General features: G+C 39.1%; 1 protein-coding gene and 1 long non-coding RNA gene across 3 annotated transcripts; one reads left to right on the forward strand and one right to left on the reverse strand.

Moving 5' to 3' along the window:
* Window positions 1–22,538: 22,538 nt before the first annotated feature.
* Window positions 22,539–51,994, reverse strand: CAND1 (cullin associated and neddylation dissociated 1). The gene is made up of 15 exons (XM_056339719.1): window positions 51,715–51,994; window positions 47,563–47,706; window positions 37,144–37,298; window positions 35,182–35,305; window positions 34,519–34,775; window positions 34,299–34,404; window positions 33,649–33,794; window positions 32,287–32,579; window positions 31,441–31,582; window positions 29,316–30,809; window positions 28,461–28,556; window positions 26,581–26,750; window positions 26,322–26,486; window positions 25,988–26,095; window positions 22,539–24,898 (listed from the first exon to the last, which is right to left on the reverse strand). Exons 1-15 carry the CDS (start codon window positions 51,780–51,782, stop codon window positions 24,674–24,676), a joined length of 3,693 nt encoding a protein of 1,230 aa, XP_056195694.1. The 5' UTR covers window positions 51,783–51,994; the 3' UTR covers window positions 22,539–24,673.
* Window positions 51,995–52,079: 85 nt separating this feature from the next.
* Window positions 52,080–59,778, forward strand: LOC130149746 (uncharacterized). Of its 2 annotated transcripts, XR_008822000.1 has the most exons (3): window positions 52,080–52,663; window positions 53,080–53,288; window positions 57,130–59,778. It is a non-coding gene; the product is annotated as an uncharacterized LOC130149746 (long non-coding RNA). The 2 variants fall into 2 exon arrangements; XR_008821999.1 differs by having other exon boundaries at window positions 52,080–53,288.
* The last annotated feature ends 1,170 nt before the right edge of the window (window positions 59,779–60,948 follow it).

Consider the following 60,948-nt stretch of genomic DNA (forward strand, 5'->3'; position numbering starts at 1 on the left):
ACAAAGCTCTGATTTTTAGAGTGTTGAACACAAACAGATCCTTTTTATTGCATATTTTTAATATTAAAAAAAAAAAAAGAAAAAGAAAAACAAGCTGCAAAGCAAAACTGAAAAAGGAAAGGAGAAAAATACCCTTGATTAAATGCAAATCAGAACAGGGCTTTGCTCCCAGCTGGCTGAAGTCAATGGTAAAAAGCATCGTTACTTCAAAGCAAGGATGACCAAATCCAGGGACACTCCAAGTCCAGTTCTGTGCCAGTTGGGACTGGCAGCAGGTGGAAAATAGCTCAGAGCGGTCCAGCTGGCAGCAGAGCATCCACACATGAGCCCCAGGCTTGTGGGGGGGCTGTAGGCGAGGAGCCTCAGCAATTAGTGCTTGTGAAACTTTCCAAGTGCTCAGGCCACACAGGCAGCCCGCACATGACCACCACAGGACCAGGATGGCCCCGTGGGGCTCTCTAAATTGCCAATGGCAAATTATGCTTTTTGTATGTGGCCCAAGGAGGTGCTCCTCAGCAGGAGCACACAGCATTGGTGAGGTTGGGCCACTGCAGGAGTCAAACCCCTACAAAATTGTCAGTACGTAGTAGTCTGACACAGTGCTCAGGAAGGTGCTGAGAAAACGTTTGCCAAGATACTTCAATTGCATTCATGTACAGCAGCAAAACATTACTGCAGAATGACCACTTGCAGTCTTTGTCAGAAGGTGTCATGTTTTTCCTGAGCTCTCATTTCTCAATGACCTTCCTTTTCAAACATTACCAACCTGCCTTTGCAAAATTCTTTCTCCCCTTCAAGTTTTCCACTTAATGCTACAAAAAAGTAGCATTATATTTGTAGAAACCAACAGGTTTTTGTACAGCAGTAAAAAACTAGCTGCTCTGTCAGAGTGCTCTTAAAATTCAGAGTGATATTGATTCACGAAACTCTTTACATTGATGAGATGAGGCAGCAGACCTCAGCTCTTGAAATGCACGTGTTCGTGATGCATCAGCATTTCTGAAAGAATTAGCTATGCAAGCGTGCAGCTGCTATGGGCAAATGCATTGCTAGCCAACCAGTTTACGACTGGAGAACAGGGTTTTCCAATACATTTAGCTTGCTATAAAATGTTTAATGAAACCAGATAAAAATTATTTCAGAACTGCAGCTACAAAGAGAACAACAAAATAGTAAGATTTACAGTCTCTCAAAGATCCCATTTTCAGACCCTGTTTGCTATCACAGTTGCAAACAAAACCGCAGGGTTCAGCAGAGATCATGGCAGTATGTGACATGAAACATGTAAAACTCTGCAAATGGTAATGCTGAAAATTGTGCTTTACATTGCTGTGACAGTTCTTAAACAACGTCATGTAGAGCTAGCCAAGCACTGTAGTAATTTCATTGAAGTATAATGGTCTTTACAACCGTTCTTCTAAATGTAGTGACTGATCCAACAGAATGATTTTATAAAATGTGTCAAATCACTGGAGGCCCAATGGCCGTGACTCACCTGTGCATCCAGCCCATTCACTGTCTGCTGTGTTTGAAGTCATATTTTTCTTCAGGTTTTGAGGAGCTCTGAATGACTCCTTAATTACTTTTAATTTGACGTTGCTATGTGGGATACGACGCTACAAATCTCCTTTCAGAGAAGGCTACATTTGACTGCTATGATTTTGGTATTTTATTGACATTTTAAAACTTGTCATTATCATTCCAGAGCTCATATGGATTAATAGAGTTATTTCAGCATTTTAAACAGATAAGCATTCTTTGATAGTCAAAGGCCATGCAGATAGAGAATATGAGCATCTCCTTACAATACACTCTGTGCTACAATTCATGTAGAGTCCCAGTTGATTCTGTGTCTGGTCCAGGTTTAAGTCCAACTAATGGAAATGAGAAAATTACCTGAGCCGTGATGGGATTAGATGCTAATGCATCTCTGAGCATGCCAGTACTGGCACTGGGAATTGCTGCAGAGATTTCTGCTCTCCCTAGATGGGGAAGCCAGCTGGCACATCAGCATTACTCTGCTTGGTGGCATCACAGCACTTCATGAAGTGACCAAGAATATGCCGAAGAGCTACTCTTAGGTTCTGTATGTACTAAATAACCCAAATACTGGGTTCTCACCGTATTGCTGAAATTAAATGTCTAGTTTAATGTAGCTGCAGTCAACCAGCACATTTAATTTCTTTGTGTGGGTTTCGTTGTTTTTTTTTATTTGGGTCCCTGTTACCAGTCACTGGAGAGGTGCTTTGCAGAAGGCAGGTTTGGGAGGATGGTTTTGGCTGCACTGGTCTTATCTTTGCTCTCTGTCACCTCCAAGATAAGATGGATAAAAGCGATTGTGCCTAAGCAAGATATGCTGCTACTGCACACAAGCTCAACTTTTTGAATGAAAAGAAATACAGAGTATAAATGCAAATTTAAATTCATTAAAAATGCCCTTACTAGCATGTAACCACCTCAACGGCAAGTTCAGTGGCGAAGGCTGTGAGGTGGAAGCAACCACAACCCCAGCTTTGCAGTCAGTGGCTCAAAGCAGTTCCCACGTTCACCTGGGAAGGGGTGCCGGGGGTGCCCTGAGGTGCCCCAGCTGGCACCGGTGGGCTGGCAGGCACGCCACTGGAAGGGTCAGCAGGAGGCTCTGACATGGCCTGAGGCAACCCATCCTCTCCTGCTCCCACAGGCCCAGCATCACATGTGCCAGCTCTGCATGGGTGGCTCTGGTGACAGTCACCGTCCAATCCCTCTTGACTGTGACAGGACCTGAAAATCAGACTCCTCTGAAGTGCGCTGTGGAGTGTTTCCATATCACAGAAGCATCCAGAGCCTTCAGCACTGTTTCCACCTTCTTTCCCCTGATCCAGCGAGGTACCACAAGGGCTGTTACCTCAGACCACCATGCAGATTTCATGTGCCTACAGAAAACAGAAAGGCAAAGGCCACGCCGTTCTGTAACAGCCACGGCGTGACTGAATTAAAATGCAACAGCAGCTAAACGGTTATCGCCTTTCTCCATTAGTCCACATTCATAAAGCAGAGTTATCAGCACTCCGTGATTCCAACAATTATTTTAAATCTTTTTTAAATGTGGTAATGGGGAAAATTTATGGAGTGTTTCTAAAGCAGCTTGCTTCTGAAGGACTTACTCATCAACTGTTCATTTATCCCTGTATTAACATTTGCAAGTCAGCTTTTAAGAAAATGTTGCATATTTCCACTCATAATAAATAGTAGTTTAAAATATGAGCTGCTAAAGACTAAATGTTGTTTAGAAGGGAGAAGCATTTTGGGTAGTCATTCAAGAAAAATGCTTGTGTCAAAATGGAAAGTGTGCTCCTTTTTTCAGAGAAAATGGAAAAAAGATTTTGTTTTTTAATGCAAGGGATATTCAAACAAAAGTGGCCATGGGCAAGCAGACTTCTGTCCATTGAGCTATTCTCAAAACACTAGATAATGAGTTTCTGATGTCTGTATCCAAGCCTTAAGAACTATACCATGTTATTGCTGCTTTTAAAAAATCCCTTCCGCTAGTCTGCTACTTAGGAGTATCGCAGTGATGACCAGCCCATAGGAGTCAGACAAACAGGTTCTCCAGCTCCTTGCATGAACTCGGGAAATGAAATATTGATCAATGGGAGAGTAGTTGGAAGCTGCCTGCAATGCATGACTTACTACTGCTGCTCCAGGGCCAAGAGAAGCTGGTGACAGCATTACAGCTCCTCTCTGCTGGCTGCTACCATCTTAAGAGGCAGGTGCCAATTGTTCAGGAAGCACTTTGGTACTGCCCAAGTATCGGAAAGTGCACGAACTGCGTTATTTGCTTCTTTTCTTTGGTGAATATCCCTAATGAACCAATGAACTGTTTGGAAGTGCCTATAAATGAGAATGCATTAGAATAATAGCAGTTTAACAGCAGCACAGGTGCATAAAACACTCACCGCCAGCCACACAGGGAGAGTGGAAGAACACATGCTGCAGTACTAAATTTTAAGTTAATTCTAAGAGGTTTCCCTGGCCAGTTCTTTTTTCTTCAAAAAGGCCAAAAGGAGGTGATAACTAGCAGCTATGTACTGCAGGAGAGCTCAAAATGAATGCACAGAAACATTCACAGGTCCAGGTGATGAGGTTGATGCTCTCCAGAGCAGCTGAAGGACACTTGGTTTAGGCACATAAAATCTCTTCGCACTCCTTTAAAATTACCATAACATAAAGTAAATGCAAGATATATTTGTTGCATATTCTGTAAAGTCCCAAGTCAAAGAACTGGCTTAAAACTGTGTGCTTTAAACAGGCAACATCAAAGAAATTCACACACTGCACAGCACCAAAACACTCATGGCGACAGAGGCTTAAGAGAAAGCCTCCACTGGTGCCTCCTCGTACCCCTCGTAAGCCACAGCCTCGGTCCTGCTCTTCCTTCCTGATGCAAGAAGCACGTAATGCTCGCCTATGCCCCAAACCAGCGACTGCCAAATAGCTCTCCTGCTGCCAAAACCCAGCGTCCCGTTAGCTGGGAGGATCACAGGAAAACTTGCAGAAGGGTCAGAGACAGCTTGCTCCCATAGTAAGCAGCCAACAGCCCAGCAGAAAGGAAGGGAAAGTGACAGCGATGGCCTTTCACTTGAAACCCTCCTGAAAGAATGAATAATAAACATTTGCTCATCCCTCTCTCACAGTAACTGGCCATCAGAGAGCAGCTCTCCTCGTTGCCTTGCCACTAACCTGATGCTACCTGTGCTAGACAGCACTAATGATGCCTTCTGATGATCCTGAGCACACGGGGAAAGTATAGCTACTCAAAGAACCAGGGGAAAAAAGTTATCACAGGACTAAAACCAATTCAGTATGATTCTTGCTAGATATTAAGCAGCTAAAATTAAGCAAAGTGCTGTACATACACAGAAGCACTGAGAAGTTGTAAAAAACCAGAGCTGAAATTCCAGCTTCACAATCAAACATGTTGTCACTTCACAAGGTCCACTCATTCTGCATTGAGTGGAACAAAAATTGCTGCTTTTTGCTTAATGACAAGTATGCACAGGCAATTTTTTCCTTCACTTAATCTGTACATTGCACTCCCTTTAATTAACCACTGCACAGGATGAGGAATACTTGCACGTTGATAAGTACAAAAAAAAAAAAAAAAAATCAACAGAAATTGCACTGGTCAAGTAGACACAAAAATATTGTTCAGTAGCGTGTTCTGACCTGTTGATGTTTGAGAGGACAAATCTCAGTCGCAGTGTCACAAGGCTCGGTCTGTTACTTCCTTCTTCCTGTCTCCGAAGGGGAGAACCGATAGGCACCAGGCGTTAAGGGTGGGTGCTCTTTGCAGAGCTTGAGCCCTACCCCACTGCTGAAGGGTTCAGACGTGTCCCACCCACCTTTAATGGCCTTCACCCTGTATTTGTTACCTTTCATCAAACTGTCCTTAAGCAGGTAGAGGGAAGCAATAGCCACTCTTCCAACAGGGGACATACAAAGATGTTTTAAACATCTACCGCATTTCATTTGAGCAGCAAAGCTACCATGACTGACTTAACTGACCTTCTCCGCCCCCAATCCCCCACCCCCCCCCCACCCCCCTTTGGTTTTTGCATTTCAGCCAAAACATTCCACGTTTCTATTTTAAAACTGATAAAGGAATTTTTAATCTCATTTCTGCACTAAGCAAATGAGGAGATGTTGGTTTGGCAACTTCAAGTCTTGCCTGTTCGGATTTTCTGACTCAAATCCTGGTTTTACTCTGCAAGCCAACACATCTCTAGCTGGATCGATGCACATGGCAGTATCGCATTACTGTAAGGTCAATGGAAATAACTCAACTTTTCATAAAATACAGAATCTGCACTTTTGAAAAACCACTTTTGTATGAAACACACTGCAGCTGTCCACAAATACAGTAGTATACCCAAATGAGGTTTTCTTCATTCATGGTAGAATCAGATCTATTCTCTCTGCATTCCTAATGCACCAAAGCTATTGATCACAATCTCACAATGAAATATCCAGGAGAAATTTTGACACAGCTACTCTGAAGGTTTGGGTTCCACCACAGACTACTGCTTGTGTACTACTAGTGTTATTTTATACCGCAATAGAAAACTTCAATTATATCCTGCCATCCTGTTATGACTGCTGTCGTGCAGAATCCCTATAGCTTTGTCTACACTTCATGAACATTACCAATAGTTTTTGACTTGATGCAACACCTCAAGAAGCTGTTAACTGTAGGCCACGCTCAGCATCTGTTTAGATATGGCAGTTTGGTGCAGGTCCCGCTGGAAGCGTTTTTGTCGCCATCTTTCAGCAGAGATAAAAGCTGTATTCTCTGGTGACATTTCTCATAGTATCAGTGCTTCATTCTTTCTGCAAAATGCACATCTAAAACTGATTGCTCCATTATGAAGGATCGGAGAAGTAAAGCACAGTAATAAATCACTTATCCCATTCACAGTGCATAAATAATTGTAACAGGCTTAAACTCAGCTAGAGGAACATGAAGAGCTTCTGTGTAACTGAAAATTTAGAGGTAAGATATTCAGAAGAGTGACTGTTGTAAGAACTTGTCCTGTTTTACTGTGGAAAGCAATATGGCTTTGGACCAGCCTACACATTTCTTTATCTGGCTATTGTCAGACTCACACGCAAGCAACACAGAGCAATGCCTATGTGGCCTCTGTGCAGGGCTGCTAAGGAGATTAGGGGTATTATTTCAAATAAAATTTGATGGAGTCCCCAAAGCTAGTCCAGTGTGGATGAGAACATCCTTCTGGCCAAACACAGGCACAGACAATAGTGTTGGAAACAACGTAACAGCTTGTTTCTGCATAGAACCAGCAACTACTGCAGTATTCACGGAGCATTCACGTTAGCCTGTACACTAGCTGTTACTTAAAATACAATTAATGAAGGTTTTTTTGTGTAGTAAAGCAGCTGCTGGCTGTAAGGAACACTGCCGAAGTGTGGAAAGCCCTCCCCACACACACATTCTGCTTCAGGAGCCTGGCATCCCTCAGCTAGCATCCTTGAGGAGGTACACCTAGTACTACTTCATTGGTACGGACACACTGGCAGCATGCAACAACAATCTCTGAGCATGACAGCACGAAAGAAAAAAGGAAACTGCTGCACAGTACATTCATATTTAACAGAAAGAGAAATATTCAGGGCAACAGCGTCTATACCTTGAAGATTTATTTGCACTCGGTATAAATAAGTGACCGTAACAGAAAGAAATGCCCTGATAGCAAATGTGAACTGTTCTCAAAGTTAAGAGCTGAGTGGCTTTTAGTGACGAGTACTTTTTTAGTACGAGAGATAAAAACCAGTAACATTTTTTTGTTCTTCCTTTTCATAATTATTTCCAATCTTGTAGCCAAATGCTTACTCCTTGATGCCATTTATCCCTAATTCTAAAGCTTTCTGGTTACGAGCATCGTGTGCAAGCACATAGGCAGGCACTGAATTTGCTGCTAGACACATGTTGAACTGCAGTTGTGGAGAGTGCTGCCCATGCTCTCTACCAGCTTGCAGGCACCAGCTGCAGGGCTGCTAATGATACATCCCACCCCAGAGGTGATGCTCTGTAGATACAAGCATCTATCATCTATCCATCTATCTCTTCTCTGCTTTGACCTGTTCTGCTCTCCAAGAGTAATGAATACTCACAAGACAGGAGAGAGATCTCCCCTTCTGTTGGGGCATTCAGAGACAAAGGTTCAGGTCCCAGCTGCACTATATATCTCGTGTTCATTATCTAAATGAGAGCAGCTCCAATAAGGTACCTTGACGGAGGCTCACCTCAGGTAACCTAGAGTCTCATGTTTAGGCCACTGAAGCCTAATTTCCTGATCTGAATTAATTAAAGAATGAAACTAGACTCGAGCTCTATAAGATGAAGGTGATGCTCTTACTACGTCTGCAATCTCTTTTTTGGAAATTAATAGAAATGTCAAGTGCTGTGGAGACATTAAGCACTATTGTAAAGCGTGCAGGTATATGAACCTACAGAAAATAATTAGGAGTTATATTTCATTTTCACTCCTGCTCACTGTCTAGAACTTCCAATAATTATTCTGGATTTTTAGCATTTTCCAGCAGAAACACTAAGGCAGAAAAATCTCACATCTGTTCTAGTATTCAAAGACATTTTGTGCAACGAAACATGGGCTATATTTTCATTTAATTTGTAAAATTAATAATTTTCCACATGAGAGGAAACAGAAAAATATGTTAACATTTGCAAAAAAAAAATCAAAAAACAAAAAAACACACAAAAAAAACCAAACAACACACACACACACACAAAAACCCAAAACAAAACAAAGAGAAATAAAACCCATACAATTAAGTGAAAGTTAAATGTGGTGACTCCATGACAGTGGTATGTCAGCCATCAGCAGTACTGGGAAATCACCGGCCTGCCTTTCACCAGCACCTACACCCAGCTCACAGCCATTCTCCCTGCTCACTTGGGCATGGGTAGAAAAGGGTTACGTTTCATTCTCGTATTTTCTCTTGTTGCTGTCAACATTAGTTAACTATTTAGAATAATATTTTATCTCCATATAGTTGGGTTTTTTTTTTAACAAGGCACTGAAACCCAGCCCTTTTTTCTTTGAAGGCTGACATTAAGTCAGCAGCAGGATCCCGACCTGGCAGATGCTACCGTACCTCTTGTCAGTGACATCTGCATGACAGGCTGGGCCCAGGGTACGTAATTCTATAACATGTGCACTTTGATAAATTCCTATCAAGCAGCACTCTGGATTTTAAAACAATAGCACTCTGATTTTGCAATAGCACAGAGAGAAACCTAGCAAGGAAATTGCTGATCTACTAATCAATATTTCCATTAAAGAAAAAATAGTTATCTTTTATTTTTATGGAGAAAGTAGTTCTTTCAGTTTTGCCATTACTTGCACCTGAATTTAATCCTGGACATAATGGGCAGCCCATTTTCACTCCTAGTCACATAAAGGGAAATAATACTGGAAAAGTGCCTGGGGGTCCTGGTGGGCACCAGGTTGACCACGAGGCAGCAATGTGCCCTTGCAGCAAAGGCAGCCAGCAGCCTCCTGGGCTGCATCAGGCAGAGCGGTGCCAGCAGGCTGAGGGAGGTGATCCTTCCCCTCTGCTCAGCACTGGTGAGACACGCCTGGTGTGCTGGGCCCAGTCCTGGGCTCCCCAGTACAAAAGAGACAGGCTCATAGTGGAGCAGGTCCATCAAAGGGCTACAGAGATGGTCATGGGATCAGAGCACCTGACGTGTGGAGAAGAGAAGGCTCAGGGGAGATCTCCTCCGCGTGTGTAAATACCTGATGGGGGGCATGAGTGAAGATGGCTCTTCTCAGTGATGCCCAGTGACAAGTCAAGGGGCAACCAATTATGAGTTGAAGCATAGCTGAAAAAAAGAAAAAACATGGGTTTTGTTGTTTGGTAGTTTGTTTTTTTTCTTTATGGTGAGGGTGGTCAAGCACTGGAATAGGTTGCCCAGAGAGGTTGCGGGGTCCCACATTTGGGAGATTCTCAAAACTCAACTGGACACACCCATAGGCAACCTCCTCTAGCTGACCCTGCTTTGGGCAGGGGATTTCTTTCCACAAGCCTTGCTTTGTACGAGCTGGCAATACCACAGAAAGGAAGAGGCAAATTGGAAAAAACCCACACAAAACCAAAGAGAGCTTTCCTTATTAGCAATCAGCATTTCTGGAAGGAAGTACATGAGCCCAGCCGTCATCAATAGCACTGATTACACAGACCTCCAAAGCTGTACACCCATGCTGTGACCAGGCCACCCAACGGATTCAGGGACTCATTAGCAAATGCTCTAAAGAACTGATACTCCACTGTGCCCAAGCTTAGCTTGTATGGCCCTTCTTGGGAGGGTCCAGAGTTACTCTTGATGTCCCATTCCCAAAAGTTTTTGTATCACTGGTACAGGGTGGCTCCTTTGCTGGTGTTCCATGGCTAGCTTGTAATCTAGATGGATCAGGGAACACCTCATCTCACAGATCCCCCTAGTCATATACGTGAATGTATTAACCACAGCCATACATCCGTATTTATTAAAGCCCTGAAAGTAGCTAACTGTGGCTCCGGAGCAGCCTCGCACAATCTCACTGTTCCTCCTTCAGCTGCATCTCTTCTGACTGTAACTCGCTCCCAAATTCAGGATGCTTCCTCCTCCTGAAAAGATAATTTTTATTGTCATGTTAGTGCTGCACAGTGATAAAGAAGCCCAGACCGTTAAGAGCTGAGCCAGATAACCTCTCCAGGGACAGAAAGGTGAACATTTTTCTCTATAACTTGTGCAGTTCCTGTAACTATTCCGAGGCTAAAGTAAATGATTTAAGTGTGAGATAATATGAAAATATGATTCTCAGAAGTAACTGACATGTCAGTCAGAGGACGCTAGGTCCTTTTCTTACCCATTAACATGCGTCTTGTGCATTCATGGCCTCTGTGGTCACACCGAGATGGAATTTGTTTAAAGACCCACCAAGTTAAGCCAAAATAGTTATATTGTTTGTCAATATAAACTGAAACTTAAAAAATTATAAGAACTGGGGATTTTTTTCTACCTAGAGACATTACCAGGATTACGCACAAGGTAGATAAGAGCAGACCTATGCTTTCCAGTTCTTCACTAGGGTAAGTATCAGCAAGGAACTGGATCTGAAAGTTCAAGCTCAGCCCACACACCCAAGAATCCACAATTCAGGCAGCAGAGCTGTAAAAACTGCAAATAAAGGCCCATGTTGGCCACAGCAATGCAACGTAACCTCTTTGCCATTATGTAAGCAAACGTTTTTCTGAAGCTTGCAATGCAGGCCCCACCAGCAAGGGTACCCACCGAACAGCCCGCTTTTCCCATCCGTTGTAGCATTGGTGATGTTCCTGAGTGAAAGGAGCAGAGACCTGTAAACACGTAATCAAACCAGCCTTTATGTTTCTTCCATTCAGCTCCTAGCTAACTGCATTCAATTCTTGCCACTGGTATAACTGGTATACCAGTGCAAACTGTTTCAAAATGAATTTTAGTTAAAAGAATTTAAACCTCTAATAGATTTTCTTCCCATTGACTTTCAACATTACATGAACTCAGAAGTTTTTTGCATTGCCAGCTAGACAGAGTTGGGTTTTTTTTAATGAACAATTAATGCATATTCCAACTATTTTCCATAATCATATTGGATCTCCACAATAAGAGGTCCAATTTTTTTTGAAGCCTGAAAGCAGCTCCTCATTGCCTGCTTGTACATCTAAAATTACCCATTCAGCTCTTGATAGCTGAGAGCACTCAAGCATAGCATGTTTATGTGTTTATGACATTCCCTGTAGCTTTATATGCCTTGTTTCTTCTAAAAACATCACGCACATGCTAATAAATACAAAAGTGGCCCATAATAAGTATGGAGCAATTTACTAGTGCACATTTACAAACAAGTATCTTTTCCTTTCTGAAATTCCTCAAGCTTCAAGATGTTCCAGTTGGTCCTTTCCAGTTCAGGTGTGTCAGGGGCAGCCCTTGATTTAAAGTGATTTAGAGCATCACTCCAGGGGTGAGAAGATAACTTTGGTTTCAAGAAAATTTCAGTTGCTATTTCACTCAGCACTGTAAGTCATCTTGACAAGCTGTTCATACAAAAAAAAATAAAAATTGTCACCATCTTAGTAAATTAATTGTAAATTTGATGCATTAAATCCAGGCTTTTTCTGCAAGGCAAACTTGTAGCTGAAACCAGGTTCTAGCAAAAATAGCAAGTTTTGATAGCAGCTTAAACAAACTGAGCATTAGCACATCTGGGTAGTAGGACAACTTCAAGACTACATCTGTAGTTTTAGTTTTGAAACTAATACAAGTACTATTTTTCCTTTAGGTACATATTTAACTCTAAAAATTGTAGCCAAACCTGCAGTTTCCTTCAGCAGTTCTTCAGCCCTAACATTTGGGCAGATTAGCACCGAGTTTTATTACATTTAGACCCCTAGCAAGCATACGGAGCCCAGTTTCCATAAGCATGAGAATAAAATCATTCTTAGGCCACATCATCTTCAGAAGCTCCTCCAGTGAGTAAATTTTGTTTCAGTTTCATTCTGAAGCTGTTTTCCAGAGACAGAAGTTGCTCCCTGCATTGTACCTGGCAGGAGGAACCACCCACTCTCAATATAGGTGAAATTTAGAAAAACAAGGTGGATCAGAGAAACATCCTATCAGGTAAGAAAACTGTTGATCTGCCATGAAAGCCTGGATGTAGCTTTGCTGTGCAACATCATAAAGGAGCACCGGGACATAACAACAGTTGTGGGCTCAGAGAGACTAACCCAGCGTACGAATGACGAACTGAGATCCCGCAGAGCGGGACAGCAGTCTCCCAGCACTGGGAGAGCACAGACCTGCTCAAATAGATCTGGCTACTTGCTGATCAAAATAGAAATTTAAGAGGTTTCTGGTTCAAGCAGAACAGCAGTGCAGAGTGGGTATGAATGGTGCTGAACTGAACAGGCCTATGAACGGGCATACAGGCTGCTCCGAGCATCATGGATGAAACCACTGAGGAGCTCAGGCTTGTTGATCTGAAGTGGACATTGTAAAACAGCAAGGAGAGGGATGAGTTAGAAAATTAAAATGTACTTCAACTCACAACACTAGTCCTTCTGGGATGAGTCCTTCTCTCTCAAGATCTCCTTGACTGAGAAAAAATAAACTCTTTCAAACCATTGGGAAGCTAATGATGAAACTGTATGGGAAATGGCGAAGCCTGCTCAGGACCATGGCTGGGAGCAGGTGGTACAGTACAAGCCAGTCCATAGCTGTGTCTCATCTTCAGTTTCCCCAACACCCGAGTCCAATACTTGCCGCTCTACTTTTTTTTATGTTAACAAGACCCTAAGACAACACTCCTTTACAACTCCAATGTGACATACATCGTACTATCCTGGAACAGAACATGCTCCTCAGTAAGACAAAGGCATTCAGGAGACCGTTTGAACTTTTTTAGGTCTGGTGCTGGTATGAGCTGTTGGCACCAAGTACATAAGCAACAGCAGCATTTGGTCCCCAGAGCAGCATCACGCCACAGCCAGTGCTGAGGAAGTATTAACATGTGTGGGCTGCAGAAAAGTCTTATTCTGAGGGAACCCAAGAGCCAGGATAAAGGCTGAAATTAAAACCAAACAAATAAAAAACTCCCGCAAGACTGAAAATGCGAAACTGGTTACATGTGAGATAAAACAAGCTTCACCTATACATCATGCCATCTCTCTCTCACACAGCAGTGGCTGAAAAGAACAGCCGTCTGCCAGGATGTGTTTTGGTCTGTGCTCGTGCCCACACTGAAGGCTCTTTCCACCCCTCCTGCTGTGTGCAAGAGAAAGCAAGCCTCCAGCACCAGCCACCACAGCTCAGCTACTGCAAGATGGTTGGACAGATCATTCAAAGCACTAATCTCCTGATTTTAAGGGTTCAACACAACAGACAGAGATTTACAGGGATGGCCAGGTTTTTCTGTTTTGGGCTTTTTTCTTCTTTTCTACCCACATATCTATATAACACAATTTATATATAAAAAAAAATTTTTGCTTTGACTTTTCTTGAATCCTATCCCAAATAGCATCTGGTAACAGCAACAGTGCTTATTTCAATACTTGCAGCATGAGGTGCAAGCCTGTCCCCAGGCCTGCCAAAACCACCTCAATGAGCTTGTGAGCTCCTGAAGCTGCTGTTGCACATGTGTCCAATGACAACTGCTGGGCAATTCCCTTCCCCACTTGTTCTTGTAATTATGGTGCACATTGTGTTTCGTTAGAATTGCAGTTTGTTTATATTACTACAGTCTTTCTTCTTGCAGTCAATGTCTTTCCAGAATGGAAATCCCACTTCTGCAGCGTAACAGGGTATTAAGGCTGGAGCTGGGGGCTTGTTGGATTTTTTTGTTTGTTTTATGGTCAAATTCCAAAACAGTACCCAATAGGACTTTGCTGGTTAGCCCATTAAAAAACAAACCAACCTCTCTGTAGCCATGGTAACTTAGAACAGAAATATAAATTAACAATGCACACATGCACACACACCTTTTTTTTTTTTTTTTTTTAAACTCTAGACCAGAAAAGGAAACCAGTGTATTGTTACTCAAACACCTCAAGTTTAGCACTTTCAGGTAAGAAATTAATGCACTCATTGAGTGGAAGGTAAACACTGCTGACACACCAGTCTGCTCACCAGAACCTCACACCTAATTTTGTTAGGTCTCTAGTGTTAAGGACCACCGCTCCATTACAGCTGCCTGCTGAAAGCCTGGGAGAAGGGAAATCACGAGCAAGGCAGACAGAAAATATGCAATTATGCTACAAAATCTGCTTTTTCAGCCATGTAACTCAGCCGGTGGGGCCCCATAGTTTATTCCACTCTTTGCAGCAGTGCCAAGCCATCCAGACCATACCACCACCAAACACCCGGCTGTAGAAGCATTGCCATGGTGACCACCTACCTGCACAAGCTTTGCCAAACTCGACAGAATGGAAGTGAAGTTTATAAATGACTTGTAAAAGATTGAAAAGGAACTTTGAAGTCAGTCAGTCAAAACAGAAAGCTTCATTATCTTGTCAAGAAAAATAAGAGTACATGATCCATTTCAAGTCTAATCTTCAAATACCTACAATGTCTTATCTGCAAAGAAATCTTTCTGGTTTTCCCCCCAGTTTGAATGGCATTTGTTAATGAGGTTACAGCACCATCTCCTGGAAGAAAACAATTTGCTGGAATTGCTCCTGAAATTTAATTTTCATTTAACTGTGTTCATACAGCCAGTTAATACACTAGATTCTGCCATGACAGTGCAACACAAGTGAAGCAACTGGATGGGCAAAGAATTGTATTAACCTTTTTTCCCTTAGTAGACATCCTGTAAAGTGTTATAATGAACAAAAGGAAAGAATGTAGAGGTGAATTTTAGCTATACCCTAACCTTTTGAGAGGAGTAGTTGATGCTTTGTGTTTATGAGGCAACAGCAGATTTACCATTACAGAACCAGCACTGGGAGAGCACAGACCTGCTCAAATAGATCTGGCTACTTGCTGATCAAAATAGAAATTTAAGAGGTTTCTGGTTCAAGTCAGAGGGTATAAAACCAGAGGGTCCAAAAGGCTAATACTATGATGAAATCAAAGTATCACCAACCAATTATTACAGATTTATGTTCAATTTCTTTACAAAAATACTGAACAATTAATAACAAAATTACTTGCAGATAAAAATGATCCTGTCAGAATTAAATTTAGGTTTTTACAATAAATATTACTATACTTTTTTTAACATTTAGTGTTGGAAAAACATCAAAGAATTGTCTTTTTATTTCAGATGGCTGAAATAACTTTCAGAAATGCAATACTGATTATTTGCATCCAAGAGGAACTGTAGCTTAAAAAAATCAAAACATTGAAAGATTGAAAAAAATAAACTCACCTGTTCTCAAGATGCATGTGTATAGATAAGCACAGATATCTAGTAGAGATTTTAGTGTGTTAAATCAGAGAGCCACTTGAAAGAACAGCACACATTCACCAAGAATTACTAGCAAGCAGGTATCCTAACCCTGCATCTATATATGATGTTAATATTACTAGGTACTTTGTTATATTTATGGTGCACTCTGAAAACTGTTACATAGCATAAAGAATGTACTTATCTGTAGTTACTGCAGAAGTTATCATGAAGAAACAATGGTTGTTTTCAATAGTATTAACATTATTTATTAGCCCACTGAGCAGGATTGTACCCAATGTGCTTGTTACCACATCCAACTCTACAATTATCAGAGCACAATGAAAAATACAACTACGGGATTAAAATACTTCAGTTATTTAAAACAATTTTTCTTTCACTAAAAGGTTTCAGCGCATGATATTTAAGGCTATTTCTGAAAAATGCAGAAAGGAAAAAATGAGAGTTATTTTTATGATTCAAATTATGATGATTATCAATTCAATGTAATAATAGTAGTCTTGGGGCATCACGTCTCCTTCTTGAAAAATCAGTGCATGCAATCACTAGAATTTTATTCATAAACCCCTGCCAAATGGGTAAGTTGGGGCTACAGGAATATCTTGCACACAATGCAGCATCTTGCTTTTAAGCACAAAATCACCTTCAGTACTGTGATGTATTTACCAATACACGATCGTGTATTTACTGGTACAGCCAGGCAGAAACATTTGGATTTTTCTCTAGCAAAGGCCATTAATGAGCAATGAAGACAGACCTCACTGTGAATAGACTCTTCTTCAGCCACACAATCAACCTGCTGAAAGAACATATTTATGAAAGATGCTTCCGATGCTGTTCTCAGATACTGTACATTCAACAAACGTCTTTCCACTACTTTGTCAAAGAAATAGCTGGTTGCAAAGTGGAGTGCATTAACTACGATATCTTTGTAGTCAAACATATTGTTCTGCATGCAGACCACAGATGCTTCCTAGGGCTTCTCTGTTTCTGTAACATTAGCCTTCTCAGAAACAAATGCTGTTTTTGTTGCTATAGGCTCAACTCTGGATAAAACTACAGAAAAGTACGCAAGATTTAATCAATGGAAGCAAAACTAGGTTTGATAGTAAGATATCATCTGTTTACAATCCTGAGGTGCACGTGTTGGAACATTTCTCTTGTAAACCAACAGTACAGCAGCACAGAAATAATGTGGTACCCACTTAAGGCTAACTCTGCAAGTATTTAAATCTTCTATTATATTCCTTACTGTTTCAAAGCACTATCCAGAGAAATTGCTCCTTGATGGGTTCAACTATTTGCTGTAGTCTACAACAGTGGCAGGTCACTTTTTAAGAGAGCAGCAGTCCCCTTCAAAGCTGATTTAAACAGGTTACTAAATAGGTCTCCACAAATAAATACATATTTTTAAAAAGCATAGGCATTCTTCATTGCAAATCACATTTATCCACTAGACCATGTTAAAACTCAAATAAAGGAAATTAACAGAGTAAACATTCTCCCACTTGCTTTTTACCACTTCCAAAGGCAGAAGGTAGGCGGCACGTCTGACTCAAATCCTGCAGAATGTTTCAGCTGATCCTGGGAACTGTGCATTGTGGTTGCTTTACTTCATTAGTTGACATGGAAGCATTTTAAAGTTTTCTTTAAAGGAAAATTTTAAAATTGGAAATAAAATTTTATTTATTGGAATGCTTAGAAGTAGTATTAACTCCTAGTTTCTGTTATTAAATGCTGCCAGAGGCATTATTTAAAATTGTATTATTTGAGGTGGATTCTCCCAAAGAAGATCAGTGAAGCAAGCCAATTTTTAAGATGAACTGTCCCTTGAAATATAATTGTGCACTTACTAAAATTACCATGAAAAATACAAGTCAAAAGTAAAGATTATCACAATCTTACAGCGAACTGGATAGCAAGTGAGCATAACTCCACTACCTGAAGCAAAACAAAGCTCCCTTACACCTACATACTTACCAGTTGCAATATGAATTCAGTGACAAGAGTAGACATGACCAGATTTTTTTCTGCACCATATTGTCTCCATCTTGTAACACTGTATTTTGCTCAGCATCCATACTACACACAACTATGGGCCTTCACTTATAGGTGTTAACAAGCGTGTTGCAAAACAGCTCCCAAGTTCTCTTCTTTCTGTAGTACAGAATATACCTTGCTCACGTGATACAGCCAAGCATATAGAACTGCATCTGTATTGCAACGGCAGCCTTCAGGTTGTTCTTAAAACAGGTCTGATTCTCTTCAGTAATTTCTGCAGGTTTCAAGGAGACATTTAGTCTCTCAACTGGAAGGTCTGATCCCACAGACATGCAGGATTTTGCCAGGTCTGTTTGGTTAGCCATACTAGACACTTCTTTTGTCCCTGGTACGCACCCCAGGACAGCGAACAAAAAAATACTTTAACCAAAGAAAATCCATTATATTCTGAAGTGTTCTTCTTGACCTCCTTCTACAGAACTGCCTAAACCTGTCATCGGACCTTTTTCTTTCCTATCCTTCCGCATGTTAAAAGATACACAGAGAAAAGTTAAACCCAGTCAGTTGCCCAAGTGTTTCTGTGCCCTTCCCAACCATCCTTCAAACTCATCATCCCATAATCAAAAAGCACTTGGATAAGGTGTAGAGTATTTTGTTGATAGCTAAACTATGAAGTCTCAGAGCAATAAACGCCTAACAACATCAGTATCAGGAAAAAACAGAGCAACAAATATTAGTAATTTGCCAAACAGCAAGGTAATGTAGATTCACATTTGTATGCAATAGCCTGCTCCTCCCTCCTTTTAGCTTTGTTTCCTGAACCAGCCATGTTCAGTCACCTAACAGACCTAAAATAAATCATTCAACCAGAAATTTTTACAATTTCAGAAAATTCTTTGTCCTTTAACAGCCCTTGATGATACCCAACTGTTTCAACCTGAATACACCCATTCAAACCATTGTAAAAAATTATTTTCTCCATGGGCAAGTAACCTCTTTTCATTTTTCTTATAAAACTCTATATAGAATGACTGAATGCGCAAGGCTGAAAAGCCACTCAACTAAATTTCCACCTTAGACTTCTTTTTTCCCTCTGGGAAGATATAAAAGAATAAAAAAAAAATAGTCTTGCAAAAATCAAATAATTATGCCACTACAAAATTACAGAATTGTGGGTTTTGTCTTATTTTAAAAAGTTGGAAGTGAAGGAGAACTGAATAAGAATTTGTCAACTTCTTAGAAAATGACCTGCAACTAAGGTCACTGTGTCTACATATATACCCTCCTAAAATCAAAACATTGTACAATCTTCCCTGTCAAACAACTTTTTAATCTTTCATACCAGCCACCGGGAGATAAAATTTTTTTTTCATTTTATTACAGCTGAATTCAACCCACTTTATATGCCAAAATTGGTACCATGTGAGAAAGCAGTGGAGAGTTCAGTGTTTCACTTTGACTGCCCCCTGCCAACGTACCAAAATCAACCACCTTGTCCATCTGCAACTTCAGTTCCACACTCCTAATTTTGATGATGAGATGGCTTTTGTAAACAAGTCATGATTCAAACCAGAGATCTGGTGTTTCAGCCTACTGTGTCAGGAAAAACAAGAACTCTGTACAACTCAGTCACTTAAATTTAGTATCTTTCTTCTAATAAAGAGATATTTGATCATCTTTGCATTTGGGAAAAAAAATATGGTAAAGTTGTTTGACTTTGAAAAGGAATCAGGATGATGGGAAATCAAATGTTGTTGTTTTCTTAAACGCTGGTCAATTTTTACCCTTCTGTTGAACATGGCTGACATTTCAAAGTTTGCCATCGGTGTGAAGATCAGTAGCTGTGGAGTGAAAGAATCAAAGTAGCTCCTCCCATACGTTCCATCAGTAGGCAGAACTTAGCTGCTACAAAACACCTTACTGGCAAGCTGGTCTAGAGCTGCAGATCGCTTGATACAGTGCAAGCACTAAAACTGAGGGGCAAGAGAAAAAATTACACGAAGCCACATTCCATTAGTTGTGCTGCGCATGGAACAAATTATTTTATTTTGTCCTTCAGTATGTTTCTAAATAAGGAAATGTGATTTTGCGTATTTTTTATTTAAAAAATACTCTAAATACCGGTTAATTTTAAGTATACTGGATTTTCACTGCATAGTGGTTGAACTATGAACTTCCTCAAAAATGGCATTCAGCTGCATTTAAGCATAGCACCTGAAAAATACCTCCGTAAAATGGATACTACGTGCAATTCATGGAAGAATAGTCTTCATGCACAATGGAAACGTTGTAGATATGAGAGATAAACCTAAGCCTTCTAGCACATAACATTAGTAAAGACTGGAGAAAGAAAGTCTTCTAGAGTACTTGAAATTACAACATCAAGAATCCCCAGAAAGGGTGGCATCCAAAGTAATAGTAATCAGATGATTAAGAATCCAGTACTTGTTCAGTTGAAGAGAAGAAAGACTGGGGGTTGAATGTGAACAATTTTTTTTTTTAATCTATTAATAAAAGAACATTGAGAAAGAGTGAATTGCAAACTTTTTTCTACTACAGGAATATTTTTACTGCACTGAACCAAGTGCCACAGCCCATCTCCTAAACTCTGCAGCAGTTGTACTGAGCTGCCTCATAATTGTCAGGTGGGAGAAAGACACATAGGAAGAGAAATAACTTCTTCAGAATAAAATAAAAATTAATGAATATATAATAAAAAACTCAAATCCTTGACAATAGAAGTCTTTTCAGAACTACTACACGCTTATGTCAAAATAACTCTTGGTATTTTGGTCGGATTTTATTTATTTATTTATTTTTAAAAGAAGCAGCAGGGAATAGAAGATACCCCTTAAGTTCTGGGATCACAGGTCACAGCTTGCCATTTACTCCCCCACCGCCCTTCTGTATTCCCCATTCTTCAAAAACATGATAAAAGGCAGAACACAAAAGAACAGATATTTTAAAATTAAAATATTCTCACAAGTTTTGTTTTCTTTCTCAGTGCTACATTTCAGCTAACATCTGTCTTCCAGCCTATGTCTGCATGGTTCTCAGAAACACACTCTTCTCCGATTCACAGTTATGTTCTAGACCACAACATACAGACTAAAATCAACAGAAACCTTTTTATTTTTGGGGGGCGGGGATGGATGACCTTTCTGAAGGGATTTTTCTCCTCATCAAAGATTATACGGAAACATTAAAGCCTCATGGGGTGGAAACGAATCTAAGGAAGTCTAACTCTCTACCAAGACAAAACTGCCTGATACTCACAAAAGTACCTCTTGCAGAAAACCTCCCCACTTCCCCACCACTGGTCATGGAAGATTAATTTACTTCATTATTCTCAAGAACTCAGTTTTTCTTCTCCTCCCCAAACCGAGATACAGTGAAGAATTATAAATGGATTCTGATGAAAAAGGTCAGTTTTAGTATAAGAGCTATAACTCTATACCGAAGAGCTCTTCTATAGCAGGGGGCAACACTCGCTGTCACGATGCCTGCCTGTTCATATTCACTAGTGCAGCGAGCAAATCTTTCCATCTCATAGCAAGGAGGAAACAAGGACAAAAAGAAAAACTGCCTAGTATTTTTCATTTCTCCAAAATTAAGAACAGTAATAACAACAAAAATATTGTTTATCTGAAGTTTAGAGCAACAGGGAAATAAAACCTAGAGACTGCAGGCTTAACTGTTGGGTATTTGGCAAAAACAGGTATCATTACAGTCAGAACTATCAGGATTTACAAAGCCAAAAAACCACACACTCCCAAGGCCACGTTACTTCACTTCTAAAAGGCGAGGAAGGGGAAATACCAGTAAATACGAGAGCAGATGCGCTAAGTCACTACCACTAACCAAGTCCACCAGAGCAGGGTGAACTTGTTCCTAGCATTGTTGCTGAGTATACCTGTTAAGCCAAATACAATAGTAGCAGATAGGAACTTTTCATTCTTATTTCTTATTTGAGTTGATTAAATGTTCAAATAATCCTTCATTTGAGAGAAGCAATGCTGCTTACATGCATATGTACTGCTTTGCTCATCTCATAAAAATACAATCTAGAAGTAGTTCAGCTCTTTTTATTTTGTCAACTGCTGTATTCGATAGAATATTTTGAAGGGAAATTATATCAAAAATAAATTTACATGATTGAAGTGAGGTGTTCTTAAGGTACTTGTAGTTTTCAATTTATAACTTTAGAAAAGACCTCCCTCGGAAGGACAGCAAGATTTTTCATGGAAAATCAGACCATTAAGTATTTTTGAGATACAAAAATATATAAAGGTAAGAATTCAGAATGCGAGGACTGGCCAACCATTTCTGTATTATGTGCAAGCTTATTAATTGGTCTCAATTGCCTGTGTGCAAAATGATGAAAAACACTAGAGGAAGTTCTAATCATACCAAGCATCTTCAAAAGCAGCCTTTCAGAATTCAGGTTTTGTTCTAGTAAGAGTAATTTCATATTTTAGTTTCAAATATTTAGCATTTAAAGAACAGCTACAGGTATTCCTGACACCATCCTTAACAGAATTATCTAAACCTAATTGCACTAAAAGCATAAATACACTAGATTTAGCCCAATGCTTGGATATAAAGTGGGGAAAACAAAAAAAAAAAACCTTTCAACCAAATGATCCAATGAAAGTCAGTCGAATTAGAACACCTGATCTGGTCAGACTTCATGAAACTAATAAAAAATTTTGGTAATAAGGGTGCAGTTACAATTCTGTTATGATCCTTTTGCCCTGCATGGCCAAAGTAACCAACTGCTACTTGGAGAAAGCTATACTCTTAGATTTTCAGAAATTTACAGGGAAGACTTAATTCTTACGTTCCTACCTGCTTCATCAGTGGTCAAAGTGAAAATTATTCCCTTGCAAGAAAGCATCACTATGTACTACATCTCAATCTTCTCTTCTATCCTTAAGTTTGCTCCACTGTAATGTACTGTAAAACAAAGCGAAGATTATTTGCATCCACCACATTAGGTGTTGTAGTAAATAAACACACAGATCTCTCAACTACAAATACAAGTATTCCGTTTACTTGCTGCTGTCACTCACTCCATTTACATATTTTAGCCTCACATTTCATGTTTATCATACCATTCTCACACCTAGCTTTAGGGCTATAAAACATTTTAATGCACTCTGAAAACTTAACACAAAAGTTCTAAGATTAGTTTGACAACTAATTAGCACAACAGTCTTAATTAGGAGACCTGTATACTGCTGTAATTGAAGTAAATGAATTATACAGCAAGATAAAATGCACCTAATTCACAGTGCTTTTTCTACCATATGGTTTCTCTCTAGAGTCATCCAATTCTTTTTCATGACATTTAGATATGTTGGTACGTTTAATCTCATTTATTTTTACTTCTAGAAGACAATCGTTACATTAGTATGAAGACTTTGGAGACAGAGAAAGCTACAATTTCAAAAATTTCTACAGCATTAAAATTGTTACTACTGAATGAGTTCATAGATTTCTTCGTTCAGGTCCTTTTATTAAAGTAAAATGCACCAGTATCTCCCCTGCTTTTCCCAAGCTGCAAGCGTATAAGGTGAAGAATTTGCCCCCGAACCCCAATGCTCACAGGAAACTGAAGTCATAAAAACATGTTTGTTTAGTCATGTAGCAGCTTACGCCACACATCCATGTAACAGGTTTCCAAAATATCAAACTAGCTAAAAAATACCTGATAACTAGAGAAAAATCAAATTCAGATCTCACTAAAAGAAGACAAATAAGCAATTGCCTTAACCAAGTAACAACAAGTCTCAATTTGAGGCGGGGTGGTTCCCCATCTTCTGCTATTAAATTCCCAATTCCAGTTCACTGCAGGACTGCCAGCTATCACCTTCTGGTCCAGTTATAGATTACCTCAGCATATTCACGGCAGATTTCTTTTCTTGTATCTGTTCGTTTTCTATCTCTTTCCAGTCTTATGACCATTCCCTTGTTCCTGTCTTGACAAAATACTGTATGACACTTGCAGCACTGCAATCTACTGGTGATTCCACACGCCAGAAAACATTCCCACAGGCACAAAATGATGGTCTGGCAATACTTGTCTAGGTAACACCGTATATTAGTGCCTTAACAAAAGCTGTTGGACAAAGAATAAGAGGTAGAAGCCACTGAAGGAACTTCCTTTGACACTTTCATACAAAAGCAAAGTTGAATCCAGAGTTCAGGAGCCACTAAGCAACTACTGTTGTTCTCTGCTCATTTTACCTCCATCTTATCTCCTATTTCCCTCCGATCTTCTGGTTCGTCTGCCTCAGTGCCAGGGGATCCAGCCTTTGGGAATGAAAAATCATGAAAACTACAGGAATTGTCATATTTACCCTAAGAACATCTGCAGGGTCATACTACTGGCATTATAAAAGCCAGCTTAAGACAATCAGCCTTCACTCATCCCTTCCTATATGAATGGTCTGTATGTCAAAATACCTGAAAATTGCACTGATACAATAGAACTTATTTTAACTTGCATTACGAATAAACTGCACATGCTGTTTTACAGACAAGATATATTTGTAAACTTGCTCATGCAAAATTAGTGTGCACAACAGGGATATTTGTTTTCTAATCCCCATACCTTTAAAAATGACATTTATGACTGATTTTTTGGAACTGTGCCCAAACCCTCTCTTTAATATAATAAATCTTACACAGAATTCATCTGCCAGCCAAACCAATTTATGAAGCTGAAACAAAAAAGCATAAAAAGTTATACAAAAACATGGTGCACCTGGACGCTTGATTCCCACCTCCCCCCTTTTTGTTTACAAGTAAAGTGTAAATAAAAGAAAAAAAAATCATGATCACAAAATTTTGACATTTTAATCCTAGACATTACAGGGCAAATGGATGTTGGAACCTATTTCCATATACCATGCGTCAAGTTTTTAATTCCCAAATGTGGCCAAATCCACTAAAACAAGAGTGGTTAACAAACTCTGGATAATGGAAATACATTTCTGGAATAAATGCTAGAAAAGCAACAATGGGAAAAGCCAACTGTCTCCATAAAGGTAAATAAAGTGGAACAATGTGTAGATTAGATACTTTTTCTGTTTCTTACTCATAACCTGTCAATTCAGTGCATCATATGGTTCAATATAATGGTCCTCGTTTTGGACAAACATCTAACTAGTGTCCATTGATTCCAAGTTAGTGGATGATGAATCTTTTTGGATACTTTCAAAGATGGCTGCCAGCTCAGGGTTAGAGCTTATCTGTGACTGAAATTCACTCATTAATGGACTCTTCTCTGCTTCTGGAATGGTTAGAAGCGCTGCTACTGCCCTCATGGCAGATCGTTTCAGTTCATCTTGCTTTTCAAACTCTTGTTTCACAGAGTTTGCCTTTACCTAGGGAAAAAAATGAAAATAACTTTGAATCTTTTGCTTAACCCTCCTGCTTACACCCACCTTATATATATTAAAAAAAAAAATTATCTTACAAAGACCTATTTTCTTCCATACTACCACTTTGCACAGCTTTCAAAATGGCCTAAGCTCTTAAAAAACCCACAAACAAACAAACAAACAAACCAAAAAAAGAAACCCTCCAAACCCCAAACATCTACTTTTTAGCAGGCTTTTTAACAGCAGTTTACAAATAGACTGAAACTTGAATACTGCAAGGTAAAGCAGAAAAAAGGTTGCAAGCTACCAAGTCGATTACCAAATCAAAACAATTATAGCAACCAACCTCTAGCTAGTGAGGTCAGTAAATGACATTAAACTGATACTATCACAGTACATGCAGCTTCCTTCTGGAACTTTTTTTAAAAAAGCTGACCTTCATGAGAATAACTGCTTAACCTTCTGTTATAATTCGCAAAGATGTTTCAGTGATACAAACAAATTATCAATAAAAGCAGTCAAATTTCTTGATGTAAAATATAACAGACTACAGTAATGGAAAAGCAAGGTAAATCAGGCATTAAATGACTGTCAGAACATGCAGGTGGATCAAGACAAAAGCAGGTATAGAAGGTATGTAATATAAGTGAAGGGAAAAAGAAAAAAATACAACAACAAAAATAGGACTACTTTACACTGCCTCCATCCTTCATTACCCAAATGCACGTTTGAAACAATGTAATGAGCAGAAGTCTGAAAAACTCTCAGTACTCCAGTTTCACTATTTACAATAAATTGAGACTTAAAAGTTGCCGAAGTAGTAGCTAAATTTTTAAGGAATAAAAGAAATGGCATCAAAGAAACAAAGATTTTTAAAAGAAAGTAACAAGTCCACCCCTCCACTTCTAATTCAAAGAAATTTAATACGTGTATAAAGGCCCACATATGTATATTATTCTGCCTACTGCAGCTTATCAACTGTAACTCAGGAAATACTGCAGCAGTACAGAAGTATCCTTCATACTCAAGTTCATTTATATTTCCATAAGACAACACAAAATAATCAACTTAAGTAAGTTTGAATTTAAATACCTTAGTTGTACATGTAGCCCGTAAAGGTTCAACGAGCCTATCCAACCTTTGCAGCACTGCACTTGGACAAAGGGTAGACAGTCTCACCAACATTAAAAAGGTTAGCATCTAGGTTGAGAAAAAACAATTCAACAATTAATTATGCTCAGCACATGTATGGCGATATATTTCCTACAATGTTGTGTAACTTTTTTAACAGCAACACTTTAATGAAAATTGCAAATATAATTAAGTACTTAAGCATACAGAGTAGCATTTTTACCATTTCAGCCTATTTGCTATTTAAAATATTTTGACTAAGTCACTGCTTAAACAGAGAAAAATGACAGCTAACCTTAATATCATAGTGATCCTTCAGTCCATCTTCAACATGGTTTAAGAATTCAAATATATCTAGTCTATCCAAACAGCTATCCAGAAGAGTATACATGCACTCGAAAGCTGCTTTCCTTATGTCCAATCCATCATCCACTGTATGCTTAAATGGTCCCATTTCCACCTGTCAGAGAATAACAAAATTAAGAAGCAACATGTTTAGAAAAACCAAAGAATTACTTACATATATTTAGCACTGGTTTTCTTTGTTAACATACCTCTCTGATTAATTCCTTTCTGACTTTTGTTTCATTGTAAAGATGAGGAAGCACAGTATCTAACAGGTCCCTTATTAATGACGGTTTATTGTGTGCAGCTGAATTAAATGTCACTAAGGCTACTCTCCTGACATTAAGATCCGGGTCCTCCAATGTTTTCAGAAAATCACCTGCAATCATGTACAGAAATAAATCAATCTATGAGGATCTTTTTCATTTGCTACTTTAAATCTTTGCTTAGTTTTACCTTTCAAAAGGATGTATTTAGTGCAGGAGTTATTTTCACGTAACAAGAGACCAGTACCTGTTATTTTAGCATGATTACACAAATAAATCTATTAATTGTAGTAACATTAAAAGTATTAATGTAATTGATACATAGTATTTCATATGATGAAACAGAAGAAAAACCACCACCAAAATAAATGGCCATCACTTAATGACGTTTTAACTTTTTTCTAAAGGTACGGTGTGTAAACTAATGACAATTACATTTAACCTTTCCTTTTCTCCATTAAAAGTATTTCAGAAAATGCATTAGAAAACAAATTTCAATTTTGCAGTTCAAAAATTAGAGAACACCTCTTAAGGAAACTATAAACATTGATTTTTAACACCTGAATTGGCATATACTGAGAATCCCTAAATAAGCCTTAGAATTCCATAAAATAAGCCTATTCAGTAAATACCAATGTAGTAACACCTCTTCTACTACAGTTCTATAACAGAGTCTTTTTAAAATAAATGCCTGCGGGAATATAATGTATTTTCCCTCAATGTTTGTGAAGTTTTACTAGCAACTGCCACAAGGAGTGAAATTTTTAAAAGGAGAAAAACAACAAGGTGTAATATCAAAGTGACTTCTACACACACAAAAGAAACTGGGTAACAAAACCAAAGATGACTGAGATGTTTTAAGTACTAGATACCAATAGGTTTTTGACTGAATAATCAATAAATATTTCCAGAACACAAAGAGGCAAGGCAGCTTCAGTGGGAGGGACAGTAGGGGGGAAAACCCACAAGCATAATCAATTTTTGAATATATTATTTTCTAAAAAATTAAGCTTAGTGATGAAAATAACACATAGGAACTGAATTTCACCTCCTCATAAATAAAAACCTTGCTCTCCACAGAACTGTATTTTTTTAAAGATTAATCTTTTTCCCCTATTTAGGTTTAACAGTATACACAATTTTTTACAGATCTTTAAACCTGTAAATAATCCACAATAAAACATTCACCATACCATATTAAACAAGTCTACAATACCTTATCATACAAATGAGAGAAGAGCAAAAACTCACAACATTGCAAAACTCTTTTATCATACCGATATTAGACTGAAAGCTTCAATTACATTATCCCTGTAAAAATATATACGTTTCCAAATGCTTCCAGACCACAAGCATTATAGAATTGTAAAGGACGTAAATTTACAATTCACCACCTGTAATACTCAGAATTCACATGTGCATACATATTTTAAGTGACTGAAAGTCAAATATTTCCAAGACCACCCTTCTGGGTAAAGTCAGTACCTTTCTACATCAAACTGATATAACTTGACAAAAACATGGGAAAGGAAATCAGCTTTTGAGTTTCATCTTCCTAAAAATCCTAGCTTCTTGTATTGTCCATCACCGCTTCAATACATGTAATTTTTAATCACACAACTTTTACCGCTCAGAATGCAAGCAAACAAGGACTAATAGAAATAACTGACTATTATGGAAACATTTTATAACTGATCCAACAATTATCATTAGCAGTTAATTACAGTACCCACAAAATACTTCTGAGAACACAAAGAACTAATTTTAAATGCAATTCTACTGCCTGAAAACATAGAAGCTGTCAGTAAAAGTAAAGAGCTTACCTATGCAGTTCTTCAAGAGTGGGTCTATGGGTTGTGGATGGTCAGAAATAGTGAACTTAACAGCAGTAACCACTGAACTTCGAGCATATGAGGACCCTAGTATGAAACAAAAGTGTGAATATGCAATGTTAAAACAGTACAACTAAAGAATTTAAATCATGCTCAATGCCGTTCTTTTTAAACTTCTAATACTCTTAAGGACACTAAACAAGACATATTATTTATTACTAGCAATGCAATACATAAATCTACAGAGAAAACATTTTAAATAAGGGAAAAAATACCATAACATTTTTATAAGCATTTAATGATATTTGATACAGAAAATTAAAGTAATAAGCCTACTAAAACAGGGGGTTTTTATGATCACACATAGGCGCACAAATAACTCTTTAAAGCAGAAGCATATGAAGAAAACACGAATACGGTTTTTGATATGAAAATGATTTGTGAATTATGCACAAAGATTCTTCCTAATCCTTACTTCAGAATTCTTATCTGAAAATTAGGAATACTGTAATTTACAACAAAAGGTCAACCTGTTGCAGCTTGCTTGTTAATTCGTCCCATTATCACACATGCTCCTTCCTCTTTAAGTTTATAGCTCTTTATTAAATATAACATCATTAATTGAAATACCAGAGTTTGAAAGCATAACATAAAAGTAATTCATGTTATGTATGACTAACGACTTCTAATAAAAATGCAATCACCACATTGTTGGGGGAGGCAGGGGGAGCAAAATTTCAAGAGTATCACAAAATTCAAGCAAATTACTTGCAGAACTAGATCAATTTATCCACAGCTAGCATAAGGCCATTTGCTACAATACATGCCTGAGTCAGTACTACTCACCTGACGCCAAGTATCCCTTTAGTCGTGGAAGCAGAGTCTCTGGGTCTATTAGCGTAAGCTTGCCCAAGCATTCAGCAACAACATTCCTTGTACCCTCTTCTGCACACTCGCAGTGTTTTAGGAGTAAGGCCCAGATGTTCTCAACATATGGTTTGAGACCAATCACTGATGCAGAGCTAATTATTTCTTTCAAGGAATGAAGGAGGAGGTATTGCCTCTTAGGCTGACTGGTTATTTCTTGTAAGACAAACGGCAGATACTCAGGAAGATTGCCAACACTAATACTGCCTAATGCGTAAGATGCTGCTGATTTGACTTCTTCACTAGGAGAAGAGAATGCATCTAATATTACAGACTTCAGCTCAATTTGTCCACTTAAGTCAATGTGATGCCCAACTTCCCCAAGAGAAAGCAAAGCCAAAAGCCGAATGGAATCTGTGGACCTTGAGTTCTTGACATCTTGAATGAACTGACCTACAACAGCCGGCCCTTCCTTAGGGCAGGCTCGAGTAAGGGCAGCAACACATTTGGCAATGGAATAGTAAGACTGCTTGTGAGTAAGTGCTGTGCTCTGTGAGTACACTGGACCCGTTAACATGCGCAGTAAATCCATATAGCCTAAATTATTTGTACCAGTCACAACCAAAGCTTGGAAAAATTCTAGCATGGCACTAAGTGCTCCACCCTGAAGTAGAGGCGATCTCACCAGCCCAATAAGTTCATTGAGAATGGACCCACTAATCTTTGACAAAGAGGAAGGATATACTTTCGCCAGCGTTGTCAAAAAACTAATGGCCATTTGTGATACGTGCATATCACTTTCACTAATCAGAGGTGGAAGCTCATCCAGCACAGCATCAATCATGGCAGCTGTCAAGCTGTCACTGTAATTCTTAATTAAAATATCTAGAGCAGAAAGAGTGCCCAGTTTCAAAGCTCGTTGGTTCTTTCTCAAAAAAGAAGCAAGAATAGGAACTCCTTCCCCAAGGATTGGTCTCAAATCTATCTTCAAAGGAGAACCAGCAATCAATGTCATGGCCTTCACTGTAGTCAACCGAGTGATCTCATTTTTCAGTCTCTCTAGGAAGATCTGAAGTGTACTAGGTAGGTCTGTGCCTAGGCTGTCACCAAGGCTACAGATGATTTGACCCATGCAAGATATTGCCCTTTCTTTCACCTCCTGATCAATGTCAGCAGCCTTTAATCTCTTGATTGTACAAGTAAACAAATCTTTGATGTAAGGAGTAGCATCAAAGGAAGAAGGCTGGTCTAAAGGACGAATGACCTTCACAAGTTGTTGGGTGACTAAAAGTGCCTCTGACGTTATCTTGTAAAATGGGTCTCCAACACAAGCTACAACTGGAGGTACCAATGCTTGAACATGAGGATGAAAGACTTGGGGAGAATGATTGCAGAGGATCACATACAAACAGGATAAAGCATCTATCTTCAGATTAGAAGAACTTGATTTATCATTCAGTGAAAAAATTATTCCTGCAAGAAGAAAAAGAAAAATTTATTCTTAGGTTAGGTATTTATATTCTATTAGCACATTTGAAAATCTCTGAATTCAGCCAGTTATACTGAACTTATGTTTTCCTGCTCCCAGCATCTCCTGAATGCTTCCAAGCCCCTTTTACCATTTTATTCAATTATTTTTCAAGCTTCCTCTACACAGAGGATGCGGACCATTTGATGGTTTGTGATGGATTTTCTTAATCACAAACAGATTCTGAACATCTAACTTATCCAAACTACTTTTCCTTGTTAATGCAAAACTCAACATTTTAGGTCCCAAAAGCTAAAATATGGACAATATTTCACTCTGTTTAGATGAGAAAGAAGGCAGTTTGATCTTGCAATTAAGAAGCAAATTAACTTTTTTATATATATAGAAGAAAAAATTACCTGAATCTTAGAGCCAACTCTTGTTTTCAAGATTAATGGAAATACATCACTAAAATATTTATATGGATCTATGCAGTAGCTGATTATTTTGCCAATTTCTTTAAACAGAAGCAACACTTGAATATGCTTTTTGCAAAAGGTTTGAAGTTTTAAAATTTTTGAAACTTCCCATCTAATTTATTATTACCTTTAAAATTTACTAGTATGTTTCTCATACCTGGTACAAGTACAGGAACATGTTGTGTTAGGGCTCCAGGTAATACATTTACTAGCTCAGTCAGCATGTTAAAGCAACACTGACGAGTCTTCACACTTTTCTCCTTCATCTGTTTGTGCAAGGCTTTAACTATGTTAGGGACCTGTAATCATCACACATCTGTTAATTGATGCAATAGGCTGACATTTCCTTGATCTCTGATCACTGGGGGGATATAAAGATAGATATGTATCCTACCCCTCTATTTCTGATTTCTCTACAGAACAAGGGAAGTTATAGAAACAGTGGGAAATGAAGATTCAAAAGAATCACTATTAAAAAAATAGTAATTTAACTTTGAAAGGTGAGATGACACAAAACAAAACTAAATTTGCAATGATAAAACTGTAGAGAGCAACAACCGAGAAGTCATCCATACAATTCACTTAGGAAAAAGCTGTCCAGCACTATCTTTTTTATTCTGCTAATAAAATACATTGTAGTAAATCAAGTTTTATCTTGACCATTAAAGCTTACACCAGCATTACAGAATGCAGAAAAAAAATAATCTGATTTAGTAATTTGCCTGAACTTCATAGGACATGCAACTTCTACAGGTGATGGTAAACAACTGAAATCAAAATAAGCATATTTACATGAGTTGGTAATTTCAGTTTCCAAGACTGTTGCACTCAAAACTGCAGGCCAGTTTACCTGGCTTGCTCTCTGTATTAGTACTACAGCAATAAACCGTAATTTGTGTAAGAAGGAAGTATGGTATGGCATATTTAAAAAACTATCCTAGTGAATAAGGCATAACTTCAATCAATGTGTCTTTTGAAGATAACAAAATACTTGAAAAATAACCTGACTCTGAAGCATTGTCAGAGGCGTCTCTCCTTGTTCCATTGCATCAGGATCACAAAGCCAACTTTGCACAGGTCGAGTTTGTTTTAAAAGAGAAAGATATGCATGAAAAACATCTGCTTTAACATTCTCTTCACGTTCTTTGAATCTGGCTATTAAAGCAGGAGATACAGTTTTGTAGAATTCTGGAAGCATTTCATGTCGTGTGCTAACCACAGCATCTAGACACTTTGCAGCTGCACGCCTCACTTTCCAGCTCATGTCATCATCATCACTATATTCATCATCGCTCCCTTGAAAAAATAAATTATGCATATGTTAAAGTCTAGACAATCAAAGCATCAAACATTATTTTAAACAATTAATAAAACACATTTGGGCTCTGCGTCAGGCACATCAAAGAAATTGGTTCAGAAGTATGTTAAAAACTATACTTAAAAAGCCTTCTAAACTGCCTAAATCATAAGGCTAATTATTTTCTCTGCCAAATTTTCATGCTAGTCTTACACATGTATTAATTTAAACTGCAAATAGGACAAGGCAGTTCCCAATGTATTTACAGCCTGACTATTGATTTAAAGCATATTCTTCTTTATTTGTGACATAAGTGACAATGCAACAACAATTACTAGCTGATGAAGATGCAACAAATTACTGTTTGTCTCTTTCTAGGAGTAAATGAAATCATACTCTGTCCCCTAAAATTACAACAAAAAAATATACGTTCAGCAATACAAATTGACTTTTTAAGTGCTAAACCAACAACGATGCAGCTCATTCATTCTTAAATTAATGAGAATGTTACGCTCTGGGTTCAGATTACTTGTGTGTCGAAGTTTTCATAAAGCTTACATATGGCAAAGTATTGCCACCATATTAACAATAAATACCTTATGCCTTTCAGTCTAAAACATTTTTTATCCTACAGAAAAATACTGAGTATTTTGCAATTTTTAATCTATTCTGATTTTATGCATTAGGTAACAACATATTGTAGTGGAAAGTAGTGAGAAGCCTTTCCCATGCTGAATATGTATTTTCAAATCATTAACTGATGTTCTTCTCACTTCAGTTATATCATCCTACATGCTTCTGCCTTTTTCCACCTTTCAAGTATTTTAAAATATTTGCCTTGTACTTTGTATCCACCCTTGGAATTATTTATCTCCAGCAACAACATCCTATACTTTTATTCTAAGAAGTGAGTTCATAAGGTATGTTTATAAACACTACAAAAATTGAATACAGAATATACAAGTCATTCAAACACTGCTTCTTAGTAGCAATACCACCCATATCAATTTTCTCAGATGAATGCAGGTTCACAAGCTCTTCCTCCCTCCCAAACCAAAAAGAATATACCTTGATCATCATCATCACCACCATCAGCATCCATAGCATTTTCATCTTCATCTTCATCATCATAATTGTAATTAGGATCATAGGTAAGATATTTAAGACAAATGTTTATAATAGTTGATACATGAGGATAAACTTCTTTAGGACATCTGTGTAATACAAAAATACAATCAATGTCAAATTACTTTGAAGAATTAAAATTTTTCTGAAAGACTTCATGCCATACACTGTACTTTGGAGACATTAGCCAAACCAAGTACCATCCATGCATCCATCTGAATTACAGAAATTCAGAAAGGAAGGTCAGAAAGGGCAATGCTATTCTGTAACTAGATCTGCTAGACTGGAAGCTTGCAAAGGACCAAGATATGCCTTTGGTTATCACTTTTTTTGTCACCACTACTGGACAATAGTATTAGAATACTGCCCCTCTCCTATCTGCATAAAGAGTAATGGCACAGTAGAAAGTTTCTGAGGTACAGAAATAACACTGCTTAATATTTAAGTTACAAGATAAGAGTTACAGGAACAGTTTCAACTCAAAGCTTGCAAAAATATTTTGTACCAAGGAGACTGTTTCTTGACAGTTTACAACCAAACAGCACACTATTAGATCTTAGAAAGCCTGAAACGGGTACCTGAAAATAACTTACCTCCTAACAAAGGATTCAAAGGCTTGAATGCAGTACTCTCGCAGTTCATCATCATCTACATTACAAAACTTTACAACCAAAGGAATTATTTTCTCAAGATATTCACCTGGTAAGAGAAAAAAAATTAGCAAAGTAATTACTCTCATCTAAAAACTTTCAAAATTACAGATAATTTATTTATATATATATATATATATATGTTTATAGGTGTTTTTCTTACCTATTCTATGACCTGCTTGCCTACTGATAGCAGCAATACACTGTATATAGGTCCTAGTTGTTGACATGGAATCATTTTTAGACAGTTCTGTCAACAGATGTTCAATGAGGTCAACAAAAACCATATTGCCACAACTCATAACCAGGTGACCGAGAGCAATGATGGTTCTTTTCCTCACAGCAAGTCTGGGGCTAGTCAGCTGGGGGAGCAGACAGGTCAGAATTGAAGGATGGAAGTTAACAAGCAGTCCTCCTTGCCTTAAAACAGACAAAACACAAACTCAAAACAATTGAATCTAGATAACTTTGCTCATATACTGTACAACAATTCCTTTAAAAATTCCCAAAACATCACCAAGATTCAAATTAATTTATTTTTTTTAAGTGTTCAAAAAGCTTAAATTTATGAGTTTAAAATATACCCTCAAGGCAATAAACATTAAAATAAAACCACAGTTCTCAGAAGAATAAATAATGATCTATCTTCACTTATCTTCACTTTTAACTTAACTTTTTTCTAAATTAATTTTCACCTATAAGTAATACCTTATCATATTATTTCACATAACTTAAAATAATTTAAATTTAACATTTGAAAATTAAATTTCAAGGTGTAAAGAGTATTTATGAGTATTCACCAGTGTTTTGAAAGAGGGATGTTTACCTGCTCAGCATATCAGCCATAATATCCAGTGCCTCCAGTTGAACAGACACATCTTCCTGCTTGGCTATAGCGCTAGTGAGACGCCCTGTGATCTTTTTGCAAACATTAGCTGCTAGTGCCGAACCTGAAAGTACAACAAAACCTCAGCATTTTCATAATTTTTAAAAAATACATTTTTAAACATCAGAGATCATATTTGTGACTGGGGAAAGCAACCTGATCCTAACATAAAGCAGCTCTTCCCACTCTACAAAACAAGCTCGAACAGCCAGTTTGTTTGTTAATGTAATATATGCTCTGCATTAGAGCTGAAAGACTATCTATGTACAACCATACCGAGAAGGAGGGCTTCTTAACTGTCCTATAAGGTATCTACAACAGAAAAGACACTGCTTTTGGCAGGGCAAGCAATGGAAAGTGAAGGCCAAGACAAGCCTAAGGCAATAAATCAAAGGCCTATAGGTTAAAAAAAAAAAGGAATAAACTAAACGGTAAGGGGAAGCACTGAAGTAGACAGGGCTGCCTCTAAAGAACAGCTGTATAACAAGAAAACAAGATAAAATTATTTTGCACAATAAGCTATTTAAGTAATAAGTACCTGAAATACTGCCGAAACATTTGAGAAAGGGGAAAAAAATGTATACCCAGAGTATTTTAAAATTCAAGTAAAAATGTTTTTACTACAACTCCACAGTTCCCCCTTCTCCAAATGTCTAATGTTGTTCAGAGTAATAATGAGAAGATAAGAAACTCGCGTCATGGTAACAGCTACCCAAAGGCTAGCACTCATCTTCAGTTGCATGAAGGTTTTTAACCACACTTTGGGAATTTTGATGTTAAAATTAATACCATTCCAACCTATAATAATTGTAATTTATATTAAATGTAATATATATATATAGGGGTTTTTTTTACGTTTTATTCTTAACTATATGACTAAAACTAAACATAACAATTGGACAATCAAATGTGTAACCACAGAGGCTAGGAAAAAAGACAACAATTACGTGTCTAAAAAATTAGTTGAGAGCAAGAAATAACACCCAGGTTCCTTTTGTATTGGAAATACTAGTTCTATTGAAGGATTTTGCTACATTTTTGTTTGAGCTTTACCTCCACCCCAAAATCTCCTTTTGTTTTGTGTAGGCAAACAGAAGAGTAGAAGTTTAAACTGATCTGCTTAAAATTAGTTACTTATTTTAGCATCTCACTATTGTTAGCACTAAAAGCAAGACTTAGATGTGGACTTTCAATAAACAGTGCTAAAATCAGAGTTGGTTTTTTGATTTAAGAAACCTCAGTCTCTAAAAACTGCATTTCCAAAGCCTTTTTAACCACTTCTCAATTCTCATTCATATCCTACTACAATATCTGAAAAGCACTTGCATAAAAAGGTAATGCTATTAACTGATGAGCTGTTCATCATTATTCTCTCTTTTGGAGGAAAGACTGCCTTCATTTAAAACTGCAGGTAACCATTTCAGTAATTTAACAGGCAATTGTTAGAAACACAAGGTACTTTCCAAAACACCAGAAACTGAGACAAGAAATCAGATCATTAAAGAAAAATACCCAAGTTATAATCAATTTTAGAGTATACTATCAATCAAAAAGCCAGATGAGATTCAGCTATTATTACAGGCTAGAAATATTCCACCAGGCAATTAGGAAAATCGGAGCTTTTACACTGAATTTGTTATACCAAAGTTCATATACCGTAAGTTTGTTTTGCATATTAATGTAATCCTACAGTAAAAAAAGGTTTTAAACTAGTAAAATCTGGAAATACAGTCAGAGAAGAAGAAACTAAAATGACATTTGTGCCATACGTTTTTCCTCTAACAGAAATAAGTTCCAATGTTAAATGAACTGAAGCCTTTTAACTAAATGACCCAACTTCTGCATTTTTTAATTAGTAATGAAATGATAAAACTAGATAGTCCAGAATACAAAATGCCTTACCACTGGAAGCTGGGGGGAGTTCTCCAATCACAGTTTTAAGGCCAATACTTGAAATGTCACGTAACTGTTCTTTATCTGAAAGCATGTTTGTACAGAGGGTATCTACGATGGTCTCCACTTGATACTCCTTCACTTTACTCACCAAAGGGCCAAGGCTGTATAAACAGAAGAAAAGTATTAGATCTGCAAACTTAAATAAAATGCCTAATTTTATTTCACTACTTCACATTCAAGTCAACAAACTTAAGGGTGGTTTTGGTAGCAATATAAAGAATTTTAGAATCTGAAAGCCTTCAGCAGGTTGGGTAGATAACCCATCTCCATAAACCTAGTAACAAAATACCGGTTTAGTGCACAGTTTTTACCTAATGGTGGAAACAGTGGAACTGTTCTGCTTCAGAGTCCCTCTTACTTCTCACTTAACACCAAGATTTATCACAAAAGTTACTTAGCCAGAGCCATCAGTTTATGTGCTTGACCTGGTGAGTGCCTGCTTAGTTCAGACAAGTAAGCAACCGTTTTAATTACTGCATCTTTATTCTACACAATGCTTGTGTTCAATCTGATATACACTCAGACTCATTCTATACCCTTCCTTAATAGAATGCAAACAGTAAAATAAAAAAAACCACAATGACATGGCATGCCCTCCTTCACACCAACTCCAAGCAACACTATACACACAGCACACAGTAACACTGCATCTTTTTCCTCTGTTTTTAGTCATTCCAACTGTTTTGAGGATCATAACAATCTTGTATTCCTTTACCAAATGCTCCCGTTTGTTCAAAATACTAAAACTGCATATGTCCTACTGAAGTCTAGATCATTGCTAAGAAACATAGCATCCTTCATTAGTGAAGTTCAACAAAGTGTAGGGTCCTGCACCTGGGGAGGAACAGCCCCAGGCACCAGCACAGGCTGGGGGCTGACCTGCTGGGAGGCAGCTCTGCAGAGACGGCCCTGGGAGTGCTGGTGGACAGCAAGTTGCCCATGAGCCAGCAGTGTGCCTGTGGGGCCAAGAAGGCCAGTAGGATCCTGGGGTGCATTAGGAGGAACGTGGCCAGAAGGCCAAGGGGAGGTGATCCTGCCCCTCTACTCCGCCCTGGTGAGCCTGCGTCTGGAGTGCTGTGTCCAGTTCTGTGCTCCCCACTTCAAGAGAGACAGGAAACTGCTGGAGAGGGTTCCAGTGGAGTCTGCAATGATGATGGGGGGACTGGAGCATCTCCCTTACGAAGAAAGGCTGAGAGAGCTGGGTCTGTCTAGGCTCAAGAAGAGAAGACTTGAGAGGGGATCTTACCAATGTCTACAAACATCTTAAGGGTGAGTGGCAAGAGGCTGGGGCCAGGCTGTTTTCAGTGGTGCCCAGCGACACGACAAGGGGCAATGGGCACAAACTGGAAGTTCCATCTGAATACGAGAAAAAGACTTCTTTGAGGGTGACGAAGCACTGGAACAGGCTGCCCAGAGAGCCTGTAGAGTCTCCTTCTCTGGAAACATTCAAAACCCACCTGGACATGACTCTGTGCAACCTGCTGTAGGTGAACCTGCAGGAGTTGGACTAGATCATCTCCAGCCAACCCTGACCATTCTGTGATTCTTTGATTTTAAGTGAGCCCTTTGTTCAAAACAATCTGGTTAAGATTTTGAGGAGTGGAAAGACATGCACAAAAGTTGTTAATTTTTATGAAGCATTTTTCAAAAGCTTGAGTTTTGTTGCTGTTTTTGTGAAAGTCAGGGCCCAACTTGCTGTACAGAAGTCAAAGCAAGCCCACACACAATGGTTCCATCAGATTTGCGCTGTGAGAACAGAAAGCGTTAGAATGGTTTCAAGTGCTGAGCTAGGAGGCCATGTCTCCTACTGCAACTGACAGAGACAAGCATTACGGATCCAAAAATCACAGGTGTTTCTGTGGGTTACAAGGGAGGGTTCAAATTTTGCATCTGCCCTTCAACACTGTACACAATTTACACAGACAACTTCTCTATACATCAGAACTATAAAACTGAAATATGTGGAAAACAATGTATGAACAAATGCAGAAAAAGGAACACCTTAAAGCCAATCACAGACTAACTATATGAGGTCTACATTAGAATGTAACATCTCCACATAAACTTTATTTTTTTCCCAGACTGAACTTTAATACTGTATACATCTGCTTTTCATTAAAGTGGATTCTAGCAATGCTGAGTCTAAAACTATGTCTATAGGGTTAGTAAACACTGATTTTGGAGAATTTAAGTCAAACCGAAACCCTAGAGGGAAAATGAATGAACTAACTTGTTATTAAAACAAGACTAAGAACAAGAAAGCAAAGTTTAAATTTTCAAGTATGTGCCACTATTCACTACATCAGACTTTTGAAACTGCAATGATTTAGGAGTCATGACCTTATTGAAACATAAGTAGTATGCAGAAATTTTACAAGCAGATGACGGAATTATTTGTAAAATAGATTACATAATTAACAATAAAGCCACTTTCAATTAGACATATTTTTCTGGTTGTAACTCCTTGTCAAGTACAAAGCGAGTATGCTGTCCAAAGATAGATTGTTTGTGCATGCTTAGAAAAAAAAAAGGGGTAATATTTGGAAAGTTGTAATATATTAATTTGCATTTCGATTTTCATTGATTTGAAACAAATAGCAATTATCAAACTTTTTGAAATAGTTCAGCCACAAGTTAGTTTGATACACAAGGGTAAGATCTTTTTCCCTCTCCCCAAAAGTAGCTTTCTAAAGCATTTTGCAAAACTAAAACAAGCTCACAACACTAAGAAAAAGGTGGGGAGAGAACTTCCCACTTCATACATTTGATTGTACAATGTAATAATGAAGTTGCCAGATCATGGTACAGAGCTAAATCCTAATTAACAAATATCAGTATGCAGTTCTAGTAAACTTAATAAATTCAATACATCATATTGAAATTGTGACAGATTCCTGAAAAGAATCTATCTGGAGGCAAAGTACTTCCTTTCAGACCTTAGTGATTACCATGGGGAAAACAAAATGGTTTTGTCTTACTTAGTAAGATTTTGAAAATTATTCTGAATTAAGAGCAAGTTTCACACTTAAAAAGGCACAGGCATTAAGTCACCTGTACAAAGCTGGGGGGGGGGCAGAAATCATCCACAGGCAAGCAGAAATTCTGTCCAAGCTAGCAAGATAATAAGCTTTCAGTGAAGACTCTTGTTCTGAAAGCAGATAGTCCAAAATCTAAATTAAGTTATGCCACTCATGCAAAAACTTACTTTACACTTAATGTTTAAATCATTTAATTCCCACACTACTGTATTACAGAAACTCTCAAGTGTCTTAAGATGGAAAAATCACTCAAGTGTTTACAGTGTAAAGGAGAGTTCCTTTCTTAATTTCTATGTATTGAGAGACAAGCACGCAATGCACAAGATGACAAGCAAAATATTTTGTTGTGGTTTTCTTTTCTGGAAGTGGCTCTGGAGATTAAGTCTAACTCTCCAAGAATGCAGCTGGACCCTGGGTTCACTACTAGCTAATAAAACTGTCAGCCAGGCAACTAAGAGGGAACACACAGGTCACAGATCACTATTCAAAAGGAAAGGCTGGAAGCTATGGTATCCAGCATAAAGCCACTGCAGTTAGTTTAGAAGCTTAGTGCTGTATTTGCCAAGAATGACGGTAAGACAATCCCATGTTTACTACCACCTTGCTGGTAATGCTGGGGAAAAAAAAAAAGAGAAATTCCTGCGCTGCTTTAGCAGTGGAGGTCTGAGGATGTGTAGCTTAATTCCAAAGTACTGTTAACAAGGAAATGTTATCTCACATTAATTTTACTCGTTGATCTAAACATGCTTTGTATTATCTCACCATGTTTTAATGTGACTTGGCAACTTGGATCATACTGAATTAACTTCTGAATGTGTAGTCAAACTCGACAATGAATTTGTTCATTTTGAACAAGTCACTTTAGCAATCCTCCCTTCTGTTCAGAGCAATTGTCCTTTTGAGTGTGCATGGGGGAAAAAAAAAGAGGAATCGCCTGCTCAAACACAGTTTAGAAGCACCTAGAGGGTAAATCCAAACACACATGTTCCAATTTCCTCTGAAACTCAGTCTTCTCTTCGGTCTCAGACCATCAAGCTTTTCCTTCCTCCTGCTACAAAGGCTCCCAAATACACTTGGAATTCCCCACACCTTTCACTTCCTGCCTTAGAAGTCCTGTCAGTCATTCCAAACCCATCCCTCTCCACCACATAGCTCACACCACAGGACAACTGTAGACCCTCAAAAATCACTGTTCCAGCCAATTTGGTCACCCATTTTTTTCCACTCCTGAAAAAAAAAAATATGGTGTTCCAACAGCTCAAACTAAATCATTACACACAGCTGTTGGAGGGAGCTAGACTTAAGGACTAGGCTCAGATTCAGAAAACTGCAAGCCAGTAATTCCAGCTGGACTCAAAGGGCTGAGATCTATGACCTTTCACTCTTGGACAGCTAGCAGACATGGCTCTATACAGTAGCACAAAATCAAAATGTATTTTCCACCCCAAAGCCTGCTGTATGTACCCCACTGCTGCTACCCTTCACTCCCACGTCCAAGAACTCACAAAGGCAAGAGCTAATTATCATTTAAAATGCCCAACAGAAGCAAAGGCAGCAAGCAAGAAGTGCAGACAGGAGGTGGCCATGGACAAAGGAGATATATCTATTATATAAAGCAAGCCCTTGCATTCAAGCACTAACTATGACTTAGAACACCACAGTTATCAGAGTAAGGTTCAAAGTTTTGGCATTAATGGTCTGTCACCATGTTAGGCAAACAGGAGCTTCTCTTTCAGTGGCCATGCTCATAATGCCTTACCCCATGAGCTCAGAACAGTTGTAACATTTTCTCCAGTTGCTCAAAAAGCTCACAGCTTTCTCCACAACTTGATTTCATTCTTCAGCCAAGCTTTACCTTCACTGTGTTTCATTGACCCATCACTATTTTCTCTTCAAATACACACCATTGTTGGTCAGCAGCTACTCACAGCATTGTTGCACTCATCTACCCTTGGTGCATAGTAAATTGTTTTGCAAGCAACGCAAATACAAATCACCTAGAACAGAAACAATCACAATTCCAAGGTATGATGACTGTCCACAGTAGTCCAGAGAAATTCCCTGTGCATTTCAAGTCAATGAACCATGGTATACAAAGATGCATGTGCAAAATCTGTTGAAACCATTTCACATTCGTAACGCTGCATGCTCCAACAGAAGTACTGTAAACAGAAGCACTAGAAGCAGGAACAAACACATGTTCAATTATGAAAGCGTATTTATATAAAACTGAGTAGCAGTAGTCTTTCAAAAATATGGCAAGCCTTCAGAGTAGCAATCTGAAAGTTTGCTTTTGATCAGTAGTGAGAGTTTGCTTTCTGGCTGATGAGATTCCAGGTGGCAATGTCATCCCCCCTTTCACTACTAGAAAAGTCACATCTTCTGGGTTTTGCAGTTTTCAGTGACTTGTGCAGCTCTTTCAAAATACATCTTTCACATTCTAGAGATGTCCAGCTGACACCATTGCTTTTACACATTGACAGACCAGAAGCAGACCTTCACCAAAAAACAGTTGTTCCATAAATGAAAACATCTGAAATGATGGTAAGGATTTTTTTTTAAAACCTGAATTATTGTACAATTACTAAATTCTGCTGATTTAAATATGTTTTATTTTTCAAATGTAACCTAAGACTAAATAAAAAAGTCACAGCAAAGGCTGGCCAATTAGATCCATCTCAATTTAAGTACAGGAAACACTTTATTGCTGGTATTTTAAAGATGACCAAACTGCTGAAATGACAGTCATTCACATGAACACTTGAAATTACAGTTTCTAGAAAGTGTTAAACCAGATTTTACCTGAATTATCATCTTCAGTCCTGTTTATTCAGCCTATTAGTTCAATAAAGCTGACATATCAATTATGAAGTAAATTTTAACAAAAGAGACTGCCTTGAGCTTTTCTGGCCTTTAAAATCAGTAGATAACCCTTACAGACCTTATTTTTCATCTCAGATTACAAACTAAGCTTACAAGTTGAAAATAAACTATAACCTCTTATAAAATCAGTTTTGAATACAAAGGTTCTGCATGTAAGCATGTATTTTATATTTTTTAAGACAGTTTCAGTTATTGTTTTAAGTGCTCTTTGATCTTTTCCCTTTCACTAGCCAGTAATTTGTGTCCAATTTCTCTTAAAGTCGAAAGAAAGTCATTCAGCTGCCTATGGAAAGGAACAGGAACTATAGCACCCTGTGTCTCCTTTAAGTTACACACATTTGAAAAAAAGAGGCATTCCTAGTGTAGTCCCCTTATGAGGAAGGGGGACATTAACTCACAATAATTATAGTGTCCAACTGACATGTTTTAAGGCTATCAAATAAGCACATTTACTTGCAGGGAAGAGTTAAAATTCACAAATGGGGAAAAAAAATAATTGATTCAAATCACCAGTTTAGTGGGATGTGAAGCACTGTGTTACCACAGCATCCAAAAGGCTTAAAAGCTGCTGAACCGGACTAGCCACACAACAACCAATACCTGCATCATCCTGTTCATACTAGTGACTCACATGCACAGCATCAAGCAGGGCTCCCTGTATTGAACAACTGCCCAGAGAAGTCACACTGATAAACGCAGATAAGCTACATTATCACTTGGGAGGAATTGCTGAAAGTACTTACCTTAATCCCATTTTTCATATACACATATATACACACATATATATATATATGCATGTTTGTTTGGGGTTTTACAGGTTTCAGGAAACATTTCACAATGTGAAACAATGAAAATTTCTAAGTATAGGTTTAAATAGCAGATTATATCAATATGAGAAGCAGTTCATCCTTAAACTGCAACACGGAACATACAAAACAATGTGTACTTTGGGTGAACAGAACATTACCAACATTATCCGTGATGAAGAACAAATACTCCATCAAATGCAATACCTATGCTTACACAAACTATGCTGCTTGTCTAATCCAGGTGCACATAATCTTGGATAGAGCTACAGGCAGTACAACTACTACTGCCGTAAGGTGCACAGGATACCATGCTGGACTACACTAACAGCCTTAACCTAGGAATGTGCTGTAAGAACGCCCAACAGCATTTTCTACATTGGCTGACCTGTAAAACAGCCTATGACTATCAAATGAAGCAAAAAACAACTCCTCCAGAAAAAATATAGACAACAAGAATACATTTAAAATTTTACCTGCTCTTAAGAAAAACAAGCTGGACAACCTGCCGTTACCGACCCAGTTTGCATCTACTGCCTGCAATAACAGAAGCCTGACAAATAAACTCCTTTCCCTTCTGTAGGGTCAAAGCTTACACCAGGTTGACTTTTACTCCAAAGTAAAAGTACTTAGAGTACTAAGGCAGTTTGTTAATTTTAATTTTTATTCAGAAATGAACTGCACAATCATCATGCAAGGTAGCTACCCAAACATCCATGAACTCTAAACCTGACTTCTGCTAACCAAAGAACGTGTTTTATCCTGTCCAAAACCAGCATAATACAACTGTAAGGATCCAAGAACAAAATCACTCGTGTGCTTTGAAGAGTTAATAAGAAACAAGTTGATCAGCATTTTAACCAACAGAGCCCTTCCTATCCAAACGTGAAAGCGAGCAGTGAATAAGCCAAAACCAGGAACACTGCTTACTTGTTGCTACACTTGCCTAACAATAAATGCTGCTTTAAGGTTGCTCCCAGTTGTTTTTTATCTGCTTGGTTCGGTGACCTAAGAATCAAATCTTGGAAGAGTGATCCTCCCGCAAGAGATTCTTACCCACTCAAGGAATGATCAAGGCCTTTGCCATTCACAGTGCTTCCATTGATCTACCTGTGGAGGATGCTCCCCTAACAAACTGCAAACCTTTCCTCCCTTCCTCAAGAAAAAATCTGTCTCAAATACAGATTCAAAGGTACCTAGGGTTGCCTTAAATCCTTTCTCTACGAGAGGGGGAATCTATACTTAAATGGGTCATCAAGTACCAGTCTGATGAAAGTTCCTGCTGATAGTCTCTGAAGTTCACCAGAGCATCTAAATTAAGAGCGATCTAAACACAGTTCATGCTTTCCTCAGCTGAAAGTGCCAGCAAATCCGTAACAGAAATACACAAGTCAAGACCACCACCACAAAATATTTAAAAAACAAGAAGTCAAGAAAAATATGCTGCCTGAATTTAACTTCCCAAAGAAATGGGCTTACATCCAATGTTGTAGTAGATGGAAAACTTCACATCAGCTTCAACTGTCTTAGAAAAACTACACCTTGATAGTGTTCAACCTCTCCCATCCTTCACCCTTGCTACTGTTTCTGCCAATGCTCATCTGACTGCAAGAGAGCTCTAAGACAGAAGAAAACCAAGTCCCCAAACCAGTCTACAACAAAATCAGATAAGCAACAGTGCAAGAAAAGGCACAGGGAAGGCAAGAACAGCAGCGTCTGCTCAGACTAGCTTAAAATTGTCACGGAACAATATGGTGAGTATAAGCTGCCTGAAGAAGTAAAGACTCTTTTAGGGTGGGGTTTTTTGACCTCAAACATATATCTGCAAATGGTTAGGATGCCAAAAAAAACACTTGATACGCTCAAGAATGTTCACATTCTAGATAAACATTCACAATTTTCAAAGCTTTTCCATCATGTTTCTTGTCCCATTACAATAAGTGTAACACTTATTTAACATTATTTGGATTTCTTGGAATAGACGCCAAACTTTAAATAGATCCTATCATTTTCATTCAATCAAATAATTTTATAACTATGTCAAATTAAACTTTAAAAATGTAAGAATGGTTGATAAGAACAGATACATGCACATGTGCACATACACAGCCAGCCACCTAATTTCTCATTCTCTTCCCTTTGCAATCTTTTTTAATGCTTTAATAAACATTACTTTAGGTCCAAAATTCTAACATTGCTGTTAAAGTCCTGATGTATAAGTTTTGTTTGTGTGCATGAATCTAAACTCCACCATGACTTTAGGATGTAGAGTACTGCATGTATGGTACAACATAACTTTTCCATAAAAAGCTATTTCACACAAAGACAATTCTAAGCCTGAGCAAAGTTTCATAATGATCTACTCTCCTGAGTACGAGCAATCTGTTTCAAAGCCATAGAACTTAAGCTGTACCACAAGGAACTCTGACATTTCAGAATTTTAAATTAAAGAGAAACACGGCATTTTGTATTGTTTAAAATAAGATGGGGGGCAGGAGGAGACTTTTTAACAACACTGGAACGCTGGTGATCGTAGTGAAAAAGTAGTCATAATTATATTACTATACTGCCAATATTACACTTTGGCTTGAAACTTGCTATTCCTACACTAGTTTCTCTGTGCAAGGTTTTGGTTACCATCACTTAAAATATTTCAGAAGCTGAAGCAAGCACTGCTTCTAAGTACATAAACAGATGTACACACAGGCTTTAATTTCTGCTTTGCTAGTCTGATAGGGCAAAATGTAAAGACTTAACAAGCTGAAACAGACTAACTCAGCTAGCCACAATGCGAAACTCCTCTTCAAAGCTGTCCCAAGCTGTTGTGTAGCAATTTTACTTCAGTCCATGCTTCATGGAATATAAGGAGCACAGATTGAGTATTTAAAAAAAAAGACTGAGCTCATGAACAAGAAACATTTTCAGGGACACTAAAAGCTTCTTAACAGAGGCCTACCTTAAAAAGCACATAAAGTCAGAACAACCAAGAACAAAAAGTCATAATAAACGTAGCACCTCTCCAAAGAGTGCTCTGGAAAGGCCACACCACATGTGAAGTGAGGCAAGGAAGAGGGGGTACTGAAGCAACAAAAATCTCTGAGATGCAAGTAACTGTACCTTGACCCCATAAAAAAAGCAAGTAAAACCATTAACATATTATTCTGAATGTTAGTGAAGAGATAAGTTCCGTATTTGATAACCAAGACTGTGTATTTACTGGTTTACGTTTTTATCTCTGCTTGAAAACTACTACAAAACTATAATTCTTCCCCTGCACGTCATCTACCTTCTCAGAGTCAAATATCAATGTGGCAAGTATCAATAAATTGTAGTATTTTTAAATCTATTTAACATTCAACAACTGTCACCAAAGAACTAGCATGTCACTCATACACTTTCAGCAAGGACTGCATGTGCTATTTGCAAGCTGAAAATGCCAAATGTTAATCCCCGGTGTCAACAAATTATAGTTCTGTAAGAAACTGCAACTAAGCGGGTAACCTACAAGTATGAGGGCTCCTTTGTAGCAGCAGTTTCACAATTATTTTGGGCAGCAGTGGTCCTTTAAGTTTTTCAAAAGTGCTTTATGTTGTTCAGTCATTAAACAATTCTTTACACCACAGAACAACAATACTTACCATTTGACAGCTAAGTTTTGCACCTCACCATTTTTATCTTCCAATAATTTCAGAATCATCTTCACCACCTTTCTTTCACTGTCATCATCCAGCTTGATAGAATCTTTCTGTAGTTCTGTCATCAAGTCATTAGTAGCCATAAACCTGACAAAAGATAATCAGACAATTATTGCTAAAAGGATACAGGTTATTCACAGTGTTCACGATTCAAGATTCTCAATTTCCACCATCTATTATCAAATAAATCACATTTAACATTGGATTAGTTACCTGTTTTGTGATGCAAGTAGCATTTATTTTAGTTATAGAATAAAAAGGAGAAAACTTGTATTTAAACATGACAATAACTTTTAGTTTGGTCATCATCCTTCCCTGATGAGAACAAGTACATATTTTACTCCCATTGTTTACATTATATGTCAAATGATCTTCACAAAGAAAAACTGACACTTTCATGGATTTTAGGTAGTATTTACATTAGCTATGTTGATGTTGTAAAAAACAGGTGCTTTTTTTTTTTTAAGTTTGTTAAAAAAAATATCTCTGAGTTTATTTTAAAACAACTTTTAAACAAGAAGAAAAATACACGTTTTTCAAACATTCTCCCATAAAATTTGCAAAAGCCAAACATTAATGAAGGGAGAAATGAAAGTGAAGCTAAGTTTTATGTGTTACTCCTTTACTTGCCCTATAGAGACTAGTTTGTTTTTAGTCCAGATAACAGCCAATCACATTTATGCAGCTTCAATCCAGGGTGCCACATTAAAAGCCAAGATTAATTCTTGAGAGATCAAGGAAATAAAATCATCTTTCGTATCAATTACTATACTACTCAGTAACAGTTGTATCCACCAATACAAGAACATACTGAGAAATTACTTTCCAAAAATACTGCTTTTATGCCTTTTGGTTTTCCTTCTGAAATCTGTTTTCCAATCTGTTCTTTTGCAAGTGCTCTCTCTTGTCAGAGGAAGTAATACAGATGTATTACTCAATTGCAAATCCAAAGGGCTTTGGTACCAATCTCAACCCCTATTCAAAGCCCCAGACAAAAATGGTTTGTAATTAAACAGTTAGGGTTGACATCTAGACTTCAGGCACATCAGCCTCAAGCAGACATCACTTGAGCTCAAGTCATACTCAGAAGGGTATCTGTACAGCCTGACATGGAACATATTTTTTTATTGATGTGAAAGAAAAGACTCTGCATGATCTTAATAAGCATCACAAATGCCAGATGCCTGCCCTCACATAATGGACCTCAACTTGTCCTCACTTTTAATACAGTAATTCCAGTCTAATAGTCTCAAGGTATTTCAAAGATAAGACCTCATTCATTTTTCATACATTCCAACAGTCCCACTGAAGCAAGTCTGTAATCTGACAGGAACCAGATGTGTGCACAAACAGATGATGAATGTGAATGGCATCACCTTTTAAGCACAGCAGGGAAAAAGCTACTTAGTAAGTAAGGTTAATGGACAAAGAGGATGCGAGTAAGGATATACACAAAGTCACACAGTACTGTAACATTCAAAAACTCTCTCCATGTTACTGCTGTATTTATCTTCTTTTCTTGAACCTTAACAGCCTCCTCTCACTTCCTTGTTCAGTAGCTCTCATTTCCTAGCCTTACGAGTTCACATGCACACATCACCTACTTGTGACAAGTTCCTAAACTAAGCAGAGCTTGCACATCCTCAGTGCCTCAGTGGCTTCTGCACTACAAACGAGTAGTCCTCTTGGCAGGCTCCTCCATCAAAAAAAAACCCCACCAACGCAAACCCCACAATGGTGTGGGGACACCTGGCAACTTTAGTTTGAAGTAGCTGGTATTTAGAAACACAGGTTTGAGTAGTTTAGATGGGACCTTTAGTCACAACTGCTTCCTCCTCAAGCGCATCAGACTTTACCTGGTGCAAAGCAGCAGCATGTCAGGCAGCTCCCCCTACCTTGTACTCCAAGAGTAGTCATTTGCCTCCTCCAAGTGAGTACGCTACTTCTCCCACAGGCACACAGCAAACTGCCACTTTACATTACTGCCCATTTTAGAACTTAAGATCAAATTTCTGGACAATAAATACCACAAACATTTGCACTGGACAAGTTAGCTTACCCAAACCCCCAAAAATTAAATTCTACAGTAGAGTAGTTACTTGAACTGTGGTTTAAACTCAGCTCCCTGATACACCAACAAGTTATCTGCACTGTCCCTCTTCAAATACAGATGATCTAGTAATGAATGCACTTAAAATTACTAGTACTAAATATTATTTTATCCATTATGCATGATACATGACACACAAAGCTTCATGAAATGTGTTATTGCATAACAGCCAGTTTGTAAAGGTCTATCATCGCTCATTTTTATGGTTTGCAATGTCAGATTTTAAATGTATGCTAAGAAATAAAAATTAATATTTGAGAATTCCAAAGTTGTTCAAAGCTCCTAGAACAGGTAATTTCTAAAGTGTGCTCTCCTAAAGCGACTACAAAACAAGTTTTAACTACATACAGCTGTAAGAAAGAAGTGCTTGCTACAACTGCATTTGACAGGTGTGACCCACCCCTTTTATGCAGAAAATGTAAAACTCATTAAAATCAGTATTTGGTCGCAAATCCATCAGATTTTTTTGTAAGTCATCCTCCCTATAAGCACAAAATGGAAAGCTCACTTAATCACAGAAACAAATTAGCATGATAAAAGTAAAAAAAAAATCTTAACTAACATTCAGAGGAAAAAACATTTGAATTTATTTTTAGTACAATTTAGATCAATCAGGAAGTTGCGGACTGTCTCTTTACACTAATCAGTATTTTTTTGTACTTCCAAAATTTCTAGACAAAACTTTCTAGGTAATACCATGCTGCTAAAATCTGAAAGAAATTGACATAAACCCTACAGATTTAGCACATGTCCAGTGCTAAAACAGTCTGTCAAAAGCAAACAAGACTATTCAAAATCCAACTCTATGGTTAGGTATCTAATCATCACCCCTATTTCTGTTTAGATTTTAATATCAAACAAGAGACTTGTTTGGATGTCAACATGTTTTTAACTATAAACTATGCACTGCCATGCTGCAGCAAAGCAACAAAACCCAGATGTATTTTAGCATTTTTCCTGCCTGTATTCACATACCCTCTTTGACAAAAAAAAGGCTTCAAATGTGAGTATCTGGTTGCACACAATACAAAGAAATTTAATTATTTTTAACCTAATGCTTTGCTAGAAGTACTGTGTCAAGGTATTATCTCTGCTGATTTTTAATAGCTTACTTCTACCATTTCATTTTCTGATACTCACAAGTTTGCATTTTATCTGTTATTAATTTATTACGAAGCAAGCAAATGATCCAATAAAAAGTAGTGCTCGTGACAGATGCTAAGCTCAAAGTTTCGTACACCAGTCCTGTCCCCGTAACACTTAACCGGACTTCTCTCTCTGGATGCACAGACTTTTCGAGGCAGTACCGAATTATGTGACAAACACAAAACCCCTGTCTCCAGGAGGCAGCATCCAGGAGGCTGTGAGCTCAGGATGTTCAAGCCCGCGGGGCCCTCGCCGCCCCCATCTGCAGGATCACAAGATCCGTGTTTGTTTCAGGTTGGGAAGGGACCCGGGGAGGTCATCTCACACAACCTCCGCTGCTCAAAGCGCGGTCAGACACAGCAGGTTGCGCAGGGCTTCGTCCCTTCGGCTTTCGAGCATCTGGGAGAACAGAAATCCAAAGGCCGACCTCCCCCCTCGCCTGTCCTCTGGCGGGCCGGCAAGCCTGCCGTCCGCCCAGCCCCTGCCGGCTGCCCGGGATTGCTGCCCACGCCGCGTGAAGGCCGCGGCTTCTCGGGCACCGCCGCGCCTCGTCCTTCACGGGCAGCGAGAAGGGGCGCTCCCCTCCCGGGAACTTTCTTCCCGGGCTCGCAGCAGATGGGCACCCACCCCGCAGGGGCGGCCCGCGGAGGGAGCCCTCGCCCACCCCGAGAGCCGCCGGGCCCCGCAGGCCTCCCCGCCGCCGGGCACCTGCCGCCGCCTTCAGCACGGCGGCGCCAGGCCGGGGAACGGCGCGAAGGCGGACGTGGGGGCAGGGCCGCACGGGGCCGGCGGGCGCGGCGCGGCGGCGGCGGGCGCGGGGGGGCGGCGGCGGCTCCCACCTGAAGTCCTTGTCGCTGGATGTCATCTTCTCCAGCAGGTTGGAGATGTGGTACGAGGCGCTCGCCATGTTGACGGACGCGGCCGGGGGGGGAGGGAGAGGAGGAGAGAAGGAGGAGGCGGCGTCTTCCCGGCCTCGCCGGCTCCACTTCGCCTGCTGCTGGGGACGGCGCTCGGCGGGGCGAACCGGAGCCGGGGGGAGGGGGCGGCGGGGTCGAGGGCGGCGCGGCGTGGGGGAGGGCGGGCGGGCGCTCCGCCGCCTCCTGCGGCTGCGACTGACACGGCGGGAGGGGCGAGGAGGCGGGCGGCCGCTCGCGCTCGGCGCCGTGTCAAAGGTCGAGGGGGCCGCCTCGCGCTGTTAGCGGCCCTGATTGGCCCGCTGAGCTGGCGGGAGGTGCCCGCGGCCGTGTGACGCCAGCGCGTACGTGGCGCAGAGCGTGCGCGGGAAGTTTAGGCCGCCGTTGCAGAGCGGCAGGAGGGGAGGGGGCGACGGCCCGAGAGGATGGCAGGGCTGGCGGGGACTACGCTTCCCAGCGTGCATCGCGGCCGCGCCGCACGCGGGGCTATGGGCGGTGCCCTCCGGGACCTGTAGTTTAGGGGCTCGGCGGGGCCTCGCCGCGCGTTGCCCGCCGGGACGTGGAGCCTCGTTGCGGCGCCGGGCTGGGGCGTGGGGCAGTGGCGCGCGGCGCGCCTGCCCTCGGGAAGGAGGCGGTTGGAACGCGGCTGTAAATAAACTTCTCCACCAGCCTGGGTGCTCTCCGCATCACAAGGGTTCCCCAGCACTCTTGAGTGCCTGCCTGGGGCACCGGGTGGGGGCTCTGTACTGTGGCCAGTGTAAACCCACGACATAGAGGCTGCAGCCGCAGTTCCAGGCCCTCCTGGGTGTGTGCAACAGCGCCCGTCGTAGCTGTGCACGCTGTGAAAAATGGCTGATGGAAGCCGAAAGTGATGGTGTGAAAATTAGTTTTCTTGGTAAATAAAGGCAGGCTTGCATCAGTTGTGGTTTGCCGAAAGCAGCTTGGAAGTGTGAGTGCTTTCAGAGGTCTTGGAAGCCAACGGATGCCTTTTGGAGAGTATTTTTTTTTGTGTACCTCATGATAGTTCATGTCAATCTCATTACTTTTCTGGGCCTAACCCAGGGTCTGTGTATGTGGGTAGATGATACACAGCAGTAGGAGAACTGAGGAATTATTTCCATGTGTTACATGTTCCTTAAGTTTCATGTTAAAATACAAGAATGTTAAATATTCTTAATCCTTCTCAGTTACATGTGTGTACAGCAAAACTCCTGAGGAAATACTTTTTGATCCCTTTATGTATGTTAAAAAAAAAAAAAAGTATTTAAAGTAGGTTTTTACTACACACAGCTTGCAGGCAGCCTTGCACAGCAGCTGATGGAAAGCGTGTGCTCAGTTGGCAGAGAGAAATTGTGTGTCACCACCATGGCCTGTCACCCAGCCACAGCGTACAACCAGCTATTGTGGAAGATACTCATGCTGTTAATTGTCTGGCAGCTGTGTTGCAAGAGGGAGCTTCATATGTGCTGGTCGCATTCCCCAGAGCAGCTTGGTGTAAGGTGAGCGCTGCACAGCAAAATGATGGACAGGGTAAGAACAAGGTGGGCAGCATGGTGTTGGATTGGTGGCATTATGATGGGGCATGATGTAGGGATGGAGTAAGGAAGATGGGAGTAGTTGGGAGGGGAGGGAGCGTCCTGAGGAGAAATGAAGGAATGTCAGTATGGGTAGAAGAATTGCGGTAAGGGGAAGCACTCACAAGGAGAGTTGACCCAATGCTGCTTGATTTTCAAATAGGCCATTCACTGCTTTGATTTGGGAGTACTTAATTTAGAGGTTACCTATAGAGAGGGGAATTCATTTCTTCATTTTGATTGAACACTTGTTTTGGACGTTCAAGGAAGCCAGCTGGAACAATACAGATGAAGATAGACTCAGTCTTGGTTGTGACAGCTGAAAATGGTTTATGACATCTGAATTGTGATGATACTATACCACATACAGGAAAATTGTGTAGCTCCCCTTTGAAGTACCGAGATATAAAAAGTTAAGTACAAATGTTTGACATTTGGCACATTGATTCATATTTTTCCATGTGAATGTTAGCGCTATTCTGAATTATTTTGGTGACCATGACTTTTGAGCATCTTACAGTTCCCACGAACAATTTGTTTCTGAGATGTCAGTGTCACATTATCAGCTCTCACATACTGTGGGAAAAGACCGTTCTAACCTGGTCTTCATTTACATTTATGACTTTGGTACTACGTGGGGGTTGGGTGGTTATGGGGTGGTGAGAGAACTTCTGTTCCAAAAATATTCTGCCCACATGGTTACCATGATGCATTCTACTGGGTAAGCATGTTAGACCAACCACGCAATAGGAGATTCTCTATGGTAGGCAAGGTTGATTGCTGTTGTGGAGTAAAGCATTTCCAGTGGCCCCTGTAAGCAGATCCACTCACTTCAGTGAGCACCACATTTTAACTTTAAATCCTTACTGTTTCCGGTTAGACCCTAAACCAAGCTGTTTCCTGCTTTGGGAATCCTACATACCTTTGCTTATAGTGAGAGAGTATATGAGAGAAAAAAACACACCAGAACAATTAACAGTTCTGCTTTCATGTGCTATACAGACTTGAACACTTTTAAAATTATTTTAAAATCATTTAACATCATACTTCCCATGCTGGTTTCTATACCTCAGCCAGCTTAACCTGCCACTACTTAAACCTGATTTCCTATTACTAGCAGAAACACAGGCCATCATGGAGGAAGCCAAAGTATTTTTATTGTTCAAGTGCATTTATTACAACTGAGATTTAGCTATAGTAGATGCAATGTTCCAGAGGAAGTTAGACACAGAGAGAGGCTAATTGAGAAGAGATTTTTTTCCAGCTGATAGCAAACAACTTCACAGATGGAGTGGTACTCCTGATCTGTTCCCTGTAGACACACATATTGGATGCTCTTGGTTCGTTCACAAAGATAGCTAAAAGCTTAATTAAATGCTGGAACCTGAAAGGATTTATCTTGCTTTACACTTGCAAATATATTCCCCAAATGCTAAAGATGAGAGAAGAGCAGAGTTAGTTTAGAGATGCATTCACAGTACTAGAATTTGAACCCTCACTAATCTGCCCTTTCACTTCATATGGGAGTTGTGAGCCCACTGATCGGCAGAGGACATCAGCAATGTGCTGCTGCATCTTCATCTGTCGGCATGGAGAGAGCTATACCACACAGCTTTATTCAGCTTAAAGGGAATCCTTTAGGATGACAAGTTTAAAGCTGGTTATCATTTTTTTACAGCTGGTTTTGGGGAAATAAAAGGAAAATTGTTTCTCTAAGTCAAAAGCTGGGCACCACTGCAAGCAGATATTTGAGCCAGAGAACACTACAGTTGTGGGTTTATCAGTTAGATATGTGACTGACTTTGTACCTCAGAACTTCGAATTTTTAAAAAGATACCTGGAAAGAAAGTTTTTACAACTTTATTGGCTGATGATATTAAACCACAGATGGTGTCAAAGAAGTGATGTAGGTTTAAATATGAAAGAAACAAAAAGGAAAGACATGGCAATCTTTAACTTAAAGCAAACATATTGAAAAAGCAACATAGCCTACACTAGAACAGTCATGGGTAAATGTATAAAATTTTATGTTCCAAGATTAGTTAACTGTAGAACTAAACACTTGGCTTTGGAATCTTAATCATAACAATGCTGTCTTTAGGGTGGGGTTTTTTCCCACCTTTTTCTCTCGTTTCCTTATTTTAAAAGTTAGATGACATTCCATAGCAAGTAATAGCAATTTCCAAAGCAGGGCACATTTTGAACTAAAGAAATCATCGGCTGCCTTTCACCTCATAAACCAAAGTTTTAGTTAAATTTTTCTTTCTTCCAAAAGCTGAAAATTTGTTCACATGCAAGTTAAGTAAGAGTCCCAAAATCTTTCCAAAAGCAGTTGTTGCTACTCTGCTAATTCTCACTTAAGACTTTCATTTCTGGACAATAGAAGATACTGTTGGTCTCATTTAGGAGAAATTTCTGCACACTTACCAAGAAGAATAAATATCTACGACTGTGAACTGCCTGGCTTTTCCTTCCTAACCCAGATAATCCACTTCTGTAAAGCAAAGCAAAGCTTTGGGCGTTTGGGTGTCTGATTCCATCAGTTTTAGAAAGAGAAAGATCAGGAAAAGTGCTGAAAATAATACATGCATCTGGTTAAGTAATGGACTGAAGCAACTATCAAACAGGCTGAAATTGCCTCTCTAAAAGAACACCACTCCAATAGCATCCTCATCATAAGATTACGTTTCAGGGAACATAATATCTTGAAGAAAAAAATGTAAGTCTAATAAGAAAAAAAAAAAACCCCAAACACAAAAATGCTGAAAGTTACCTCTTCTCTGGCTGCTAAACACCACACAGCTTTTCGCAGCGTCTAATGGTCAAAACTTTTCAAATACATACCACAACCACCCAAAGATAAAAAATAAAATGAATCTTTCAAATGAAATCTGATTTGAAATATGAGCCGGAAATTTAGATTCAAAGATTTTTATCATTGTATTATTTTCATTCCAAATAAACTTGGTTTACAGAACAAAAGATTTTTTTCCTCCTTAATACCTCTTCTGAAAATCAGTCCAGGTTGTTTTTCTTTTCGCTTGACAATTTACATTTTCATTCCTTATCACAACTCTAAATTTTTAATTCCTTCTGAGCCAATTATGTTTCCCTTTATGTAAGCACACCCAGCTTTCTTCATATGATGATCTCAGCAGTGCTTGTACTAGAGATGTTTGTCTCCAGTAAACTTAAAAGTGCTTGTTTATTTGAAACTTCTGATACTGAACAATAGTCTGTGTTTCAGAAGTTGTAAAAATACAGATTATTTTAAGTGTTTGGACTATTTAGGCTTATTAGAGATAGAGGTAGCTCTGGATTTTGTTTGTTCTGGATTCCACATTTCAGGAAAGCCTTGACCATACCGATATTTTAGGTATTTCCATGTTAGTACATTGGGTAATTACAACATGAGTCAGTGTTTGTCAAAGCATCCATAAGGGCTAATCTGTTTAAATTCATAACATTTTAAGGCACTGCTGTTTCTGTGTTGATTCTTGCTTAAGGGTGCTTCATTTCAGGTCATTAGAATGTGCTATTTCCTTCCCTCATTCATAAGACTGTCAATAACAGCAAAGATAAATAAACACAAATACAATTATTCTTCCGTGAATCAAGGTGAACAGAGAGGGCTAAAACTAAATTGGAATGAATGAGTCTATGAAATAGAGAGTAACTTTGCAGAGTCTGATTTCTTGGAGCAAAACTGGCTCATCCATGTGATCATCCATGATAAAGTGACTTGGTGACTCTCTTCCTGGAGCAGATGATGACTGTTGCCAGCCTACCATTACTTGAACAACGAACGTAGTCCACTGCCTGTCAAGATGTGTCTCTGTTGGCTGCTACAAACTGACTCCTATTTTGATCTTTTTCATACTCTGTGGACGTTTGACTGAAGGGCTGTCTTACTCTTTAACTTGCATGCTGGAGCTGAACGGCCCTTAATATACGATGTATTCTTTTCTTTTGAATTTCCTATTTAAGAAATAAATTAATAGTAATGACTCAATACATGCTGTCACCCGCATTCTCACAGCAGAGGAATCTAAAAACATCCCCTGACTGCCATGTGCTCTGCAGGAGAGACTTCTCCAGACATCCTTATGTGCAGTTCTTAGACCTGACATGTAATGCCTGTACCATTCAGGTCCTCCTGAGCAGGAACACACACTTGCCAGTCTTTATTAGGAGCTCTTCTGGGACTGAGCAGCTCAAAAGTTCTATGATTGTTATTTTTTTTCTAGCGAACTGAAGTATATTTAACACATAAGAAGCGGTTACTATCCACAAAATCTTGTCAAGAGGAGTACTAAGTTCAAGTACTGATTAGAGCCTGTCTGTGTAGTTTCCCCTTGTTATTTTTGTGAAGAGAACAAGGGCATAGCATGGTAACAGACTGGAAAACTGTAAGATTGCTTTTGCTGTGAGCACCAACAGAACTGCCACTTCTCCCTTCAAAATCTTTGAGTACTTTGAATTTAAACCTTCTAAAAGATGGAAGTCAAGGTCCAACCCCTAGAACATAAGAATCTGCTAATGTGTGAGAAAGCTACATACCTCCTTGTCCTCATTAGAGTTTTACCCAAACTTGGTTAACTCACCCTGGATCATTTGTGCCACAACCATTTCCACTTTACCCCACAGGCAGGGCTGCTGAAGGGGCTGGGGTCTCCAGGGTCTTTCTGTTTTCTGGCTGTCCTGCACACATGTGGTGGTACCACAGAAGAGACAATGACCAGTCCCTTCAGCTCTGCACCGAAGGGCTTTGTTAATGTCAACAACCATTTGAACGGGAACAAGAATTAATTTTAATTGCCAATATTCTTACTGTAAACTATTGAACCTTGGGGCCTAGTGTCTTTCAACGCCATTTTGCTCTTTGATATAATTCATTAACTACCTGTTTGAGTGCTAAAATTAGTTAACACAGAGTCCTAAGTGTGAGCGTTGTTTAAATACATATTACTAGGCTATTCATATCATTCTAGGATTAGTAGCCATGTATGGTAATAGCAGAGTGTAGTCTAGGTTTAGATGTATGAGACAGCATATGTCTGAACTTGTCAGAGCCACTATTAGCATTTTTAAATCCCCTGGGTATGTACAATTTCTCTTCTCTTCATAATGAATATGTATAAAATTGAGTAGGACTGCCAAGTATTGGTGGCTCATTTCTGGATTTATGTATATGAATGGCAAATACAAAACAAAGTATCAAAAGAAGCAAGAATACCAGCCAAGAATCTCATATATCTCATGTGCATTATTCAGGCAGGAAGAGGCTCTTAAAAGAAAACATCTGCAATTAGTTATAATACTTTTGAAATCATTACATGTCAGTAAAAAAACCACAACATATATTGAAAAGAATATGTTTAAATTTCAAAACAATCTTAAGAAATGCCACTGTTGTTTCGTTATCTCTCAGGGGGTTAATGATGCCAGTAACTCTCACTGAGAGAACTGGCATTTTTTAATAACTTCTATCACAAAAGTCAACCCACGCTGCTACAGTCTGATATGAAGGAATATCATTTCCAAAACAAAAATAGTTCTCCAAAACTTCTGAATTTTTTCATGCATTGAAATGTTGAGTTGTATTACTTACATTAGAAATGACATCTGCCTGTCACAGTCAAGGTGACCTATATGATTTATAATTTTTTTATCACTTTTGTGGTACTGCTAGTTTAAGGGTATAATTTTGTCTCTGTATTCAGCTATAATGGTACCAGATCAGGGCTTTGTTCTGTTATCTTCTTGTAGAGGCCAAAATTAGTAATTTTTATAAGATTTTTGCATTACTAGCCTCTGCTTCAGAGAGCCTAGAACAAATACATTGTAGAAGCAATGTTGTTGGGAAGGATGAGTTACAGAGAAAGAATTGTGTGCTCACGTATCGCAAGGTAAAGATGATTTTGTCTCTCAACGAGTTGTAAGAATGTCTTCCAAGTCCATTCCTACTGTGTTTCTGGAGGCAGTGCTTTCTTTAGCAATAGAATGAAGTAAGCTTGTTTCTTTGTTTTCTTGTACCTGATGTTGTCATTTAAACCAGCACGTGCTCCGTGAAAAAGCTGATCTGATGACATTTTGCAGTCACTTTGTCCAGCTGTGAGTAGTGGCAGTGTCTGCAGCTGCATGGGCATGGGTGGAAGGAAGATGCAGTTTTGCAGCCTTATCCTCCATCAGGAGGTCATCAGTGTGCTTGCTGCCCAGACAGAACCACTGTGAGAGCGGGAACTCAACTCTCCCTCAAAACCTGTGTTGCCAAGCGGCAGAGAAACAGATGAAGCAGCACCTACTGTAATCAGCCACCACTGTGCGTGCCCAGTTTGTTGTCCCTTTGAGATACACGATGTTATCCCTTCCACATTTGCCATTGTGAATAAACCACAGAGGCTCATTGCTCTCAGGTCCCTTCCTTGTGTTGCTTCTGTTCGTTGATCTCTCGTCCACTCTGCTTTTCTGTGTGATGTTAACAAGGTCATTCTGGAAACCCAACACAGGCCAAGAACAGCATGAGATTTGTATTATGTTAAATTTACACAGCATCGGCAGCTGAGGCTGAATTTTCATTATCCCTTAGCAGTGTATAGTCTGAGGCATCTAGCTGAGAAGCAGTGATACTATCCTGAATAGTTTGTACATGCTTCAAGGTCAGCTTGTAAATATAGCTATTTTATTGCAAGGGAAATAAACCGTTTTAGTCAACATTCAGGACCAGGACATTACTGGAAGGGCAAGAATACCTGTGGGACGTTTGTTGGGTTTTTTTTATTCAGAACACTTTGTCCACAAACTGATGCAAAGAGTTTTTGTTTCAAGAAGCCAACTCCAAAATCACATTTCCTTGAGGTGACTTGTCCAGTAGTGCAGTAGTGCAGTACCTGCAGCGCAGTTAAAGGAGGTTGGCAGTGGCCCATGATATTTCAGACTTCTGGGAGAACAGTGAATTGTGGAACATGGTTGGGTTGTGTGAGCCGTCTTGGTTGATTCAAGGCTGGCTTAAATACAGCAAAGCACTTACACACATTGCTTAAATTTAAACCAATCAGAGTATTCTTATGGCTTCATGTTCAGCATGTGCTTCTGTACTTCACTGGAGAGAGATGTTACTGTGTATTGCAGGTATATCAAGCAGGAGGAAAATCTGTATTGCTGTTTGTTGCATAAGGTCGGAGGCTCAGATCTTTCTTTAATTAGTGTATTTATTTCACATGCTTCAGAGATCAGGGAAAAAAATTTTTCGGTTTCTCCACTGAGGGTCCAGTTCATCAAAGTTCTTAGCTCAAGTTAGCACTGTACAACTTAAATGCCATTTCCAGCATTGGACAGGACAAAACCCTAACTGACACATCTGCAAAAACAAATGAAGCCTGGGATGGTGAATACATTTCCAGAACTGTGGGAACTGATCGAATGTGACATTAAATCCATTTGGCTCTTTTTTATTAGCAGCCACTTGGATGTCCAGGCAGGTAATTCAGAGCAAGTGTGTTCCTTTGAGTGATTCAAAAAAACTGGAATGAAAATCCATTTTCAAATCAATTGATAAACACTGACCAAAGGGGCAAATATTATG

Source organism: Falco biarmicus, chromosome 5 (genome assembly GCF_023638135.1).
Source record: "Falco biarmicus isolate bFalBia1 chromosome 5, bFalBia1.pri, whole genome shotgun sequence".
In the NCBI taxonomy this organism is placed as follows: domain Eukaryota; kingdom Metazoa; phylum Chordata; class Aves; order Falconiformes; family Falconidae; genus Falco; species Falco biarmicus.

Coding starts and splice junctions, on each gene's coding strand:
- CAND1 (XM_056339719.1), bottom strand. CDS start 51,782: ATGGCGAGCGCCTCGTACCACATCTCCAACCTGCTGGAGAAGATGACA. Junction 30,810..31,440: donor TGTTCCTGTACTTGTACCAG/GTATGAGAAACA, acceptor TTCTTCTTGCAG/GAATAATTTTTTCACTGAAT. Junction 26,096..26,321: donor AGGATCACTATGATATTAAG/GTTAGCTGTCAT, acceptor TTCTCAACCTAG/ATGCTAACCTTTTTAATGTT.